Source organism: Grampus griseus (assembly GCF_964374135.1).
Source record: "Grampus griseus genome assembly, chromosome: 11".
In the NCBI taxonomy this organism is placed as follows: domain Eukaryota; kingdom Metazoa; phylum Chordata; class Mammalia; order Artiodactyla; family Delphinidae; genus Grampus; species Grampus griseus.
The window spans coordinates 54710037-54782125 of NC_139005.1; the positions used below are offsets into that span (position 1 = coordinate 54710037).

Below are 72089 nucleotides of genomic sequence, written 5' to 3' on the forward strand. Positions count from 1 at the left end.
CAGATGGCTGTACTCTTGTCTTCTTGTCTCAGTAGGGTTGCTGGATCATACAGTAATTCTATTTTTAATTTTTTGAGGAAACTCCATACTCTTCCATAACACCTGCACCAATTTGCATTGCCACCAACAGTGCAGGAGGAGTCCCTTTCTCCAGAAGCTCGCCAACACTTGCAGTCTGTTGTCTTTGATAAGTGCTGTTCTGACAGGTGTAAGAAGTTTGACTCCCGCTGCTGTATAATCACCTTGGTTCTTCCATTCTCTCATTCCATTGCTCATGGTAACAGTAATATCTATACCCTAGAGGAGACACAGTAAATACTATACGTGGTGACTAAAAACTGAGCCACTACCCAGAGAAATCACTGCACTGGCATCTCAATGCAGGGGCCTTTATCTGTTACCTTCTGAGACATCTCAAGTTCTAAGAGGCTGGTGCTTTTCTGGGAATCTCATTTAGGGAAATCCAGCCTACTTAATTCCAAGGGTGTTTTTATGACTATTTTGCAATTTTTCAAAGGGGAATCAAATTTAGTAAGACCTTTATTGGAATCAATGCCCTTGACTGGCCTACTTTTGCAAGCAGTTTGGCAATGGTGCATTTTCAGAAATCAGCGTTTGCAATCAACGCGCATGCAAGGATGTTTATCAAGTCCTTAGTGAGATTGATTGAAGTATCAGAAAATGGGGGGAGCCTCCTTTGATCTGGAGAGGCAGAATGGAAAAGGCAGTGGAATGAAAGAGAGTGGCTTCACTGGTTTTGTGCTGAGGCCCAGAACTGGATCAACCTCGCTTTAAACTCCTCCTCTGCCCCCTGCTAGTTGTGAGGGCCTCAGAAATCTGTTGCAGTCAGATTAACTCTGGCATTTAACTATCAGTTGAAATGCCACTGATTTAAGAGAAGGCTGTAGGTGCCCCTTGTCCATTTCTCCACGGCATGGAGAGGAACACACAGGCTTTAGAGTTAAAAGAGCTGGGTTTGGATTCCAACTTATCTCAGCCTCAATTTTCTTACTGGCAGATGGGAGATAAACTCATAAGACCATTCTGAACATTTAATTGAATAACGTAAGCAAAGGACAAGTCACGTAAAACCCATTGATTCCTGTCATTTCGCTTCTAATAATGGCTAGCGTTTACTGCATGTTTGCTGTGTACAGGGCACTGTGTAGGAATCCTCTATGGACCTACTCAATTAATCCTTGAGGGAGGAACAAGGCTTAGAGAAATTCAGTATCTTGCCTAAGAGATGACATCAATATGTCAACGCAGAAAATCTGAACCCAGTCAGTCAAACTCCACAGCTCAGTTGCTTAACCACTGCACCACCCAAGCATTTTCAAAAAGAAATCACAAGTTAATTAATACTGTGTTGCTTTTACTTATCAAATGTTTAGAACTTTTACGAGAAGACTTGGGGAAGTGATTCTCAACCAGTGTATGCAGAAACAACCCAGATAGTATTACGACTTTCTTAAGAGTTCAAGTGGTGTGTATAAAGCTCAGGCTAGACGTCATGGTGCTTAGACGTGCAAAAAAGCCTAGAAGTGCAAAAAACACGGTTTTTCTCTGTAATGGAACTTCACTTTCAGGTGGGTGATAGAGTGGAGTCAACTCCAGGTGATCAGAATCAATTAATCCCTCCCACTTATCTATTACATCTGGAGTTATCTCCATGTCCCTGCCCACCAGTGGGAGCAGGGAGGAACCTGGTCCTCTGTGGTCAGCTGTCCATCTTGTATCTACTGAGAGACAGATCTTCCTGACTGATCATTGATCATCAAAGAGCACAGGCTCAGCTCCATTTCAATTGCTTGAGTCCCTCTTGAAAATACAGGACAAATTTGAGCATCTCCCCTGTCCCTCTGTGGCCATGGGAAATTCTGGGATGCTGTCTCATAACCTTTCTGCAAAGACAATACACAGGCCACAGAGTCATTTCTATTTTTTGCTAGACATGGGGTGGACATGAGACAGATTTCCAAAGGTTTCCACCTCGCTGGATACTACCCAGGAAGTGAAGCAGAAGTCCCCTTTCTTCTCAGTAGATTCCAAACTAGTGGTGTGCTGGTAATTGTTTAACAATCGGTTCTCCATGGAGAAAACCTTGATTTGTCACAGTTGCCAATTCTGCAGTGTAAATACTCCTACTGTGGTCGATTCCAAGCTGTCAACACGAGAGCACTGAACATGGAGTTGGGAAGAGATGCCACCATTGGCTCTCATGAGCAGGTACAGTGGCTCCAGCACACCATTGCCCCAAGCTAACAAATGTCCACAATCCTCACTCACTCACTCAACCCAGGGCTCCATCTACAAGAGTCTCTAGGAGGGGCTCCTCCTCAGGAAACCCCCAACCTCCATCCCCTCTCCTTCCCTTTTCCATCCCCAGTTTGGCCACTTGGAGTCTCTCTCAGGGGCTAAAAACATTCAGTTTTATCTTTTGAAAAAACCCAAAATAAAATAACTCTACTACTCCCATTATTCAATGACAATATAGGTAATACTAGCTTATGGTCTAGTTAGTGCTGAATTGGGAGAAAAACAGTTTAACAGAAAATACCCGGTTGGGGTGGGGAAGTGGGAAGGATCTATATTTACTATATCAAAATAATAGCTCACTACATTACAGAGAATTTCCTCACCTCCTACACTCCCACCAGCACTGCCTGCCAAGGATTATACCCCCTACCCATTCCCCAGGTGATGCAGGCATGATGTGGGGTTCAGTAGATGCTCAGGCTACAAGCTCAGGTGTGCAAGAAACACAATTTCATTTTTTTCTCGATTATGAAGATTAACTTTTTTTTTCAGGATGGCAATATGACCAATCAATAAATATAAAATGTATACATTCTTTGACCCCCAAACTTCATGTTTTTTTGATATATACCTGTTATGGGCTGAGCTGTGTTCCTCTCCCCTACCCACCAAAATTTTATATGTTGAAGTCCTAACCCCCAGTACCTGAGGATGTGACTGTATTTGGAAAGAGAGTGTTTTGAGAGGTAATCAAGTTAAAATGAGATAATCTGGGTGGGTCCTAATCCAACATGACTGGTGTCCTCATAAGAAGAGGAGATTGATACATAGGGAGATACCATGTGAAAACATGGGAAGAAGGTGGCCATCTACAAGCCAAGGAGACACACCTCAGAAGAAACCAACCTTGCTGCCAACATGATGTCAGACCTCTGGCCTCCAGGAATGTGAGAAAATTAATTCCTGTTGTTTAAGCCCCCTAGTCTGGGGTAATTTGTTATGGCAGCCCAAGCCAACTGAAAAAGACTTGCACTTTTGACAAGGCAGGTATTTGTGGGACAGGACTCAGACTTGTAGAACTTGACTTCAAGGAATCAGGACAGAGGACAGAAGAACACAGCACTGCAGCAGACACTAGGCACTTCCCTCTACCTACCCCTCCACCTCTTAAGTGCACACCTTGGCCTGAGGGCTATCTCATCCCTTCTACACAGGAGTTGCCAGAGCATTGATGCTACTGATGCTTATTCACTTTCCTCTCCATCCTGCCTCCTTCAGTCAGTGACTCCTTGGGAACTCCTTCGACCCTCAGCGCTCAGATACGAGCTCCCAGAGTTTTCCCAACTGTGCTGAGCTCCAGTCACCCAGCATGGTAGCTGGTTTAACAATATACCCCTTTACTGGATGTTTCTCTGAATCTCCAGGGTAGGTGCATTGCTGTAGTTGCAGGCTTCCGTGTGAACAGCATCCTCTCTCTTCTCTTTTTTTAAACTTCTCTTTCTAGTCCCATTTGGGTGGGTGGTAGAAAGGAGTCAGAGGAGATAATGTTCGAGGTCCAGACAAAAGGATGCCAATGAGCTGCTGTGCACCTCTTAAGGTTGACCCTCCTTGGCCCTTGGGCCACTGCCCTGACTTCCTGTCTCACTTGCTAATTAAAAATGTTTTAAATGCTAAGTGAGAATAACTTTCATTCCTCCCAGCCTCCCTCATTTCCAATAAAACTGAGCAATTTTAGGAAGTGAAGTAGAAAATAATCATTATAATTTTTGAGTTCTATGTGGCAGCATTAAGTGCTTCAGGTGCACAGAATTACTTAATTTTCACAGTAACAATTTGAAATAACTTATGCTTATTACCCTATTTAACATACTCATCAACTGGAGCTCAGAAATTAGGTAACTTGCCCAGGATCACACAGCTAACAAGTGGCAGAACCAAGATTCCAACATCCTCTCGCCTGACCCAAGAGCATAAGCTCTGTTTAAAACGAATATTTGGGAGTGTTTCTTTTTTCCAGCTTCATTGTAGTCTTGTTACAATTGTTAAAGAAAATCTACTGTAGGAAGACTCGTGGGGATTGCACCATTCACCCAGAGAAAAATATGGTAATATACTCCAACACATTTGACCTTGTGTCCTTGCCGCATCTGGATTTGAGATGGCCTGCAAAGGCCAAGGAAAAAGTGAGTTCTAGAGTAACCGGCACCTTGGAGCCCAGGAAAACCAGAAGGCAGAGACAGGGCAAATGTTCTTTAAAGCAGCTTGATTTGACAGAGGAAAAAAGATGCAAGACTTGTTATTTCTATCTTATTTAGTGTGCATAAAGTAACTGAGGTAGTGTGTTGGTATCATCAGTAACATACATGCAAACACATAGGTACACACACAAACCACTCATACCATATTTTACTGTAACTGATGAATTTGTTATTAGCAACTAGGAAAGAGTTGAACAAAGGGAACCTGACACAGGAAAAAGGAAGACTCGCTGGCTGGTTACGATGCCCTCCAGAGAAGGAAACGGAAATTAATTGTTACAGAAAATTTGAAATCCATGAATCATGAGTGGAAAATGATTTTTCTCCTTATATGGAATTAACAAAAAACCAATATCTAAATGTCTGGTAGATTATTTTGTAACTTGCAACTGTGACTTGTGTTTATCTTAAAGAGACACTAGGATTAACATTGTGCATAGCAGAAAATATCTGTGGAATTTTTGCATGCAGTTTTAATGAATGAATAAATGAATATAGTCACTAAATTTATAAAATAAGGATTGCCAGATTTTTAGGAGCTTCTCTAATCAAAAGTGTTCTGCTTCTAAGGTTTTCTAACATATTATTTAAATAATTAAAGAACTGTATGTGTTGATATTAGTCTTTACTGTCTTTTTTATATTCAAATTATAAACACAAACCTAAATTAAAATTTTTTTTAAATTTTTCTTCTTGGTCCTCACATGTTGATTCTGAATGATGAAAAAAACTGATTATGTTCTTAGAGCCTTGACCTGTGATGTTTTTAAAGTCTTGGCAGCTACAATTCACAGTAATTAAAGTGATCAGGCTGGAGTGTTTGTTAATGCCAGGTTATACTCTCAAATTAGTATAGTACTTTGGACGTTTCATCTTTGCAAAATTACAAGTTAAACCTTATTACTGGTTCTTTATGGAACAAAAGTGTGAGTATTGTCATACAAACCTATTTTCAATTTTCTTTGGTTTTTTTCCAGAACCTTAACTGTTTTGACCTGAATAATTTTTAACGGGAACATTAACTGCTAAGGTACTCATTGTGGGCAAAATTTTCCTGGGTGACATGCTCAAAGTCTGACTGTAATTGAATTTATGAGTGTAATGTTTCTACATTTTCCCATAGTGTGTGGCATTTAGGTTAGTTTATATTTCCTTCTTGAAGTTACAAAACTCTGAGTTTTTATTTAATTCATCTCCAAAAAAATAATAACTTGTAGCAAAAGTAGGAAATCTTTGATATTGACTGTGCATTCATTCAGAGACCAACCTTGCCTATCTTTCCTTTCATCAGTAATTATCGTGGGTCCTTTATCTCTGCATGTCTGGCTCATACCTGATAACATCTCCAATTCATGGTTCCTCTAATACACTTTGCATATACCGAGTAATTGATTCCACCTTCTAGAATCGCTGAGTCACAACACTGTAGTCACAGACTTCTTTGCTTTACCACATAACGGAAATAGACAAATCATGTCAGCACCCCTGCCCCAAACTGCCTCTGTGTGAGCTGAATGTAGGTCATCGCACACAGGGCTGTGATGCGAGATGCCACGATTTCAGGATACACTGCCTCTGGCTTTTTTATTTAAATTCAGCCTCTCTAAAACACACCTTTCCCCTACCATTGTTTTAATGAAAATTTGCCTTCAAAATAACAGAACTAACATTTCCAATTGAATTGTAACCGAATCCAGGTTTGGCTATCCACAGCTCATATGCCAATAATTGAGAGGCAAATGTCAGTAGAAAGGAAAGATACTTTAATCAGAAAACCCAGCAATCTGGGGAGATGGTGGACTCATGTCCAGAGACAAATTCCAAAGATTCTGCTCAGCCATGACAGTTTTTAAAGGAAAAAATGGGGGAGGGGGGCGGGGAAGAATCTCAGTGATTCATCGAGGCAGGAGGTTAGGTTCTATATCATTCTCCATTGAGTGTAGACTAGCTGACTCTCTCTTCAGAAGTTGTCTTACCTGTGTGATCTGCCTGCAGGATTGCTTAGGGGGCTGCTGGGGGTAGAGAGCTAATCATTTTTTAACTGCTTATTTCTTCATTCTTCTTTTTATCTAGAAAAAGAATCAATAGTTTAGGCAAGGCATGGTGTACGTTCAGGAGAGCATGAGTCAGGAGTTAGTTTCAACTGCTTAGTGATCTCATTCCTATGATTAGGTTTTTTTAAGGTTAGAGGGGAATAGAAATGGGCAAACAGGAAAGGGGCAAAGAGCTGCTTTCAATTCCCCACTATCAAGCATCATTCCATTTCCAAGGGATTAAGGGGAAGGTCTATCTTCTGTAACATCTTCATACTGACATAGGGCACCATATTCTCAAGAGTGGAAGATGTCAACCTGGGTCTGTAGCATCTCTTTGCTGACAATTTTAGTTGCCCGCTTACATATATGGGCAGAGCAAGCTACAATTATTTTGATGCCCACAAAGATATAGATTACTATGAGCAGTAATGTCAATCCCATTCTCTTGAGGCCAGTTTCTTGGAACTGTGCTAGCCATAGATTCAGAACTACTCAAGATGAAGAAGCTTATATCATGACTACAGTCTGGTCATCAGGCAGTTTTTTTTTGTTTGTTTTTCTTTCCCTTGGTGGCAGTTATAGTATCTGTAAAACAGCTCAGGAATGTGCATCAGACACTGAGTCTGTGACTCTATTGTCCTAATCATTAACTGCTCAGTTTTGTACTTGGGGGGGAGGGAGGTTCTGCTTGGTTCCAGAATGACATTTCGGTAACATACATGAAACGTCTTTACAGACCTTAATCATAAGTTTTGTAGATGAGAAACAAACTCAAAGGGATTTAACCAGCTTACTCCAGGTTGAGTTGGGATTCAACCATAGCTTATTATAACCCCAAAGCCAGTGGTTCCCAAACTACCTGAATATCAGAATCACCTGAGGATGACACATACAGATTCCCAGGCTCCATTTCTGGATAATTCTGTGGGTGGATCATGGGTAGTGTCCCTGTATAGTCTAGTATCTGCTATTTGTGGCTTATTTTTATTTTCTAGGTAGACTTCAGCCAAGAAAGGAAATTAAACCAAAGTACTTTATTTTTATAAGCCAAGGAAGATGTGAATGGTTTAATAAATCTCATAGCTTATCTTGAGCTGCTCTTTTCTTCTTCCTGAAATGGATCATTTTCTCTATCAGGCAAATGATATGGAAAGAAAAGCAGAGACTGATGCAGTGGCTGCCATGGTGAGCTTGTATACTGCCTCTGGAGGTAATGGGGAGGAAACCCTAATCTATAGCATTTGCCAATTTCTGTGGTGTAAATACTCCCACCATTTTCAAAATTGTCAATTTCAAACTACTGATGGTTTAACAACCTGCTCACAAAAGTTCTGAATATTTAACAATTGGCCCAAAAGCCAGCTTCAGGATAGGATACTACTGGGTATAAAATACATAGGGGGGAACTGAACAATTTCCCAACATTATCGATATTGTCCACTACATGGCTCGAATTAGTCGCGTGGTCCGAGTTGGTTGTGACCTCCCCAAACATCAGTCTATCTGTTGCTCTCCTGCTCTGACTTCCAAAGGGACCTCGGTGGCCCCGCTCCTCATCTCTCACTCAGTTTCCAAGGACATGCTCTGATATGGGCCTGGGGAGTAATGAAGCCACGGAAGGGACTAGTGGGTAGGGAGCATTTAGTGGAAGAGAAGTGGATGCCGTCTTTAGGAAGACTACTCTTTCTTCTTACCTGCCTTATAGCAGGGGCAGTACAGCAGGCGAGCCACCCTCTGCTTGAGAAAGGCTTCTATCCTTAGCAGGCCTTGCAGGACAAGGTGGGAATGACACATGAAACAGAGTTTAAGGGAGCTTGGCTCTGAATCTGAGAGGACCAAAAAGGGCTGGGTGTTTCTGTGCCTCCACAGGAGAAACACGCATAAGGCCAAGTCAGAGTACAGGATCAACATTAGCGAAGATACCATAGTGAAGATACCACTGGCTTGATTTTAATCCATGAGTTAGGCTAGAGGGGCAGGCTGGTTTCCCAGGCAGGGCACAACCCTAGCTCATCCAATGACAGAGAGTGTTCTTTTGCCTGGAGTAGCCTTTGTGCCACTGACTCATCTTAGGAAACAGCAACGCTGGCAGTTTGACAAAGACTGGGCCCTGAGCACGCTATCGTGACTAATGCCACCACATGGAAAAGGACCCAAAACATATTCCCAAACCAAATGTAAATGATTCTAAGATCACTTACCGTTTTAGACGATTTGTTCCTTAGGTAAACTTCCAGAAGTTGTGATATTTTGGGGGTGTCTACAACTGCAACAAAGGTACATAATCCATCCTTGAGCTCCCTGAGTAGCCAACTGCAACACTACTTATATGAGAACAAACTTTTTTTGAATGTTAACTCACTTTTACTCTGGTTCAGTCCATTTGTACAATAACTCATTGCCATATACTCTTTTTCCCGACTAGACATAAAGACGTTTAATTTATCTTCTAAGATGACAAAGTTAAATTAACTCCCAAATGAATCAACCAGAGAGAAATGAATCACAGTAGGACTCACAATTTTAGTATAAACTCTAGAGCAGGCAGCGTGGGTAGATTTCAAGTAAAAAGACCTAGATTTACTCCACCAGCTGTCAAGTCTTGGTCCAGTCATTTAACCTAAGAGGGTTTTCCCATCGGTAAAACCAGGATATTTATACTTAAATCTCATGGTAACATTTCCTGCCATGTACTAAGCATGTTTATCATGTTCTTTGTCCTTAATCCTCAAAATCATCCTTTAAGAGTGCTTAACTTGGAGTTCAGACTCCCACACAGAGATCGAGATGAGATCCAACATGAACATGCCTTCCCGTACACGTGTATGAAATTGAATTGAACAAAGTCTCCCATATATGTGTGTTTGTGCATTTTTATCTGGGTTCTCAGCCAGGGACACATGAGAATCTCAGGATCTGGGGTGAAGATGGGGGTAAGGAAGAACAGAGGCAGTAGGTGTGCTACTTCCATTGTGATCCTGACATTTGCTCCCCTGTCTAGTTTGTGAGATACCAATTTTGACAAAACGACCAAACCACCAGTTTATAACAGTGATTTGGGCGTGTACCATATACGTAAAGTAGAAGTTATATTAAAGATGAATAAAAATGGAATTACCTAGGATTTTCCAGAGAAATTAAAGCACATGTCTACAAAGATTTGCACACAGATATCAAATATTCATTATAATCCGAAACTGCAAATAACCCAAAGGTCCACTGTGAATGAGTGGATTAAAAGGAAACATAGGTGCCCAACACATAGATGACTCTCAAAAACATTCTGAGTGAAAGTCATATATAAAAGATAGTTCCATTTATATAAAATTCTGTGGGACTTCCCTGGTGACACAGTGGTTAAGAATCCGCCTGCCAATGCAGGGGACATGGGTTCAATCCCTGGTCTGGGAAGATCCCACATGCCGCGGAGCAACTAAGCCCGTACGCCACAACTACTGAGCCTGCGCTCGAGAGCCCGGGAGCCACAACTACTGAGCTCACATGCCACAACTACTGAAGCTCACGAGCCTAGAGCCCGTGCTCCACAACAAGAGAAGCCACCGCGGTGAGAAGCCCGTGCACCGCAATGAAGAGTAGCCCCTGCTCTCCGCAACTAGAGAAAGCCCACGCAGCAACAAAGAGCCAACACAGTCAAAAATAAATAAATAATAAAATTCTTGTAAACTAATTTATACTGACAGAAAACAGATTAGTGATTGCCTTGGGGACCAGGGGTGGAGGGATGGACTGAACTGCAAAGGGAAATGAGGAAACTTTTTCCATGATGGAAATACAATGTATCTTGGTTGTGGTGTTGGTTTCACGATGTACACATTTTTTCCAAACTCATTGAGCTGCAAAATTTTTAATAACTGCAGATTGTACATAAGTATGCCTTAATAAAATTGATATAAAATTGAATTAACAACTCCAACTCCTAGATGCCAGCAAATCTCATGGAGCATTTCTCGTGTAATTAAAACCACTCACCAACTCAAATGCATGTCCTTTGAGTTGCTCTTTTAGGGAGAATGATGAAATAGTACTGATCCCTCAGCACTTTTCTCTCCCTTGGGCCTCTGAATAGGGCTTTTAAGAGGCAGTCAGAAGTATACTGCAAAGCTAAAGTGTCATGCGGAGGCTGGGGTAATGACCTCAGCCTCATGATAACCATACCCTAATCCATCTTAACACCTGATAGACCAAGTTCATGTGGTCTGACTTATCCAAAGGGTATATCCAGATTCTACACTCTGTGGCTTAGGTAAAACAGACTGTGTGTTATGCACAATTCCCTGCAAGCAAGCTATAATTCCTCTCTTTACTGTAGATCACTGGTCAGCCATTGAAAACTCTATGCTAACCAACTAAACTAACAAGCTTTTTAGAAAGAACACAATGATACATCTAAGCTTCCAGAGAAATAATGTTTCAAATTTATTTTACAATATGCCTCAGTACACATTTGTATAGAAGCCAAGATGATCTGTGTTCTGTGTTCTCAAATCCAATTATACACTAATTTCTAGTTTTTATTTCCATCTTTAGTGCCTTAGTTTTTAAATTAACAAACGTTTTTAAAAGGTCTGTGAAATGTAAGCAAATACTTTGCATGACCACAGTTCTTTATAACCTCATGGTAACATAAGATCTTTAAGACTTATTGTGAATCAGTGATTTGCAAAAACACTCGACCAAATTAAGCACTTTAGAACAGACTGTTCACTTGCTTTCTAACCAACAGGCATGAATATTCTGTGTATCATCTTCAGTACCTTCTATCTATTGTAAATATTTTATGAAATCCATACTTTTTAGAAAATTAAGTTTATCATGACCTGCAAGATAAAGAGTAAGACCACAGAACATGTCCTAAGAGTAAAGAAGTATAGTCAAAAAGTTTGTGTTAGGGACTTCCCTGGTGGCACAGTGGTTAAGAATCTGCCTGCCAATGCAGGGGACATGGGTTCCAGCCCTGGTCCACATGCCACATGCCACGGAGCAACTAAGCCCGTGCGCCACAACTACTGAGCCTGCACTCTAGAGCCCATGAGCCACAACTACTGAAGCCTGCACGCCTAGAGCCTGTGCCCTGCAACAAGAGAAGTCACCGCAATGAGAAGCCCGTGCACCGCATCGAAGAGTAGCCCCTGCTCACTGCAACTAGAGAAAGCCCACGTGCAGCAATGACCCAGTGCAGCCAAAAATAAATATGTTAAAAACAAAAATTCTTAAAAAAAAAAGTTTGTGTTAAATTTTTAAAAAATGAGTTTGCCTTGGAAATTCTACATTTTTCCTACATTTGTGCAAAAACATTGTGGACTCAGTTTTGCTGCATTTGGACCAAGCTGCAAAAGAAGTATGATATGTTTAAGTTGTTGTGAGTAGAATGTTTTTAAAAAATAATTATTTGTTCCAGATAATAACTTTCTAGAGAAGCCAAACCCTTGAAACCCTTGAAACAAACAGAACTGAAACACTTGATCAATTTTTATTTCAAAATGTCTACAAAGTTATAATTCTCCATTTTACAAATAATTTTTCAAAATTCAGACATTATTCAAATGTAAGCCAAAGTCCTTATACAAACAGAATACACACAAAGATCAAAAATATACATATTCTCTCAGCAAACTTTGTTACATAAATAAGTATATACAAAAGCTGGTATTTTCAATCTAAAGAACAATTATTTTAACACTGTAACCATATACAGAAGGTACTAAAATAAAAATAAACACCACAGCAAAAGTTAAAGGAACAACAAACTCATTTTATGACATCTACAACTGTAAACATACATAAAGCCAATCTTGGGGGGAATGTATACTTCACACTTATATCTTAATTTTTACTTCACTTTATCCATTTTTAAGAATATTCTCTGGATAGGTGAAATTCACAATTCTACCAGCTACCCCTGACACCTAATACAAGTTAGAACATGTGAAGAACTATATACTCTATGTCTTTGTACTTTGGGACAGATGCAAAACGAATTCTTCAAAAGTTAAATTTTTATGAACCTATGTTAAAAATTTTCCAAGTAAATTGAATTGGCTATTGAAAAATCAAACAATTCTTTTTAGGTAGGAAATGTTAGAAAAAAATCCAAACACTTGTAGTCTTAACATAGTAAAGCAATAAAGAAGATTATGCCAGTGGTTCCCCTAGATAAAAACAATTTAACTAGGTGTATGTCTAATTATGTTTTGCCCCAGAAATTCTCCTTCCTTCTCTGAGCTCGTGACAGAGTTTGAAAAGCCCGGAGACTAGAAGCTGCAGAGCGAGCAGAAATCTCCGACAATCTGTCCTCATCTGCAACGAAAGAATTATATTCAGTGCAAAAAATATGTCTTATAAAAATACTATGTTTCAAAACATTAACAGCAAATTAAAAGCATCAAGCTTTGTAATGTCAATATTGACTCTGTCAGAAACCAGTAATCTATTAAAATACAAGATATCAACATTTTTAGGATAGTTCATAGTAATTTTCCAAGTTTATCATATTTAGAAATCAAACATTTTAATGTTAAATGAGCATTCTGTTTCCTTCCTGAAATCCCACTATGTCATTACCTAAACACTTGGCCTGTGATTTCAGTATTACTCGGAAACAGTTCATCATCATATTGTCTCGTCCTACTTTAAAAAGCACAGCTGTTTGAGCAGAACTTTAATGTTTTAAAAATGAAACGCCATACCTTAACATGGTACTCACATCACATTTCTAAAATAATTTCACTTAATGTAGAAATAATGTCTGACTTTAATATGCTACCCTTCATTATTAGTGAAATTCCACAATCGGAGCAAGTAAATCTCTTATCAAGTTATTTGTAAACACTGTTCTTCCATTAAAAAGAAAACAGAACTGGATTCAAAGTGTCCAGATATTGGCATTTCAAAACATAGCAACTTGATTTCCAGCTCACTGAATTCTGAAAAAAGTCTCAAACTTCCTAAGAGAAAACCTTTAATGTGTGTGAAGCTATAATACATAAAGTATTAATTCAAATTTAATTTCAAATTCAAAATTTATAAATTTAGTAATTTCATACTTCTTAGGGTGCATTTAAAATAGTAATTTCAATTGTTCAACACTGAGAATTCAAAATTCCTCCTGCCACTATTAGAAGCAAATGAATTTGTCAAAACGAAAGAAAAAAAATTCATTTTCCCTAATTATATATATTTTAAGAATATACAGACATATGAAAAAAATGATGGATATAATGCTAGGCTGAATTCCTGAGCCACCAGCTACCCAGGCTGTAAAACAGAGTACTGACCTTAGGTGTGATGCTAGGCACAATCTCTTGCCAACTGTTTGTTTTAAAAAAGATTCTTCAAGGCTTATTTTCCAGTTTACTCATTTATAAAATGGGGATAATTTCACCCTCTTCACAGGGTTTCAAGGTTCTAATGAAATGACATCTGTGGAAGTACTTTGTAAACTATAAAGTGCTAACCAAATGTAAGATCATACTATTATGAACTACTATATAATAAAACATTATACTTTTATCTTGTGTTCTTTGACTATTAAAATACCTTCATCATTAAAGGCTTCTTGCTGGGGTAACTGGAAATTGTTCATCCTTGATTTTCCCACTTAAAAAAGAAAAAAAGCCAGAAGAAATTATCCTTCAAAGCCACCCAACAGTGTATCTTATTTATAGTCAACTCTAAGTGAAGGTAGGCTGTCAGAAAATTTATTAATTTTATAACTTTAATAGAAATTACTGCCAAAGGGCCATTCATTAATTCATAATGTACTTAGCAAATATGTAAACAAACAATGGATAATCTCCTGGGATTCTTTTCAGTGAAAATACTGATCTATTCTAACTTTAAAGAAATACAGTAAGCTTCTCTTTAAAGATGGCAGCTGGACTACACACATCTACAAAAGTGATATAAACCCACAGGACAGTGAAAATGGGAAGCAAGAAAACAGCAACAAAATTTTGGAAAGTGGGAAGCAAATGGAAGGGCAGTGAGTATGTGGTCATCATAGCCAAGTGAGCTGAATCCTTAGCAGCAGAGGAGGGATACCAAGAAGCAACCAATTTGCTCCCCTGATGGCTGGGGTTTTGGGAGTTCTGAGTACCACTGAGAGTTGGAGCGAAGGTAAAACTGAGTCAGGAATCTAGTTGAAAGTCTTTCTACAAAAGTCTGCCAGATCCTTCTTCAAATTTGTACAGCAGGGTAACTCTCCCAAAAGAGGAATGGAGGTCTCATTGCTGGAGAAGGTTTATCAGAGCTACTTTGACTGAAGGACACCGGATTCAACTGGGGGCACATATTCAAAATAGGGGTATTATATACATCATTTATCTCCTCAAACAGATAAAACATGCCATCCATGAAATAAGAACTGGATGCTGTATAAAAGGAGTATGTAGTGTTTAAAAAATCTTAGAAATTAAAAATATAGCAAAATATCATTTAAAAACTCAAGTAGAAGATAAAAATTAGTGACCCTTTCAAATTAAAACAAAAAGACAGACATGGAAAATAGGAGAGGTAAGATAAGAAAATATCATGTTCAACACGTCCAACATCTGAAAAATAGTAGTGCTGGAAGGAAGAAATAGAAAGTGGAGGGGAAGAAATCACTGACTAAATAACTTGAGAAAATTTCCCAGAACTGAGGAACATGACTTTTCAGATTGAAAAGGTCTAGTGAGTACTAGCAAAATGAATGAAAAGGGACCCACTATAAAACTTCAGAGCACTGGGTATAAAGAGAAGATGCCAAGAGCTGCCAGGAAAAAAAAGAAAGCCACATACAAAAGATCAAAAATAAAAAGAGCTTCAGACTTCTCAGTCATAATAGTGGACGTTAGAAAACAGCAGAGCAACACCTAATAAAACCAAAGGAAAATATTTTATGACCTTGAATTCTACAACCAGGCAACATTTGGTAATGTCTGAAGACATCTTTGGTTGTCACGCCTGGGGAAGAGGTGCTATGGCACTTAGTGAGTTGCCTGGATGTTTATGGGAAAGAACATGAGAGACACCTCACACTTAGACCAAAGTGAACTTGGGTACAGCACAACTGAGTGTTCCAGAGATGAGATTTTTTTCTATTTAAAGAAATCTATTACATTAACTAAAAAACTAAATAACACAACTTATTAATACATAGTATATACTCAGAGCCTTTGTATCTATCAGTATAACACTTTCATTTTAATAGACAAAAAACTAAAATCCAAGTAATTACCATTATGCTGAAATTCTGGATCTCTCAGGGAGCCCTGAATTCGACGAGAAGGATGCCAGTAGGATGGGGCACAGGGTGGAGATGGAGACTGCCCAGGTGTGTTAGTTGGATTTTCTGGAATTTTTGAAACTGGAAGAGTTGTCTCAGCAAATTTGGGGATATTGGGTTCAGAATCTTCCCTCAAAGGCAAGGGATCAATTGTTTTTAGACCAGCAGCTGGAGAAGTCAGGAGGGGTATAGCACGACTTTCTTTCTAAATGACAAAAACAAAACAAAATACGTATATGCGAGTGTACATATATAAACAAAACAAACATTTAAACACACAAAAGTATATAACCATAAAAGCAGTAGGAAAAAATATGGCGAAAATTTATGTAACCTCCATGTGGGGAAGGTTTTATAAGCCTAACAACCGATATAGATAAAGATATTTAGCTAAGTAAAAACAAAAGATATGTAAATATTTAAAAAATGAAAGAAAAATGACAAACTTGGGGAAAATATACAACTTACTGGACGGACAATGAATTATTATCACTGTTACATAAATATTTCTTTAAAAGTAGTAAGATAAACCTAATTTAAAGGTAGAAAAAGGATACATGTCAGCAATTCATATACATACAAATTACAAATAGCAAACATATTCCACACCTCACTGATAATCAAATAATTACAAAATAAAAGCAATGACATAGTAATTTTTCACTTACCAAATTACAAAGATAAATTAAAACAAACAAACTATAATACCCTGAGCTGACAAGGATGCAGAAAACTGGCACTCTTATCCAGTGTTACTGGTAGGACAACCTTCCAGGGGAGCTGGCAAGATAGCAAAAACCTTAATACTGTGGCTCTTTGACCACACAATTAATACTTAGGGAGTATTTACATAAAAATAGGTAACAACAATATGAACAAAAATGCAGGTAAAGAATGGATTTCTTTAGAGCATTTTTTCAAAATAAAGTAAAACTAAGAAATAACAACAATAGGCATCTAGTTTTAAAAAATACATTTCAACAAGGAGCATCTAGTTAAAAAAAAAACTATAGTATAACTACAGATCGTACATCATATCACAATTAAAAGTCAGATTATAAATTAATGGTATGGAAGTATGTTCACAATACATTGCTAGGTGAGAAAAATGTATTATGAAAACTTACCTACAGTATAATAAACAAATACACTATATATCTAAACTCAAATTCAACAACGGATGTTTCTGAACAGTAGGTATAAATTACCTTCTTTTTTGGTTTGCTCAGTATTTTCTATTTTTCCACAATGATAGTATATCATGAATAGAAAAGTCCCTGTATAATTTTACTTTTTAGGAGAATGTAAACAAGTAAAATCAAATATAGCCCCAAACTTTCCTGATCATTCCTTGTAATTGTTGCCTTTAGTTATTAACTTTGAGTTTATCAATGTAATGTTCAAAACATTGCTTTCTGACCTTAGGCATCATTTTCTGCAATTAGAGGGCTTATTGCTTCAAAGGGGAGATAGCCTGGGGTCTCATCCAAAAAACAAATATTTTTAAATCAAGATCTAAGATAAAATCACAAATTTTCCACTTGCTTCCCTTTTTTTTTTTTTTTTTTTTTTTTGCGGTACGCGGGCCTCTCACTGTTGTGGCCTCTCCTGTTGCGGAGCACAGGCTCCAGACACGCAAGCTCAGCAGCCATGGCTCACGGGCCCAGCCGCTCTGCGGCATGTGGGATCTTCCCAGACCGGGGCATGAACCCGTGTCCCCTGCACTGGCAGGCGGACTCTCAACCACTGCACCACCAGGGAAGCCCCTGCTTCCCTTTTTAATTACAAAGATCTCTTATGAAAATCGTTCTTTTGGTTTTTTCTTTTTGTATACATATATGTAGAATTTGGAACTTCTGTCAAATTGGTTTCATTACTGTTAAAACCTGAATTAAATCTATAGAATATTTGTAATACATGGGGTTCCCAGGTTTAATTTGACTTTATGATCTGTTCTTGAACCTAAAAGCCTCCTTATTGGCCTCACTGCTTCTACTCTCCCCCAGTATAGCCCATTCTCCACTGAGTAGCCAGAGTGATTTTAGTTATCAAGTGTATCAGAGATCTATATCTGCTTTACTGCTTAAAATCCTCCAAGAGCTTCCCAGTGCCATTAGAAGAACATCCCACTCCTTACCCAGCTCCCTTGCCCACTCCCTTTCCACCCTCATTCCCACCCTCTCCCCTGCTTTCTCCAGGCTCCAGTCACACAGACCTCTTCACTCTCGATGAAACGCTCACTGTTGTTCACCTGCACTTGCTGTTCCTTCTACCTGGAAAACAATCTCCAGCCCAGATCTCTGCATGGGCACCTCCCTCATCAGCCAGGTCTTGCTAAAATGTCACCTCCTCAGAGGTGCCTGTCCTGATGACCCAAACTAAAGCAGTCTCACCCACCTCTTGGAGGTCATTTTCAGTTTTATTTAATTGATAGCACTTACTACTATCTGAAATTCTTTTTTAAAAAATCATTTGTCTACTTCTCCCAATGAAAATGTAAGTTCCACGATCGCAGGAATTTTATCTTGATTACCAATGAATCCCCAGATCCCAGAACAGTGTTTGATACATAGTAAGAGCACAGTAAATTCTGAACTGAGTGAATGAAAACGAAACTCCTGATATTCCCCTCCAAAGATGGCTTTCGTGCAGAGTTCTCTTAGTGCGTGGCACTCTCCATCAATCCTGCTGGGCAAGCCAGAAACCTAGAAGTCATTATCCAACCCAGCTCCAGGCCTTGACATTGTTCCCCTTACACAATTCTTCAGTTTCACTCACGTCTATGCCCACCCTCTTTAGTCCAAGCTATCACAGCTCCTATCAGGACTACTGCAATGGGCTCTCAAAGGTATCCACAGTCCACTCTTGCCTTCCACGGCAGCCAGAGAGATCTTGCAAAACATAAATCAATCACAACACTCTCATATTTAAAATATTTCAGTCGTTTTCCATTTTACTTGAGATGAAAGAAATTCTCAATATTGCTGTCTCTTCCAGCCTCATCGTGCTCCTGCTCCCTGCCACACACTGCACTGGTCTTTGTTTCCTAAAACTCTATGTCCATGGGACTTCCCTGGCGGTCCAGTGGTTAAGACTTCACCTTCCAATGCAGGGGGTGTGGGTTCGATCCCTGGTCAGGGAGCTAAGATCCCACATGCCTCGTGGCCAAAAAACCAAAATATAAAACAGAAGCAATATTGTAACAAATTCAATAAAGACTTAAAAAAAATGGTCCACATCAAAAATAAAAACAAAAAAATATGCCCTTTCTCTCCACGAGACTGTGGCATATGCTATGCTTCTCCTCCCCTCCCTTTTTACCTGATTAACTCTTCTTCTTCCTCTATATCTCAACTCAATTATGACTTCTTCAAAGAAGCATCCTTGACTTTCAAGAAGCTTCCTGATCTCCATGACTAGGTCAATTCCTTCCAGGACAGCACTATATAATTCTTTGAAACTATTATTAGTTTTAATTTTACTTTTTTGGGGGTGTGATTCTCACAAGACTGTAGGTTCAACAAAATCATGTACCATGTCTATTTTTGCTCATTATCACAACCACAGCATCTAGCATGTAAGTAAATGGATAAGAAACATCTGCTGAATGAAGTGAGCTAACATACACTTGGGTTTTTAATATCATTTTTAAAATTACAGATGGTACTTGACTATCAAACCAATATCATGAGAATTCTACTCTCAAGTCTTGTGAGACAGTGTTGTTTAGGGGTTAAAAATGTGGGCTCTGAGAACAGACTGCCTGGGGACAAATCCTACTCCACCATTATGAAGACTGAACAAATTAACACATGTAAAGTACTTAGCACGGAGCCTAGAACATAGTAAGTGCTCAGTAAATGCTAGCTATTATGATCATCCCCACAGAAGTTCCCCAAATTGCTGCTGCCCCACAACACTCCCACAATTCAAGGTGAAAATATTTCTGGATAATATAATATAGTCTTCCTAATTCCTATGGTAAAAAAGAAGAGATACAGAATGATATTAACCAAGGGCAACTGAATGACAGGGATAATTCACTGCAAACTGAATGACTTACAGATTTAATGTTATTATAATAGTAGCTTCTGTAAGAAAACAAAGGAAAAAAATGACTGTGTTCAGTGAGTTTAATGACTCCTCTGCCTACCAGCAACCAAGGGGTAGACAATGGAAAATAACCAAATCTAGCTCCTGGTACAGCTACTGCTATGATCCAAATGACCATCACCTCTTGCCTGGATATTGTAACTGACTAACCAGTTTCAGGCCCTTGCTCTTGCACCCCTACTGTCTATTCCCAATACAGTTGCCAGAGTGACCTTGGAAAAACCCAAGTCAAATCATATCACTCCTCTGCCCCTCTAAAGGCTTTCCATTTCATTCAGAATAAAATTCAAAGTCTTTGCTATGACCTATAAGGCCCTACACAATTGAGTTCCTCATTATGCCTCTGACCTCATTGCCCATCCTGTTCTCCCTTTCTTGCTCTCAGCTCCACTCCTGCCTGTTCCTCAAAGAATCAGGTACCTTCTCACCTGGAGGACTTTGCACTTGCTATTCTTTTTGCCTGGAATGCCTTCCTAGATATGCATATGGGTCAGTCCTTCACCTGCTTCAGATTCTGCTCAAATGTTACCCTCTCAGTGAGAACTTCCCTCGCCACTTCCTACTCACTTCCCCTGCTTTATTTTTCTCCTTAGTTCTTATCACTATCTAAAATACTATGCATTTTACCTAGTTATCCTGTTTATTGTCTCTCTCCTCCACTAGAATGTAAGTTCAGTGAGGGCCAGGATTTTTACCTGCTCCTTTCACTGCTACATCTCTAGTGTTAAATCAGCATCTGGAACATAGCTGGAACAAAACTGCCACAGAAGATGCTCAATCAATAGTATTGCTTTTCTTCTCTCTCTTCCTGTTGTCACTACTGACAAAAATTGAAAGTATAGCAGAAATACAGTGCCACTACCCAAAAAAACAATTCAATGCCTTTGCCTTCTGAAAGTAAGTTAAGAGCATCATCTCCATATATGATAGGCAGAATTTTCTAACATCGGAACCTCTCATTCACTTATTGCATGTGACTAAAATAATCACTTCCTGAAGAGATGTTTTTCTCCAAAATATAAATATTTACCTTCCTAAAAGTTTCTAAGCCATCCTGAGAGGACATTCTTTTTCTCTGTTCTGCAACTGAAGGCTTCATTTTAGATGGAGACACTAAAACAGCACCACCTAGAAAAATGCAAAAGATGTTATATTTTGATTAAACTAAATTATCATGTAGAGAAAGCAGGTGAAATAAGAACTGCACAGTGTTTGCCTGTTACCAACAGCTGGAGTGGTAAGATCGTGATGAGTCCTCTGGATTCCACCAAGTTCTCTTAGCTTCGGAGTAGGAAGCCTGCCTCCTTTTCCTGAGGACACAGAAGACGACTCCGACCTACAAATTAAAACAATTATGAAGCATGTCCTCCAGAAAATATAATAAAAAAATACTTTGCCATCATTATGCAATTAAACTATAGACCTATAAGAGAAGGTCATTTTGTTTCTGAAAAAAATAAACAAATCTACGCACAGTTAAGAGTAACTGAATATTGGAAAAGAGTTAAGATCACTGCAAGTCAGCAACACACCAGAGAATTCTTCCATTATATCAGAACCTAACTTCCATATTAGCTGCAAAACTCACGAATGAATGCTAAGGGCATTGGACTATGGACAAAAAAATACCATAACCAATGGCAGAGAACCACTCCCCAAAGCATTCTGCATATAAATCAATGGAAATTAGCTATTTGCAGAAATCACTTATTTTATTAAAAAAAAATTTTTTAACATCTTCATTGGAGTATAATTGCTTTACAATGGTGTGTTAGTTTCTGCTTTATAACAAAGTGAATCAGCTATACATATACATATGTTCCCATATCTCTTCCCTCCTGCATCTCCCTCCCACCCTCCCTATCCCACCCCTCTAGGTGGAAACAAAGCACCAAGCTGATCTCCCTGTGCTATGCAGCTGCTTCCCACTAGCTATCTATTTTACATTTGGTAGGAAATCACTTATTTTAATATTACAAAACATCTTTTCTTTCTTTTTGGTAGTATAACCATCTGATAGTAAAGAATATCAGTTATTTTCTTCAAGTCACAAAGTCATACTTCCAGAGATATCTAGCAAATCATAATTAGGAGAATATAAATGAAAATAACCCTAACTACTTCCTCCCCAAGTAGCTCAATGTTCAAGTGTTCAACTACCAAGTAGTGGTGACTCAAATACCTGAGTGAATCAAATTATATAAACCATAAAGAAATGCCTATTTCGTGACATTAAAGTAAAATCTGCTCTTTATTAGTCATAAAACCAAAGTATAAACCACTATAATTAATTAGTGACAAAACGAAATACATATTAACTGTGAACAATAATGCGTCTATATACTGATTAATTTAAAACGCTCACCCTTCTTTTATTTTGTCTGCTTTAGATTTTTCCTGTACTTCCAACTTCTCTAGCTCTCCCACATTAACCTGCTTGTCCCTTTCCTCCTCTTCCTCCTCCTCTCTTGGCTGTTTCTGTGTGTCTTCAGTGGTGTTCTCTGCATCCCAAGCCAGACGCCTTCTAACAGGTATGGGAGCATCTGACACACCCAATTTCTCTGTGGTAGTTTTCTGGGGCTGTTCTTCCAAGATAGGTCTTTTTTCTTCTAGTTTTGTAGAAGGATATTTCTGCAAAGTCTTATGGCTTGTAGGATCTCTGCATAACAAAAATAAGTTTTATTTTAAATTGAGTAGTTTGAGGTTTCTAATTGATACTTATTTTAATAAGTCCGTCATTGCCTTCCATCGTTCACAACTCTGTTTCCCACTGATATTGCCTTGCCCAGATACTGAAGAAAAAAATCGAATTAAGAGTTCATTTTACAATAGAAGTTAAAGTTACAATCTATTAAAATATTCCAAAATAAATTATATTTATCTCCTTCTACTCCTCCCATCACACATATATGCCTGCACCACTGCTGATAAAACTCACATGTATCTCTCGAGTGGCCTCTGCATACATAAACTAGGACCCCCTCACATGGTCTAACTTGTTCAGTTACTCAATTAGGGTTTGTGCACAAACTCATGTGTACTTATGGATCAAATAGGCTGATTCCAATTTTATATTTTAGATATATTAATCTTTTCAAGTCACTGTTAACAGATTTTGTGATGAACTTTTAAAATCAGATGTCACATAATTAGAATTTATAGTTAATTTGGTATGTATGGCTACACTAATACACTATAAAAACCAAAAACTATTTTATTTGCTACAAATCGATGTGCTATTCCTCTTAGAAACAGTTTAATTGTGTTCACTTTAAAACCCAAAATAGCAGAGAATTCTTCCATAGAATTGGGGTGGAAGTTCCATATTAACCACAAAAATCCATTAATGAATGATAATGGAAATGTACTAATAGATAATATTCTCTAAGTTTTTATTATTGTTACCTTTTTCTTTTTGTTTTACTTTTTAAAGTTTTTTACGTCTACTGTATAGTCATCCCTAGTCTACTCTTAATTGCTAAGAAGGAATTTTATAAAATCCAATCTTCCAGATTTAAATTATGTATTATTTCTACCCAAGCGTGTAAAGCAAGTATGTATAGCTTTACTTTTCACAGAGAATAAACTAAAAATAATGAAATGTAATAAGTGGCTGGTATATTTCCATTAGACTAGACGACTTTTGAGTCTTCATATCATTTTCCTATGTAATTCCATGATCTACATAATCTATAACATACTTTTCCACCATCCACAAATAACATCTCACCCAGCAAGATCTAGTGCTCTAATGTTGCTACTAATGGTTCCTTCTGAGCTCGTGGTCGAGGAGACATCCCAACAGCGGTTGTTTTCAGACAGAATCTGATTCAGATGGTCCCGAGAAAAATGAGTTCCCTGAACTCGTTTCCTATAAAACTCAGCCTTCTCTCGGAGTTCTTTAACCTATGCAGGAGAGTTGAGATATCATGTATCATTGTAAATGCTCCTTTGCAAATATCACCAAGTAGCATATCCAAGACATTGTACAAATACAGCCAGAGACCAAGGAGAAAGAAAGGCAAAAGTAGCCACATATACTATGTGCATTTTTAAGCAGAAATTAAAACAGTCAAGCTGATGCACAGTGCAGTTATTTTACTTCAGGCCAGCAGGCAGGGAGAAATTTGCAGCAGCTAAGAAAAATATCGACACCTACTTCTTACTTCAACTGAAATTACACAAGTACTCTATGCATTATTACAGATTTAAAAACTCAAAAGCAACCAACCTCCGCATACCACATGGCATTTAGAGAACCCTAGGGGAGGAATACAGAAACATACTTAATGACAGGTTAATGCCATAATCGAATATTAATGGGAATCACTGAAATACCTTATTATTTTTCCTTCTAAATATATACCAAACTTGTCAATCAATTTTTTTTTAGTATTTTCAGTAGCATTTAATTCAGTAACCAAGATACTTTAACATTGCCTTGAAAATCAACCACGTTCTTGCATGGGTGGAATGCTGTCCGCAACAAGGTAACCTAATTACTATTTCCCCACCTCTGGAAGAGTACTGACATGCCAGAAACCCCTAGCCCCAGTCTTTACTTCTGGGCTTATATACACCTGCTGCTACTACTACAGAAGCTCCACTGAGAGAGTCATGAGGCTTTCCTCTCCACATTCCTCAACATTCCCTTGTAATCAGCAAAACCAGTATTAAATACATAATTTAAAAGAATATCCCACAAAATAATAACTGCAATATATTCGACAAAGCAACAGGATACCAAAAAAAAGTTCTGATGAACTACTGATATAAGGTGACTTGAATTCCCTAATATGCAAATAACATATTTTCACGTGAAAAGGAGTCTTTTATACTCATTGAAACCCTTTCATTTTATACATCATACTGCCACCTTCTGGCTTCCCTGAATACAATTCCACAATGTAAAAAAATTAAGTTGCAGCTTAAAAGTTTTGAATAATCTGCTTAAAATAATTTATTCTCAAAAAACTGTATAATTTTTTCCTATCATAAATACAAATATTAGCCTTAAAAGGATACCTGGATACTGTCTGCTAAAATCGCTTTTCTCATATTATGTAACAACCTAAATGGGAAAAGAATAGATACATGTGTATGTATAACTGAATCACTTTGCTGTACAACTGAAATTATCACAAAATTGTTAATCAACTATACTCTAATATAAAATAAAAAGTTAAAAAAATAAAAGCAAAGAAAAAAACTGCTTTTCTCTCACTTAAAGGCAAAAAAGCAAATAATGAAAATTGGCATTGCAAAAGCAACTGGAGAAACATATCCTCAGCTCCTTAAGGAAATACTACTGATGCAGAGAGATGCAAGTGCTACATCTCTAGGGAATCAGACAAAGCAAAGGACAGCGCCTGCCAGGGCAAAAGAAAACACATAATCCCAAAAGAGTCCTACTGCTCTAATGAACCAAACCTGAAACATTCCTAAAAGATAATTCAAAATATTGTTTTCTTCACTGTTAAAAAAATTAAGCCATGTTCATTTACCATTTTTTCAACTCTTATACTTTAAAGAAAATTACTAATAATGGTTTTTGCATTTAATAGGTATTGAGTCTGTTGAACTCTTAACCAGTGTATTCTGAATGCATGGGAAGCTTGTAATAAAGTGCCTTGATATAATCCGGGTTTTATTTCTAATAAGTACCCCCATGCTTCAAATGTGTCATGGTCACTCCATCACCTACATGATAACATCTTCATGCCTTAGGATCACTTCCTCCCCCCTGGGTTCTCAAAGCCCTTGGTGCATATCCCCACTAGTACTTATTTCATTCTTCTGGAATTATTGCTTGTGTCATTCTTCACCATTAACCTATGAACTCCTTGAGGTGAGGGAGAATGTAGCCTTTCAACATTGATTCCACAACCTGTCCTGAGTATGGACTAAGCACTAGGCCTGAGCTAGACGGCTGGTAGCAAAGATAAGCAAGAAAGTTCCTGCACTCAATGTGCTCACAATCTGGTAGAGCAGGCCGATCTCCTCGTATATGATAAATCATTATCATAATATTGGTACGATCTATGCCATAATAAACAAATGAGATATAAACTGAAGGAGTGGTTTCAAAAGGGGGTCCTACCAGTCCTGCACTGTGTGTAAGGTGGAGCAGGAAGGAGCCGCAGAGAAGGCTGCATTCTATCTATACGGGAGGACCTCACTGATTGATGAATGAGAGGATGGACGAACATCCCCTCCATGTACACAGTGACCTAGTTTTATCTGACATCAACTTTTTTTAAAGAAGGGAGGGGAGATACAGAAATTCTGTAAAACTTTATTCAGTTCTATTTGTTACTGACATTCAAAACTCAATGTTTTAAATTGACTTTATCAGCAATCTTTGTTAATAATCTTAGTACTGTTATATTTTACAAATACATGATTTTAAACTTCTGTAGTCCTAAACTCAGATGAAAAAATAGGACGCTGATATTTCCAAAGTAAGGTGTTCTACTAGAAAGAGAAAAAAAAATCAATGGTGTGAACTCAGTATTAAAAACAATCCCTACAGCCAAAAAAAGGAGCTACTAAAAATGATATGAATAAACCATGCCTAACTCAGTTAAAGCCACACACACACCCCTTTTCAGGTCAAGTAACACCATCAGGTTACATAATATTAAATGCTATAAGTAGAACGTTTTCCTTTCTGGATTTCTTTTCCCAAATTAAGAATTCAACTAAGTTGTTTAAAATTTATATGTGAAAAATTCAAACTCAGAAAACTGGGGAATAAAATACTCCTTTTCCCAAAATCATCCCCTGAAAATGAAGAGTCATCTTATACCTAAAAGTCCTTACAGTGTCTGTCAAATTACAGAATGTCTCAATGTGGCACTTCATCTTGAAACAAAGTCCTATTTCTGGAAGACACATTAGAAAAAAATTATCTCAACCAATGCAGTTGGGAGGATTAGAAGACTACCTAACAATCAGGAAAAAAAGACATTTAACACAGATCCAGTAGTTATTCTGAGGATTGGACTTAACAGTTGCAGTTGCTGATTATTATTAAAAAACAGCCTTCAAGCGAGCATTAGGAATAGAGCCACTGGTTATAGTATAGAGATAACAAATATACAACCACTGGACAAATAAAATCAACTACCCTAATGTTATGTGAATAGGAACTTGGGACACAGGATAAAATATCTAGTGACTAGACTATAAATAGATTTAAAAAGTACAATATCTCAAAGAAGAAAGAGGGAAATGAAGATGATACATGGACTAGAAAACTGTAACATGATTCAAAGTGCGTTAATATTCTAATGATAAAAAAGTCGCTGATGTCCAAATGCATTTGACGAGTGTGAATAATATTCCATGAAATGTTAGGAGTAGGAAAATGAGGGAGTACCTTATACGTAGGTACCTCAAAATCAGCCACATACAGTAAGTATCTTCCAGGGAAAAAAATGTAAGATATAAGAAAATATGGCCCATATTAAATGTCTATGACCTGATCGACTAAAACTATTAGCACTATCAGTGATCGCTAACCTCATAACTAAAAATTCTTATTCTTTTCTAACTCCAATTTGTTTTTTTGAATGATTTTGACCATGAAGTTAAGGCAAACTATTCTACTAATTTAAACATTTTCAACCACCTATAGCAATTAATAAAACAAACCTTCAGAGAAGTCACATTACCAAGATATTATAATAGGAAATCTTAAAGACCGATCTTAAATTAACAACAAAAACAAAAATGTTCTCTTCCACAAGGGCAGGATAAGGACTGTCACATTATCACGACTCCAGACATAACAGTCCTCTGAGTCCATTAAATGTTTACATCTGAGGCCTAAATACCAACTCATCTTAGTTCAAAGAAGTCTCAGACTAAGTGATAATCTTTCCAAAACAAGGAGCTTCTCATGAACCCAACCTAGCAAAGTACCGGAACACGACAGGGCAGTGGCTGACACCTACCAACTGGCCACACACGCCCTCTATGGCCACACTCTGCTCCTGCCTTTGCCTGGGGTTTTCCCCCATTCCCCGTCAGACTCCTCAGGCACAGAGATCCTCACGGAGGTCTGGCATGGTCAGAAACTGCTCAAGAATTCAAAACTGACTCAATTCCTTTCTTCTGTCATGGCTGCTTTCAATGTTCTCATTTTTAACTTGATTTCACCAAGGTGAGTATAGGAATTTTGCCCCCAGTAATATTCGGTTGGCCGAAAAGTTCGTTCGGGTTTTCTGTGACATCGTATGGAAAAACCTGAACGAACTTTTTGGCCAACCCAATATCGTCACCAGGACATAGGTCTGGGAGCTGCCAGAGCCAAGAACCAGAAGCTCAAAGTGTCAGAGGCTGATTACACATAATTGTTAGCCATGGTTTAAAGTATGGAGCTAAATAAGATTCATTCCCCATCCAAATTATCCCTCTCTTTATAATGTCTAATCCAAAATGTTCTCATTTAGCTTATTCACACAGAAAGGGGAGCAAACCATCAAGATGTAGTTTAAAAGATGCTAACTACACAATAACCAAAAAAGCTCCACCGTTTATCCTTTGGCTATAAGAAGCTAGTACTAAACTAGCACTCACCAATTCTAGAATTACCCTTTTCTTCCAACCTTTCTTTAGGATCCTCAGAATTTCTCCCATATGTCAGGGTATCCCAACACTAGAACTCAAACCTCTATCAACACAGGCCACTCCTTCCTTGTGCTTGCAGACTGCACTATTAGTACATGCTAACAGGGCACGTCAGTCAGATAAACTAATCTTGAAAAATTAATCAATCTTGAATTGAGAGAGGTCTGAAGGTTATAAAATAATCAAATCTATAATGCTACAATTCTATAAACTGACTTCATTAACATAAATATTTGATTTTAAAAACATTTTTAACTTTAAAGACCTTATAATAATACTAATCTCTAAGCTAGTATTTTTAAAAAAACTAAACACACTGATAAACTATATCCTCATACATACAATTGAAGTTCCTGATACTTTTAGTGCTATTACAGCATCATACATTTTCATACTGTCATCTCTATTACTAGGTGAAACTATTGTGAAATCAAACTGATATAGTGCCAAAGAACATGTGGGCTTCCTGAGCTTATACACTCACCTGATTTGGTATGTTTTCCTTCACACGTGTCCAAGTCCCAGCTTTATAAAAATATTGGGCTGGGCTCAGAAATTTTGCTCTATATTCAGAATTCACCTTCCTAACAGAAATGAAATGAGAGTAAATATTTCACCATGTTGATCATCTAAATACCATGATATTTTTCTTACAAAATACATACCCAAGCCTTTGATGTCTCCAAGGAGTAAGTTTCTTTTTAGGCTGGTTTAAGTCTTTTGATTCCATCTCTGCTTCTAATTTTAAAGGATCATCTGTTTTATTATACTAAAATGAAAATAATTTTAACTTTTTATGCTCAATTTATGTTATACATTAAAGTGAAAACACAGATGTTGTAAAGTATAGCTGGATACTGAATTACAATTCTGTTTTTAAAAGTAAGCTTTAACTACTAAAGATAACATAGAAATCATAAAAAATCAACAAGCAAGTTTTGAAACTAGTATATCTGGTTAGTTTCTTGAAGTATATAGCTCAGGATATGGTTTCATTTTCTAACAATAAAAATTTTAGATACTTGGCTAGGAAAAAGTTTTAATTAACAAACATCTAAATAAATAAACTTTATGTTAACGACCTATTGAACACTGGTCTTACATTTTCCCTTGATATTCTAAGTTTACATTTAATTGTTACTCATTGGGACCTTCCACTTAATTATTGTAAGTTAGCACACAGCTTTACTGAATAACTTAATTCTTTTTTTTTCAAGAACATCATAGGTCCAACAAGTATATATATTATTAAACATATACATCATATATAATATATATGTATGACTTATATATATGCATATATAATTTTTATATATGTATATTTATATATATATAAATTATTTTACTTTTAGTCATATAATTTTTATTCTTAGAACCCATAACATTTCAGGTATGACATTCCAGGAGATCAAAAAATAGGACTTACCCCTGATTTACCTATAATTTACAAAAATTTTAACCTGATGCTGTAACTGAAACAGCTGTAATTTCACACAGAGAAGTACGTTTGTATATACCAAGGTAAATCGTGTGAATTATACTGGCTATAATTTGGCATATTAAAGCTATGGTTTAAAATACATGTGTGGATGTGTGTTTCTATCTGATTTCCACTATTTAATTTAAAGTATGTGTTTCCATCACCACTGTAACCCCTGGAGCTCACATTACTATAAGGACAATCATTTGATATTAGACATAGCAGACTTACCTGCTGTATTGCTAAGCATATGCTGCACTGTATTACATTTAATTATTTAGATCTGTCTCCCCACTGACCCAAGAACTGCTTAGGGCTTAGTGTAGTTATCATTGTATTCTCAGTACCTACCTGGTGCCTGGTTTCTACCAGGTGCTAGATGAACATTTGACATTTAGTGAATAAATAAACAAATTAGTGAACTAGCTAAAAACAAAATCTCAAATGGTGATAAGTAAAAGGAAATTTGTAAAGTTCCAAATGGTGGTAAGTAAAAGAAAACGTGGAGAGTTTCAAATCATGAGGATTTTATTTTGTTTAAAGAGCTGACAAATACCTTCTTTTCAGGAGATATTGTTTCAAAATTTCCGTTCTCCTTCAAATGATTTCTTTGTTTTGGTTCTTTCACTGGAGATAAACCCTTAAAATTTCTTTTGTATTCAGTTTCATGGATGAATGAGTTACCTTTGAATTGTGGAACGAATTTGCTTTTATTGTGGAAAACCTTAAAAAAAAATTACTTTAGTTTAGTTTTTTGTTAAATATACAGAACTTCTTCAATTGCTTAAAAAATTTCACATATGAAGTTGAATCATAGGATACAAAAAAGGGAAAATTATATACGACTGTAATTTCATTTCACATGTCTAATTAACATCCATTGCAACAAAAGCAAAAACAAATGGGATTGCATCAAACTAAAAAACTTCTGTACAGAAAACAATCAACAGAGTGAAGAGACAGCATATTGAGTGGGAGAAAATATCTGCATTCATCTCATAAGGGGGTCAATATTTAAAATATTTAAGGAACTCAACTCAACAGCAAGAAAACAACCCAATTAAAAAATGGGCAAAGAGGCATAAAAACAGACATATAGATCAATGGAACAGAATAAGGAGTCCAGAAATAAGCTCACATGTATATGGTCAATTAACTTATGACAAAGGAGCCAAGAACATACAATGGCGAAAGGGTCTCTTCAATAAATGGTGTTGAGAAAATTGGACAGCTACACACAAAAGAATGAAAATGGACCACTGTCTTGTGCCATACATAAAAATTAACTCAAAATGGATTAAAGACTTGAATGTAAGCCCTGAAACAATAAAACTGCTGGAAGAAATCATAGGCTAAGATCCTTGACATGGGTCTTGATGATGGTTTTTTGGATTTGACACCAAAAACAAAGGCAACCAAAGCAAAAATAAACAAGTGGGACTACATCAAACCAAGACACAATATTTTCAAATCATATATCTGATAAAGAGTTAATATTCAAAATAATAAAGAACTCATAAAACTCAATTAAAAAAAAGCAATCTGATTAAAAATGGGCAAAGGAACTTTTTTCCAAAGAAGACATACAAATGGCCAACAGGTACACAAACAGGTGCTCAACATCACTAATCATCAAGGAATAAACCAACATCAGTGAGATTTCACCTCACATGTTAGAATGGCTATTATCAAAAATACAAATGGTAACAAGTGTTGGCAAGGATGCAGAGAAAAGGGAACCCCGGTCCACCGTTGGTGGGAATGTAAATTGATATGGCCATTATGGAAAGCAGTATAGAGGGTCCTCAAAAAATTTAAAATAGATCCAGCAACCCCACTTCTAGGTATATATCCAAGGGAAATGAAATCAGTATCTCAAAAGATATCTACACTCCCATGTTCATTATAGCATTATTCACAGTAGCCAAGATATGGAATCAGTCTAAGTGTCCATGGACAGATGAATGGATAAAGAAAATGTATTATTATTCAGCCTTAAAAAAAAAAAAATCCTCTCACTTGCAACAACATGCATGAACCTGGAGAACATATGCTAAGTGAAATGAGCCAGGCACAGAAAGACAAATACTGCATTATATGATCCCACTTATATGTGGAATCTAAAGGAACTCATAGAAGCAGCAAATAGAATGGTGGTTGCCAGGGGCCAGGGACCAGGGGGTGGGAGAAATGGGGAGATGCTGGTCAAAGGGTACAAAGTTTCAATTATGCAGGATAAATAATTATGGAGATCTGAAGTACAGCATGTATGTAGTTAACAATACTGTATTATGTACTTAAAATTTGCTAAAAGGATAGATCTTAAGTATTCTCACCACACACAAAAAAAATGGTAACTACATGAGGTGATAGATGTGTTGATTAGCTTGATTGTGGTAATCATTTCAGAATGAATACATATGTCAAAACTTCACATCGTACATCATAAATATATAATTTTTTGTCAATTAGAGCTCAGTAAAGCTGGAGAGAAAATCCAAAGGTCAACTTTCTCTACTCATTACTATGTTTTGAATAATAGTTATTGTAATCAAATAATGCTTAAGCCAAAAGAAATAATGAACCATATCTTTTCTCCCCCAAGTTCCCCACCCCCTACTAGTTTGGTAGTGAGAATAGTAAAATAGGCAGATTTTAATAATAAGAAAATACACATTAGCTTTACAAAGCAACTCTGTTGTCAGCTCTGCAGGGTTTTTTTCCTCCTTGACATGAATTTTTTTTCCTCCTACAACAATAAAAAAGTCTTAACGTTTTGAATATCTGACATATGCATTTGCTCAGGTCTTTTCCTTTGCTTATTTTTAGCTTAAAGCAAGGAAAAAAAGAGGTAATTATCATGTCTCTATTTTTAAATGTTTTCTTTTATCCTTAATATTTCATAATATGGTTTCCATTTCATGGTCTATTACCACTGATTACAGAGAAAGCAAATAGAAAGGATATGGAGTTCAAATAAGGTATATTATTGCTTCACAACGCTGCATAATACACCTTCATACAGATCACAACCAAACAGTATATCTTTTTAAGTACAGTATAACCTCAAGGACTCTTCTGCCAAAAATTGTTCTGACTCTTTTACATATTAATATAAGACATCCTTTCAGAAAACAGGTGTCTGATAGAACGGAACAGCTCCTTTAGAGGTTCCCTATCAACAAGCTTTGAAAGTTTCTGTCACAGAGCTCTTCAATCCACAGACCCGAAAACTGATATGCTTTCAACTAACAAAGAGCATTTGCTTCCAAAAAAAATTCTCTGAAACCCTCACTAATGAAAGCAATAAAGCTAGTAGTGAAGGTATTGCTAGTGATTTATTTTATGTTATACTTCTGATACTATCAAAAGAACGTTTCTACATAATGCTTTCACTGAAGTATGCAGAAGTTGTCAATAGGGCTTTGATTTGAATCACCTCTACCTTAAAGGTAAGATATTCTACAAAAATTGAACAGTCATGATTTTTAGGCTGTAAGTAATTTTGTAGGTACACTTTCTATCCAACAACACTTGTGAGCCAGCAAAAGAAGTACTGATTCTATTCACTAGGTTTATAAAGGGTATGTATTGATTTATGTTATTTTATGTGTTCCTAAAATGTTATATAAATTTCAGTTTTTTAAAAACTGAATAACAAGTAAGCAAGCCTAAAGCTGCTACAATTTGTAGGATAACACTGGTACTATCTTAGTGTAAGATGACATGTTATTGTCTTGCTGAATCTAATTATCCTCTTGGTCCTTATGGGTGTATAAAGTATACAGGTGAGTGAGAAAGAAAAGACTAAGCTGTCATGAGCCTTTGGGGATATTCTAAATGGAAGTATTTCCTACCTAAGCCTAGGAGTATGGTTAAGAACATAAATGAGCTAAGAACTGTATGGAGAATTCTAGTAGTAAAACAACAGAGTATATATTAGTAATGGTAGTCTAATACTAAAATTGTGTGAGGATACAATGAAACCTAATATCACATTTAGTTACCATTATAGCTTTTGAATTTATAAATATAGTTAAACTGACAATTCCTATCACTGCTCATTTGATATTAGGACAAAATTATATATCTTGCATCACTTTCAACCTATTTTGTACTTATTAAAATAAATATCCAATGCAGTTACACCTTTCTTAGAAGACAGAAAACATGCAATATATTAGTCAACAAAATTCAACATTTCAGAATACAATCAATTTAACAATTTTTTAATAAATAAAAAAAATTCACAGCATGCAAAAACTTACCAGTCCTCAAGTTTTCATTACCCTGTCTCATATTTAGTATATGTGATGGATCTGGCAACAATGATCATCAGTAGCCTAGGACAGTATAATATTACTACTATAAATCAGAAGTAATAGGATGATTTTAGCAAAACTCTCATTTTCACGTTTCTAGAACCCACCTTCAGGCCTTCTTAAGTATCTAATTTCTTTCAGTTCTTAGTTCTATGTAAATCTGCAACACTAGATTAGATGATATTCCTCAAAAATGTATTGCATCCATTAAACTACCTGATTGGCTGCAAAAGCTGAAGTAGTTTCTTTAGGGGTCTTCCAAACAAACTGCCTTTGATATTCAGAATTTCTCAAGACATTATGTGAAGGAACAACAGTCAGTCCAGCTTTTTTCTGTAGAAGTCTATCCAACTGTTAGGGAAAAAAAAAAATCCAACTCAAAGTTATTAAAAATTTCTATTCAAACTTTTTCTTTTTTTTAACTGTGGTAAAAAACATAGAACATAAAACTCTACCCTCTTAACAAATTCTTAAGTGTACAGTAAGGTATCATTAACTATATGCACATCGTCATACAGAAACCTTTCTTTAATTGTTAATCTTCCTTTAAATTGTGAAACTCTTTAAAATTCCCTTAATACCGTCAAGGAATTATTGTGCATCCCAGCAAAAGATAACATTTCTCTCATTGCTTCTCGGCCTTTTGGCTAAGATCAAGTGTAGATAACATTTCTCAGTCCCTTCCTACCAATTATGCATAAGTGAATATATTACTAAGAAACAACAGCACATTACCTCGTCCACAGCTTGCTTTGGGGACACCCCTTCCCCTGCCCACCAGACTTACATGTCACCTTCCTTGATTCCCATGCCCCCTGGTCTTCCAACACTTCTAAATGCCTCTCCGTGGTTCCAGTCAGCGGTGGACATGAGATGGGGAGGAAGCAGTAGAGTGGAGAAAAATGGGGAAGCAGTGAGGCGTCTGCACGGGTCCCTGCAGCCTCTGCTTATGTGCTCGCAGGGACCTGCCGCAGGCCAGCTGGGACATAAGAGAGCAGAACTGCAAGATCTTTTGAGATCTAGCCAGACCTCTCCTTCCTTTTGCATTTTGTCAATTGAGACTCTGTTTTTTCTGCTAGTACACAATAAGAAATTGAAAAGGGCCTAGGTATAAGTCAGCTCACCATCCCTGCCAGAGGTAATGGCCTACTCCCTTTCTCTGTCTCAACTTGATCTGTCCCTTAGGACTCAGGTGCTGATATATGATAAATAAAATCCAGAGGCAGGCTGTGTACCCAACGAAGGGATATCTTAGTAAAACCAGTACAAAATGGCAACTATTAAGAAGAGAACTAAGTCATAATAACTAAAGTCAACAGCCTCTTATCAACTCTTCTACAGACACTGGACAAGAAAACAAATAATGGAAAAATTTAAGCACAAAATGTAATATTACTGAAATGATGATGAAATTTACAAAGAATTCTATGCTTCTGAAAGGAAATACAGTGAATATACCTACCCCACCATCTATGTTTTCTGAAAGAAGCTTGGTAGAATGTTCCAGCTCCACATTTTCATTAACTGGTACATGATTTGCTACTATAGCCTCCTTATTTTCCACAATTTCTGAAGCCCCTTCAGCTCTGGAGTCTGCAGAGTGAGATCTGGTTCTCTTGGGAACCCTGGAGGCGTCTAGTGCAAGAACCCTTTCTTGGTTAACATCTTCTTTTTGTTCTGGTTCTGGTGTTCTGGGGGCTTCGGGTTCTGGTGATACAACCACAGTGTTCTCTGAGGTAGCTCCATTCCACTCAAGAGATTTTGAAATCTGTGGGTCATGGTGAGGGACTCTTCTTTTGGAAATAAAACTTGGCTCTTTTGTGATTCCTACAAAATATAATATACAAAAATAGCAGATACCAAAGCATCAAGCTACAAAGACAACTTTTAATCACATGTATGAGAGGAGAAATGGAATTTAAAATTCAGTTGAGATACACAATATCCTTCCAGTTACGGGATTAAAAAAAGTACAGTTTTTCCACATAATATCTTTAATTTTGTTTTAAAGAAATATTAAACGTTTGACCATAATTTTTAAATTGAGGTCACAATGTTCGAGTTATCCTAAGACAAGTTGCTAGAATCACAACGTGATGGACCTGGCAAGCCAGGTGGAATGTGTTGCCTCCGTTTCTAATTACTTTCCTGTGCTACTTTACAGAACAAAGGGCCCTGGTGCTGTCAAAATTTGGAACTTTTCACAAAGCTTCTCTTATGTACAGCAGACCAAGATGAGAAGGGGTGAGATGTCATTATGCTGGATCTTAGTTCTACATTTGCCTTGAGTTCCTGAGAAGTAAAGAGAATGAACCCTTTTGACAAGACCTAAGATACTATTTCTCTATATTTCTGTCTGGCAAGCAAATGTCCAAAAACTTAACCTTCTACCCAGGTAAGAGGAGCTCTGTGGAATGACAGTCACTGAGATACTGCCCTAGTTTGGAGCCATTCTTTAAAAAGAAAGAAGACAGTGCAGGGTGGGGTAGAGAAGAAAGATTAAGAATGGAAGAGAAGGGAAGGTAGACAGACAACCTGGCATTAGGTAAAACCAGAGTCCTTTAGCCTCTATCATGGATGTTCTGGCCATCAAACCCAGGGTCCCCACCCTTACAAGTCTGCCCTAGACCATGGTCTCCAAACTGGGTGCATATATATCTGGAGGCACAGAAAGACATTCTGTGGGGGGGCAGGAGCAGAAATGGGCAGCTTAAGGGAATCACTTTCCAGATCCTAACTTCCATGTGTGCTACTTCCTGACAGCCTAAGGGCTGCATCTGCCATCTGTAGTTTCCTTTCTCACCACTCCCTTCATAATCACCCTCTTCCCACTTCATACAAGAAAGACACGCCTCTCAACCACCCTATGGAATAAAAAAATTGTCATAGGTGGGGAGGACAAACAAAGGAACAATTCAAGAAAGCACAACTCCTGAGGAAGAGTATTTGACAGAAAGCAACAAAGGCAGAGATTAGAAATAACAAAAGAACAGTGCATTATTTTATCCAGCACAACACCTTTTCCATCTACCTATCTTAGAATTAAAATTCAGGGTGTAAGACAGTCATTATGTGAAATGCATATATGCATATTAATGCATTTATGTGGACCAAAAAATAAAGTCAGACTTTTTTCTCACAGAATAATTCTAATTTACATGATTAGTTTTCTAGTGAGGACTGACTTTACCAATTAAATGATGAACATTTACCATAAACTGAGCTCAATCGCTAGCTCCAAAATTTTAACAAAAGACATGTAAAACATATACACAATATTCAATATGCTAGAAATCATATCCTTTGAAACTATTCATTACACTTTTGATAAAAAAGAACTTAAATATCAACTTTAAAATGTGAACAGAGATAAGAGTTTCTAAATTCTTTTAGCGGGTATGAAAGCACAAAAGCTTGAAGACCACTGCCCCAGACTTCTCTCTTTAACACAGAGCAGGGCTGCTGGAAGAAGAGCAAAATGAAAAGAGAAGATTCTCAAGTGGTCCACCCTTGTCTCCTAGCACGGTGGAAAATACACTATGAGGAAAAATAAGCACAGAACGCCCAGCCAGCCTTCGGTAACACCGCTGCTATTCTTTCCTGGCCCCCACCTCCCTTTCTGAGCAACCTGGAGTTCTCACTCTGCCCCTCCCCCTTACCTCCCTGTTAACAGGCCTCCCCCTAGACCATTCCTTCCTCACAAGGTACCATACTCCAAAGTGGCTCTGCTCCCGCAGTCTCATTTCATCACCCCCACCCTCACATGTAGCTGATCCAAGCTAAAATGTTACATGGGGGCAACTATGTGGTTAACCAATGCCCCGTGTCATAACATCCCTCAAGGCCTTCAGTGGGCTAGCTACATTTTGAGAGATTTATGTTGGGATTCTTAATCTAATGGAGCCTCGAATCTGTGGAGTTTCTGGTCATTCGGAGAGGATTGTGAGCACCACCCTGCCCAAGATGCAGTGACACCCAGTCTTTGAAGCCAGGCTCTGGGCAAAGGGTCCTGACAATTCAGAGGAATCCTAAAAGAACCACCCACTCTCATCCACTTTTCCCTTTGTTCTCCAAACCTAATCCTGGAAACACTCTCATCTTACTAATTTCCCAGGCTTGCCACCCCACATGTAAGTCTTTCTTCTCCTGGCTTCAAACATGTAAGTTGGAGGAACTTATATACTACACATCTGGCACTCTCACACATGTCACGGGTTGGGCACCAAGCACTCATCTGTATATATGCACCTAGCCCTTAAGAGGAACATCTCATTTCATCCCTCCTAGGAATCCTGTGCAATGGGCTTCCCAACTCCCACTTGGTGAAAGAGGCCCAATTTGCCCGAAGTCACACAGCAAATGTGGATTCAAACCCAGGTTTATTCATTCATTCAAAAATGAAGTTTAATAAACTCCAGAGTATGCCAAGGCCCTGTGTCATGTACTAAGCAGGAACAAGGTGGTGAAGACAGACAGAGCCCTGCTCTCAGAGATCTTATGTTCTAGTGAGGGAGAATTAAGCAAGCAGGTTGAATGGAATCAGTCTGTCTCTTTCCCCTTCTACCACACTCTGGGAAACCTTAGCCGAGGGTTCTAACTTCCCTGAGATACAGGGAGGAAGCATGTGTGATGACAAGAACATGGCCTCTGAACTCACAGGCTTTGAACAACACAGACTTGATTTCAAATCATGGTTCTGTCACTTATGAGTGTGAACCTTGGGCAAACTGCTTTATCTATCTAAGCTTCCATTCCTCAAGACCTTGGGAGTACCCCTCCCCACACTTGTCCACACTCAGCTTTCATGTCTCAGCTCCAATATCACTTCAAATAAGCCTTTCTTGACCACTGATTCTAAAGTGTATTCCCTCCAACCCACCCCTCCTTCCAGTTATCTATCACACCAGCCTACAATTTTATATAACAACCTGAAATCCCCTGGTTTATTTATTGAGTTACTTGTTTACTGTTTTCCCCACAGTTAAGGGTCTTTGTCTGGTTCAAAGTTATATCCCTAGAAGAGAGGAATAGTCATGGCCTACAGTAAACCCTCAATAAGTATTTGTTAAACAAACGAGTAAATCAACCAGGCCAACTGAACAATGCTTCACAAATTTTTTTCTTTTTTTTTGTGTGGTACGCGGGCCTCTCACTGTTGTGGCCTCTCCCGTTGCGGAGCACAGGCTCCGGACGCGCAGGCTCAGCGGCCATGGCCCATGGGCCCAGCCGCTCCGTGGCATGTGGGATCCTCCCGGACCGTGGCACGAACCCGTGTCCCCTGCATCGGCAGGCGGACCCCCAACCACTGCGCCACCAGGGAAGCCCACTTCACAAATTTTTAATAAATCATTTTGCAAACTTGACCCCGAGGTTTATTCAACTTATAATGACTACTAGCTGTTCAACTTACCTAATTGATCTGATCTAAGTCCAGCCCATGGGTACCTTCTCCCCAATGAGGAATTACAGGACTCTGACAAATATGACTTTTTCCACAGAAAGTTTCTCTGGTATTCACTCAACCCCTGTAATGCAAAGTACAATTTGAGTAAAACGTAAGTAATGAAAGTTGTTTTAAGGTAGACATCAGTAAAAATCATTTCTGAACCTCTAAAAAGAGTTGAAAGACTTAAGACTGATAATTAAACATAGAAGAGGTCCTTAATAACAGCTCCCAACATTGACCCAGCCCTGTGCTACCAGTTCATAGTGTTATATTCTTTAATCCTCACAACCACTTGAGAGAGATGTTACAAGGATTCTGAGGCTCAGAGTGGCTACCCTTTTGCTGGTTGTCTGATTCCAAAGCCTGAGGTCTTGTCTGATAATGGGTGGCAATCTAAATCCTCATCACTATAATTATCCTAACTAACGAAGTTCTCACCAAGTACACAATATAATATAATATGCCTAATCCCTTTAGAAGTTCTGTAAAGTCAACCAAGAAAAGCCAAATTCCCTCCCATTCTGGATGCAAACCCTCAAGATAAAAGAAGACAGTCAGGGCTTGTGGAACACTGTGGTCAACTGTTATGTTGAAGGGTGCTTGACCATGACAGCTACCAGCTACCTGGAACTATTAACAAACCTTAAACAAATGCACAATTGTGAAGAATGTGTATTTCTTATACCCTGTCTTTATCTTGTCAGGGTACCATTTCTCAAGCCTTTAAAAGACATAACACACTTTAAAGTTTTAAAGGGAAGGGGTGTTAAAAGCTAAGCTGTGATGTGGTCCACAGGTGTCCCAATCTGAAGCCACCGTAGTTCCCATTATAAAGTGCCCTCCATCTACACGCCTCTGAGCTCTCCCCGCCCCCACCCAAATAAATCCACCTCAAACCATCTAACTATTCCACTCGGCAACTCGGAAGTGAGTGTGAGCGGAGAGGGGGCTAGGTAAGAGGACAAGAGCAGCATCCTCTACGATGGTTACAGGCAGGATCGGGAGCTGACAGGCTCAGCAGGGCCGAGGGGCGCGGCCCAGGAAGCCAGTGAGGCTCCGGCGCCCTGCACCCGCCCTGCCCCAGCTCCCCCCATCAGGCTTCGGCCCCCGGGGACCCCGGCCTCACCTTGAAGCGCACCGGCATGTCGCCCGGCGCTGGAGCCCCAGTCACTCCGACAGTTAATGAGACAAAAAGCCCGGAGGGGGCGGGGCGACAACAGGAGGTTCCCTAGCAAAAGCCTCGGCCCAGCGTCCCCGACTACGCGCCGGCGCACTCCGCGCTTGTCTCCTTGAGCCGTGTCGCTCTGCCTTTCCCCGCCCATTCTGAAGACTGAAAACCAGTAGAGACTCGGAGAGCCCCGCACCGTCATTAAGAGTCGACCAATCAGTGCTGGAAAGGAGAACGCCCGCCTCCCCAGCCAAATCCCGGGGATTGATAGAGATGGCGGGCGGAAGGCCGGCCAATGAGGCTCCCGGGCCCGGAGTGGGCGGGGCCCCGCGGGAGCTTCGTCCTGAGGAGAGCTCGACGGCGTCTGCTTCGTCGCGTCCTGCGCACCAATGGGTCTGCGTGCCGCTGGGATTCGTGAGTCGCCGGCCTCGCTGGACCCAGGTTCTTCACGTCATAAAACAGGAAGGTGTGTTTTTAGTTCCAACATGTATGACAGAACGGAGTGTTTCTTTGTATGAAATGAAAATATTCAGGTCTGTTCTTTAGAATATCAATTCCTGCCACCGACAACCGTGCTACACTATTTACTGTCACGTCAAAAGGAAGAGGCCAGAAAATAAATATGGCTTACAGGCCAAAAAACTTTTTTACTGAATCTTGATAGACAAACTGCTGACTTCCCAGTGATGTTCTTGCCTCCCACAGCCTCCACCCCACCCCGCCTCCGCCCCAAAAGATGTACATGTAGCTCCTAGATTAGGAAACGTTCGTTAATGATGCTTGTGAGTCTCAGCTTCCAAGGTTTCAGCCTTGTCTCTCCTCTCACCCTTTTTAAAAATAAAATTCCACTTGAATTTTACAGATTTTTGCCATCATCAGTATATCTTGAGATTCTACCATTGACAGAACACTGTGCTGACCCTGGCGATGGAAAAGTCATAAATTGTCCAGATAGTTCTCTAATATGCTTGGGGAGAATGAACATATATTTATTCAATACTATTGTACAATGTATCATGTGCTAAATTTCCAAATGAGAGGTATGAATGATAAACGAATTGGAGGAAGGAGTCATCCCCAAGGTCAGAGATGGTTAGAAAAAGCCTTAGGAAGAAATATTCAGACTTAGCCTTGAAGTTTAGAAGAATTGAAATAAGTAAAGAGGAAAATGGGACAATCAAAGGGCAGATGTCTGAATGGAATGCTGCCAGGCTTTTTCCAGAACAATGAATGCAGTTTCGTTTTACTTCTGTCATTTGTTGACTGAAGAAAAGGATACCCTCTTTTAAACTTTCAAATATTATTAATCCTTTCTGCAGAGGCTTGTCTTCTGAATCCTAATTGATGTCTCAGTTCTTCTTCATCATCACTGAGATACTTAAAATTTCATTTGAAGGAGCCATCTGATACATGAAACAAAGAGAATATTAAATTAGTCCCTATGCAGCCATGCATCCAGAGGGCCCTTGATAAATGTTAATTGGTAAATTAAGAATGGCACAAACACACAGTGGAACATAAAACAAAAGTCCTCTGCAGGAAAGCAGCCCAGATCTTACAGGATAGGAAAGACACAGATCTGGTTGTACACAAAGCTTTGTTACCACATAATGCTAAGGTGAAATCAGTAGAAGTAAGTATACAGAATGTAGCCTGTCTACCAAACAAGGGCAATGATAACTATAGTTGAGCTCTGCTGAGCAGGGAACAAATGTCAAGAAAACCAAACAGCAGATGGTAAAAAATGACTTAGTCACAACCTGAGTTTGCTGAGATGTATTATAAGGACTCAAGGAAGACGAATAGTTTACTTTGTTATTTTTAAGAAAAGCCTATTTCAGTTTATGAGCCAAAGATGTAGAAATGAAAAGAGCGACAGTGTTGCTAAAGGCGAGTTTTGTGGCCTGTGTTTTACCAGCTCCTAACACTCTCCACTACTGTAGGCAGCAGACCCGGTACCCCACAAAGTTCCACCCAAGTGTTCTGGAGAGTGCCTAGGAAGTGTCTCACATGTGCTTACAGCTACCACATATAGTTTGCCCAGCAGCACTGCCACTTCTTCCAATAGCCACACATCTCTAGGTGTCACTCTTCTTGCTGGCCACCAACATTTCCTGTGGCCTGAGTTACCACAGGCGCAGCATGGAACCTCCTTGGGCTATTCAACCCTGGCGGGAATCTGTGGCAAATCACCTCCATACATTTTTTGTGTTACCCTCTATTGAATGAGTACCAAAGTGTCTTACAGAGCTTTTCCACTTGTATTTTAGCCTTCCTTCTCTCCAAAGGACTCAAGGTGAAGTCCATTGGGTGTGGGCCAGAAAGTAATTCCTCAAATGATGGATCGAATTCCTTGAGATGAGGGTGTCACAACTGGCTCCCTCTTCCCTTTCTTGATTTCTCTGTTTCTCATGCAAATAGATTTCTGTTTATTGCCTGTGAGAGACAAACTGATACAACCTCTATAAAAGGCAATTTGGCAGTGCTTTTCACCCAGCAATTCCACTTTTGTAAGTTATCTTACAGATATACGTGCCCAAATATGAAAAACCAATTCATTTAATGTTGTTGACTGCATTGTTTATAGTAACAGAAGTTGGAAGCAACTTAAATGTCCATCTGCAGCGTACTAGTTAAATACATGATGGTTCCTCCAGGGACCAGAGCAGGAACAGGCGGTGCAGCAGGTCCAGACGGCAGTGCAGGCTGCTCTGTTCCTTTGGGCTTTCTGACCCAGCAGATGTCAAGTACACACTATATCCTTCAGGGTGCGGTAGGGAAAACAGAAACTACCAGAAGCATTTCAACAGAGAAAACTTAATATGAGCGATTGGTTAGCTGTTGGAGAACTTTAAAAAGCTAAATGGAGAAAGAGAGCATAGTAATTCCAAGAAGCGGCTCATACCCTGGGTCTGGAAGAACAGAGGGAAAATGTTGAGGTTACTCGAGCACAGCTCCAGGCTGGCTGGAGACACCTCATGGGAGTTGGTCAGACCTCTGAGAAGGAATCACTGCCTAGTGGTGCTGGTGCCTCTGAGGGGACAAAATGAGGCTGCCCCCCAAAAAAGAAAAGGGAGGCAGAAGGGAAGGGAATGAGGAGACTGCAACCAACTGGCACCATGGAGGTAAAGGTCATCGCTAAGGGGCTGCAGAGAGGAAAAGTTAGTAAAAGAGAGCATTCCTGTCTCTAGAGTCTGTCTTAGCACACCTAACAGGGAGCTAGCAGGATCCAAGGGGTCTGCAGATTCCAAAGGGTGAGACTAGAATTGAGACAATAGCTTATTAACTTGAACACCCCCATGCAACCCTTAAAAAGAAAGAAGCATTTCCTTGAGCTAACATGGAATGATTCCCCCCTCTCCTCCTGCCAAAAAAAAAGGCAAGTTGTAGAAGAGCTTGTGTAGTATACCGTCAGCTGGGATAAAAGACAGACAAAAAAAAGAAAAATGATGTTATGATGGCATCATTCACAGACATTTTTACCCTGAGTCTAACTACATTAGCAGCAGCTATGAAGATGAGCATTTTATTCATAGTTTCTAATACATGGAAATTTTGTGGTATTGATAGTTTATTAAGGCTGTCCTATTTAAAATGACGCTTTCCATTGACCCGTTCTAGAGTCACTTTGATTTATATATATCCCAATAGGGCTGTTGCTTCTTTTAGAGACAAAAACATATCAAAATCGTTTAAAGCAACTTTTATTTGTACTTGAAGTGTAAATATACTACTCACTCTATTAAAAACAGAAAGTCGATCACTTCACAAATCTAACAATTTCCCATCATTTTCTTGGTAAGAATTGAAAGATTGGAGAATTTGTATTTGCCTCTAATTATATTTTCATTTAACAAACAAAAATATGTTATCTATAAGCAAAACACTTATACAGATAACAAAGTTGAAGAAAGAAGGTACAGTGAGTAACACACAGCCTCTGCCTTCAAATGTGATTGCAATCAGATGAGGGAACAGACGCGTACACAAAGAACACAGGAAATGATAGAGAGAAGGAAGCAAAGAAGGGGCTAAATGTGAGCACCCTGGTATTCTGAAGATGCTTTTAAATCTAGAGCCAGCAAGTTTGATCTAAGCCTGGGGACTAAAGAGCAGACAGGATAAGGCAGCTGCTTTTAAATTCCATCCTGGGAAACACCTGACCTAGGTGACCTTTCACTCTCTCTTTTGTTATGCCCCCAGGTAGCTGAATCCAGGCCAGAGATCAGGAAGATTTTAAGGAACACTTGCTCAAGATTCTTTCCCCAAAAGGTAAATTACTTGCTGTCTGTTGTCTCTCTTTTTTTCCCTTACTGCTTCAGAAATAAGAGTAAAGCTGGTTTAGAAATCACCGTTTTAGCAACATGGTGATACGTCATCCTTGCGTTTGCATGTGTATAATTTACTCTGAAATATTTTACAAGGTAACTGAAATTCCGGTTTCCAGGCTCAGCAATGCTCTGGCACTTGTAACTTCCCCTCAGGTCACACTTATATGGTCTTCCCTTGGTAAATCTTGAGTTCAGCCTTTGCCAAAAAGCAATCAGTCTGACCAATGCTTTCTTTGGCGTTTTTCCATAGGTAATAACTGCCTTTTCCTCATATGAATGAATTTCTGATTGCACAACTGAAAAAAAAAGTGAGAAAATTAAGTCAATGGATTCTGTCTTGGAAGCAAAATTTCTGGCATTTCACATTAATGTCAGTAAGAAACAAATAAACAGGGTCTGTGATTAAGACTTGCCAATGAGCCAAGTGCAGTTTGCCCTCCAGACTTTTAGCCCCCATGCCTTTGTTGACAAAGAAGTGTCTGGCTTTTGAATCAGTGCGGCACCTTTTGGAGGGACTCCAGCTTCTCCTGACAGCACAGACTTTTGTGTGTGTGTGAGGCTGTGGGACTCCTTGCCATACAAGGCTATAGTGAGTAAAGTAATTCTCAGTAAGGCATAAACCACTGCAAGCCTTACATACCATAATAATGTTGTGTCTCCATGCAACAAGACACAGAACAATATTGGGGGCACAAAATTCCTTTCATTTTAAGGCCTTCACTGTTGAAGATTCTGTTATCTAAGAATTACCTTCCCTTTTCTTCACTGAATATTCATTGTCTTAAATCACCACCCCTACAGATTTTTCTAGAGTTGCTAACTCGGCAGATTTGGAAGCTTTAATTCTCTCACCACTTAAAACCAGATGTCATGTCTTAAGGTCAGATCAGAGGACACTACCCACCTGCCTTCCTAAGACCCTTGTAAATATCTACTCTATGCCAAAATAAATTTTGAAATGTTCTTTTATCACATAGTTGTGTATATACACCTTAATAACTGCAGATCAAGACCAAATAGCTCTTATTATTCCTTCTGAAATCACTGTTTTTTCCATTAGCATTGCTATATCAAATATCATAAGGGACCAAGAATTTTTCAGAACATAAATCAGTTTTCCTCTCCTTAGTTGACTTATAATTGTTGGTTCCCTTAAGAAATTTTTATTTGAATTTTGCTGAAGCCATGAGTTCATAAAATCTTAGTACTACGTTGTTAATCCTTTACTCTCAACTTCTGTTAATTGAATTAATGATGTTTGACAGTGTAGAGAGTGATATGCCCAGTTGTGAAATACACTGAATGTATGAATTTAAAGAAGTTGTTTTCAGTATCATTGAGCATATGCCTATGAAATAAGTTTTAGGACTAATGCTTGTTTTAGTTAATCATAACTGTGGTAGATACTGAGGCTGACTCATTCCAAATCCATTCCAACTTCCTTCTCATGTCCTGCAGAAGCTAGAAAGCTAAAAATCCCTTTGACCCTAGATGCCTTTGCAGCTGAAGTTCAGGTGTAACCTACATTCTGATGACAAGAAGCACTTACATAAAATGAATTAGATGGAAGAAAGGCAAAGCACAGGCATCTACCATGATGGTGTAAATCATGGCAATAACAGCAGCAGCCTGGTTCTGAGTTAGCAGCTTCCTAATTACAGCAGAAGTGACAGGGTTCTGGAACCAGAGCTTGTAACAGTGGCTTGTCAACTTAGCAGGGAGTTTCCTGGTTTGACAACTTCATGACTTTAGTGACTCTGTCATGTAACATGGCCCCAGAGTCTCCTTCTTCAGACTTCCCAGTGATTCTGTAAGCTACTCATATCAATCATCTATTGCCACAATAATGCTGTATAACAAACATTCCTAAATGCAGCAGCTTAAAACAGTAACCATTATTATTGCATGAATCTCTTGGTTAGCTGGCCAGTTCTACTGGTCCAGGTTGAGTTTGGCTGATCTTACTGAGCTTGCTCACGTGTTTGTGGTGTGAGAGCTGATGGGCTAACTAGAGGCTGACTGGTCTCAGATGGCCTCAGCTAGGACAACTCATCAGTGTTCCATGTGGGCCCTCATCTTCCAGCAAGCTAGCCTGGATAGAGATCCAAGAGGAAGAGCAAGGTGTGCAAGGCCTCTTGAGGATTAGGTTTACAAACAGCACACCATTTCTGCCACATTCCATAGGCCAAAGCAAGAGTCAAGGGGTAAGGAAATAGACTCAGTCCCTTGATGTGAGGAGTTACAAACTCACATGGTAAAGGAGGAATGAAAAATTGGGGCCATTATTGCAATAAATCTGTGTCAACACTGAATACTCTGAAAATACCCTTTCTGTTTTGAATTGCTAGAGTAAATTATGTTCTCTGCAGTTTAACTCTGACTTGCACAGTGGTGGGTTAGACGCTCTCATTTACCTCCAGTCCCTCTTAAAACTCTAAAAACTGACAATAAATGAGGAAAACAGGTACAAACTGGTACGGTCAAAGAGAAAGGCAGAGGCAACAATGGCAAAATAGAGATAGCAACACATACTGGCCATATAGAGAGCAGTCTGTGGCAGACTGGGTTCTCTGGGAAGCAGACCCCGGGATGTAGTTGCATGTGCTGAATGTTTGTTAGTGAAGGCCCTGGGGGTCCATAGCTGTGGAGGGAGAGCAAGGGAGCAGGAGTGAGCAGAAGTCAAGATGCAAGGCGGGCCTGACCACAGCCTCAGGCAACCCCCTGGGGAGTCCAGAACTAACATGGCCTGTCAGAGTTGTTCTGCGTTGGGCCATAATAGGCTTCCCTAGGAAGGGCATGGCCTTGGGCAAGGTGGCTGTCTGCAGTGAAGGTGATCCCTAAGGGGGATGATAGCAGAGAGCACAGCCAGTAGCAGCAGGATTTGGACAGCGCATCGTTGTAAGCATCTTCCTACTGCGCAGTCAGTGTTCCCAACTAGTAGCATATATTTGAAGCCATAGACCAAAAAACCTCTGTTCCCATTGGGAGCTAGTCTCAGTGCAACCATTAGAGTCTTAGGCCCCAAACCTTCAGGAGTGAAGATGGGTACCTGTCAGCACTAGTGCCCTTCATTTCAGGCACTAGGCCTGAATTTCGCTGTGCCCTTTCATTCCCTCTGCTGGTCTCCTCAACGTTACCGTGTGGCATGGTGTTATAATGGGCCTCTGCAGAAGACCATCCGTAGCCTTGTATTTCCAGAGATTCTGGTAGAGTTGTTGCCAAGCAAACAATTAGGAGAGCTGGATCCAAGGGCCAGCAGGACATCCTGCTGATGGGAATTGGACAAAAGGCAAAAGAAGGATGGGAATCGGAGCTGAGACGAGCACAGGAACCCCTACTCTAGAAGGGAGCAAGGAAAACAGAAACTAGACCTGAGCATCTGGGCCCAGAACTTGTCTTTCTACCTATAGGTGTCTAAAACACAGTATTAAGGAAAATTGTCAATATTGGTGAGCCAAAAAGAGAAAAAATACTGGCTCCCTAAAATTAATTCCAATTAAAGTCATTTATAAATTGGCTACTACCATACATGTCATCAAGTGTGTGCTCAGTAAATTAATTGGAAAGCTAAACTCTGCAATTATTGAAATATGGATGGTCATTAGGGTTTTTTACTACTTCCTTGTGATCCAAGGCTCACACCATAGCACAAGAGAACACATGAGCCAGAGGGCAGCTTCATTCTCTTCTGATGAGAGAAAACTCTGTGGAACAAATCCATGTTTCAAACAAATGTTCTTTTTACAATGTAAGCCACTTTGTTATTATAATTGTGCTGTTCTCTTGATCATGGGCTTTTATTATTAAGAAAGTAAGTGTCTGTTTCCAAAATGTGTTTCACCTTAGCCAAATGCAGTAAGGTATGTGCAAACACTTTGTGAATTGAAAAGTGTTATAGAAGCGTGAGCAGTTCTTGTTATTAGGTATTAAGAATGGTCTCCTTTTATACGACTCCTCGTATTTGCTGTTCCTAAACAGTGGAACTCACATGGTTTAACAATCTTTCTTTTTTCTTTTCTTATTGAGGTATAATTGACATATAACATTATATTAGCTTCAAGTGCACAACATAATGATTTGATATTTGTATATACTGCAAGACGATCACCACAATAAGTTAACATCTATTCTCATACATACTTACAAAAATTATTTTCTTTTGATGAGGACTTTTAAGATCTACTCTTATCAGCTTTCAAATTGCAATATAGTATTGTCAATTATAGTTGCCATACTGTACATTACATCCCCATGACTTACTTATTTTATAACTGGAAGTTTGTACCTTTGCCCCCCTTCACCCATTTCTTTCTTTTTCTTTTAATTAATTAATTAATTTATTTATTATTTTTGGCTGTGTTGGGTCTTTGTTGCTGCACGCAGGCTTCTCTAGTTGCAGCAAGCGGGGGCTACTCTTTATTGTGGTGCGTGGGCTTCTCATTGCAGTGGCTTCTCTTGTTGTGGAGCACAGGCTCTAGGTGCGCGGGCTTCAGTAGTTCTGGCACACAGGCTCAGTAGTTGTGGCTCGCAGGCTCTAGAGTGCAGGCTCAGTAGTCGTGGCACACAGCCTTAGTTGTTCTGTGGCATGTGGAATCTTCCTGGACCAGAGCTCAAACCCGTGTCCCCTGCATTGGCAGGTGGATTCTTAACCACTGCGCCACCAGGGAAGTCCCACCCATTTCCAACATCATTAATCTGTTAGTCTCAAGTTTATTATGAACATACGTTTTCTGATTAGTGTTATTATTGTCTAATATTTATTGAGTGCTTGCTACATCTCTTAGAACTGTATATACTATATCAGAATGGTTCTGTCAGGAAAACAGAGCCACTGTAAGTGGTATAGGCAATGTGGCAAAGGAAGGGAATACATATGGGGAAGAAAAGTTCCTGTAGGAATTTTAAAAGGAGAGAATCAATAGCTTTTACTTTAGTTGTGAAGAGAGGGCTATTGGATTGTCAAGTTTCAGGGTTGGAAATGGTCCTTAAAATCTGGTCACTAGTCTGGCCCTTGAGATAGATGCATAGTATTGATGAGAATGAACTTGAACATGCAATTTCGCGCCCCTAAATTTATTTAGCAAAGAAATACATGTGATATCTCCAATTGTATGTCTTTAAGGCATCTTAATATTAGTCAATCCAAATGACCCCTAATTTCTCACCCTTGCATCTAAGAGTTTCCCCCTCCATCCTTTTAGTTGTTTAGGCTGAAAACCTTGGCTTCATCCTTAACTTTTCTGTTTCTCTTACATTTGGCATCCAATTCATCCGCAAGTCTTGTCTGATATGTATTCAAGGTTTATCAATAATCGGATCATTTTGCACTATCTCCACTGATACTATACTAACTCTAAGCCACCGATAATGTTTGCCTGAACTGGTATGGTCTCCTGGCTCCCACCCTTGGCCCCACACAGTCTGTTTGCCCTCACTGGGGCTCTGCACATTCCCTGTGCTCGACTTCTCAGGGTGGACCTCCCCCAGGATGCATTCTTGGCCATCTGCTCTCCTATCTGCCTGCCTTCTTCAGAAAGCTAATCCATTTCCATAACTGCAGTTAACACCTCTGTGCTGATGACTCCCAACTGTTGTTTTCAGTCTTCACTTCCTGTCAGAGTTTGGACTTCCTGAGAGTACTAAGCACAGTGGTGGTCTAGCACAAGCACTGGAATCAGACAGCTTGGGTTTAAATCCCAGTCAACTCTATAAACTGCATTAACTGCTTAACCTCTTGTCCTTCATAAAATGGGAATAATAATAGTACCTATCTCAAACAGTTTCCATGAGGATTAAATGAGTTTACATGTGTAAAACACATAGTGCCTGGCACATAGTAAATAATAAGCATCAACTATCATTATTGGAGGTCATACTGTCACTGCCAGCTATATTTATACAACACCAGACTCCTCATTTGCTTCTCTCCCCCTTTAATCAGTTCTCCTCCAGTTTTCTATGGGGTCTCTAATTCTCAGACCCACCGATTTGAACATTGGAAATAATTTTTGACTTACCTGCTACTTAATTTCCTTTATCCAGTCAGTGACAGACAGGCCTTGCTAACTTGCCTGACTTTTCCTCGAAATGCCACTTACTCTTTTTCTTTCCTCTCCCTCCCTCTGCTGTGCCCTGGACTGGCCCCCATTGGCCCCCATGTCCTCGCACTGCCACAGCCAGAGCAGCCACCTCCTCAGTAGTCTCCACGGGCTCAGCCTCCAACCCCCGAGCCCTGGAAATGTTCTAAGAGTCTCTGTCTGTTGCTCTGTCCTTCACTCAGAAGCTTGCTGTTCTCCTCTCTTTCCACTTCCATAAGGTGGAGAGTCCTCTAAGTAGAGAGAATTGTCTAGAACTTCCATAATGAAGCTCCGTTCTGTGCAATCTTATTTCCTTCCACTCTTCTGCTTTGCCAGCTCTTTCGCCCACTGCCCCAAGACCATCTCACACTCTTTCTGGCCTCTGCTTTCTTGCATGTTGTCCTCATCTGGAATGCCCTCCTCACTTTTCTTCATCCAACTCAGTTCTACCTGTTCTTCAGCCCAGCTCAAACTCAACCCTCTCCCTGAAGAGCATAAACCCACTTAATCTCATTCTTTGTGTTACTGCAGCACCTAAAACCAGCATTTGATTCGGATTACATATTGTAGCATATTACTTCATGTAGTTTTAAATATGTCATATTTTGTGTGTATTAGATAAGATCCTGGAAGGTTGTAATGTTTCCTAAACTTCAGCGTTCCTGCTCCACCTCTTCCCTACTATACACATAGGGAAGACATAAGTAAATGGTAAAGATTCAGAAAGCCTTGATGACAATATAAAATAATAGTAATAATAATAATACACATTATATACCAAGTACTCATCTAAGGAGTTTTACATTTATTAATTTGTTTAATCCTCACAATAATTTTATGAAGTAGAAATATTATTAACCCCATTTTACAACCAAGTTAACTGAGGCACAGAGAGATTAAGTAACTCGCCCATGATTAATTGCTGACCCAGAGTAATCTTTACATATGGAGATATATGAAGGAATGCAAAATATAATCTACGAAGACTATATTGTAGAAAATACATTGAATACCCAAGGAAAAGAAATCCTAGGATTCATCCTCACTTGTTATACAAAATATAATAACTGCATTTCTGGGTTGTGAAGGGAAAGTAATAAATAGGGATCACTTAAAAACAATGATGCAATTTGTCTTCTCTTTATTTTTCTGATTCTAAATGAATCACAGAGATGACCTGAAAAAGCATCTCATCCCCACCTTCCACCTCCCCACTCCCATTTTATAAGTGAGGTCACTAGGATTGCTTTGAGAGCTCACCCAACCAAAACCATCAGTTGTTATGAAATAACAACTGTGTAAATTGGCAATTGCCCTGCCCTAGGAGGCTCATGTTCCATGGCATGCTCTGAAAGTCACGTACTCTTTTCTTTATCTTGCCACAAGGAACAGTTTGTATATATACAAATGATGAAGGGCTGTATTAACTTGTGTCTGAAAATCAGTTAAGTATTCCCCGCAAATAACAACTCGCCCACACCTACCTGAACTCTAGGTCTTCACTCTTCAGAAGAGAGTGCAATAGGGCCAAGTGGTCCCTCCATGGCTGGCTGAAGAGCCTGCCCTCTTAACACTGAAAGCACCATCCCCAAAAGCTGGGATTTCCCCTTCCCGCAACACTCATCACCTCCTGTGTATGAAGGAAAGACTGTAGCTTGTCTCCAGCACACAACTAAGGTGGTGAGTTGAAGAGTTGAACAAATCAGTCATTTTCTGTGGCCTGAATAGGAATCTGTACCTCTTGGCTTTTTGTTAGAGGAGGGAAAAGCAGTGGCCTGTTACCTCAGAAAACTCTGCCCAGTAAGAGGCTGGCCCTTCAGAGGATCTGCCCTGGTTGCCACACAGGTTTTGCAGACCTGGTTAAAAAGTTCTTGAAATGGTTATCTTTGCTTACAGTAGTAAGTTAAAAAATGAAATGAGAATTAAGAAGCCTTGTAATATAATTAATATTTCATACCACCTCATTAGTATTTGAATATGTTTTTGCTAAGCTCAGATGATTTCCATACAGGTGGGAAACTTCACATTTCATTTTATGACAAACAATTAACAGCACTTTGAAACAGTAGTTAGTTATATGTCATCCTACCTCCAGAAAAATATTTGCGTGTGAGGAGGTTTGAGCTGCCACAGGCATTCCTGACTGGCGTTCAAGTGGATTATTCGCTATCTTGCCTCTAGCATCTATTCTGCCTTAATGGCTTCTATCCTCCAACACTGCTGAAAGTGACTTGAGGCATTACAGATTCCAAAGGCAACCTGCCAGATGAAGCAGAGAAGCTGCAGGAAGCATACATTGTGACAGAAAAGTGAATACAGTTCCCCTGAGACAGGCGTGCATTAATATAACCATGGTTTTTAATCTCCTCAGATACTCTCTCTGTAACTATACATGCCTTGTATAGTATGTTCAAAGGAAACATGAATAATATCTAACAGCTGGACTCTTTCTAGTACTTTCTTATCAAGTCCTTCTAGTTTGCAGCTTTCCGGAACAAAGAGTGTCCCTAATGCTTAAGCCCAAACGCTTGACTTATAAACTTAGTGTAATGAACCCTGTCAAAATTTTATTACCAATTGGTTTGTACCATAATATATGTATGGAGCAGCTATTGTACACAAGGATGAGTTATTGTAATGAACTTTCCATTTGTTAGCTTTCTCTTAACCCCGGAAATTGTAATGTCTCCTTTGTTTTTATTTTAGCCAGCTGCCATTTAGCCAGCTGCCATAAAGATAGCCATCTCCATCTGATTTCTTTTGCAGCTACAATTCACATATTAAAGTGGAATCCATATCTTTCATCCTTCTTGGGTGATGTACAGAAAAGATCCTGTCCACAACTGGTCTGACACCTGTGTGTTCTCTCTCATAAAAGCCAATGCCAAGCTAAATCTTGGACTAGGTTTAATCATTACAGTCCTTCTGGACCCCACAAACGCCAAGGCATTTGCTCCACAAGACAGCCTGGAACCAAGGTGTAATCAAGTCTTCCACTGGTCCCACTGGACTGGGCTATGAATCATCTTCCTTTCTTACCCAGCTGGCACAGATAAAGAGCAATTGGACAGCATTTTGTCTCCTGAAGAGTATAATTTCCTTAAATTACCATAGGTACTAGTTGTTGTATTCACTTGCAGCTTTTATAAGGCCAGACAGATCTCAGGAAGGCCAAACTAATCTCAGGAAGCAACCCACATGTGGAGAAAGCCCATTGCAGAGTTCAAAACCTCTTAGGGAGATGGAATATGCAGAATCATCCTCACAGTCACCTGCCTGGGAAACTTGAGCTGATGGGGCCTGAAGAGCATTGCTGCTCCAAGCAATGACACCACCTTTTGTTCTGTTTCATTTCACTGCCAAAATCATTCTGTCACCTGCCTCTTCCCTAGGGGCTGAGCTAATAGGAGATTGTTACACCTATCAGTAAGTCCATCTGGTTCACTGAAATTTATCTCACAAATAGTAGCTAGTCAAAAGAGATGGGAAGAGTGGCACAAAGTGGTCTTATTTCTGTAAATCACCACCACCGCCGCCCACCCCGTGAAAAAAAGCACTAGCTTACCCTTCACTAGAGCAGCAAACCTGTAAGGTAATGGACTCTTTCAGAGCATTCAGGTATGACCTGAATTGGGGCTGATATTTATTTGGTTTGTTCCTGGTATTTTATTCAGATTACATTTGTAGTGCTTCAGTCTTCCACTGAAAGTGACTTTCTTCTTAATCTTCATAACCTGGAGGGAATGCAGATTGTCTAGGTATATACAAAAGGAAATAATGTATTCACAGTATCAGCAAAGAGCAGGAAAATCTTTTTTTTTTTTTCCCCTTGTAGGTTCCTGCTGAATATTTTAAGAGTCAGTGGGAGTTGTGGTACTTACTCGTTTTTTAACCATGGGTCAGATTGGCTGCACTCTCCTCCTCCAGTCTGTGGCTAGAACAGAGTTTCCCCAACTACGTTGCTGTGGTGGTAAAGTACGCACACTTTGGGGCCACCTGCCTGTGTTTGAATCCTGGCTCTACTACACCAGCTGTGTGATTTTAGGCAAGTTTGTCAATCTCCACATGCCCTGGTTTCCTCATTTGCAGTGTGGAGATAATCATAGTGCCTACTTCATGAGATGGTAGTGAGGATTCATTTCAGTAATATAGGTGAAGTATTTAAAGTGACTGGACGATCATAAGTGGTAGGTATCATCATAATTATATTCCACAGGACACTAGTTCCAAGAGACGTTCCTGAGGAAACAAGAGTCTGTGGTCAAATAAGATTGGAAATGCTTTACACTAACATATTTCATCAAACCTATAAACTATCGATTACATACCACTAAGAAAGAAAAAACAATGCCAATTAAACTAGGACACGATGCTCTTCTAGGGATTTGGCAGTTCTCCTGAGTTTTGTTGCATTGCTCTCTGGCCTGTGGTGGGCAATCGTTTTGCACCTACCTCAATAACACAATATAGCCTCAACCACTGGGTATTGTCCTTTCTTAAGTTCTATCAAGCACTTGGTTATTGTTTTGCAAGAAAATATGGCATGGCTGTTAACCCTGCATGATGAATTTTGGCTGCTATAACATCATACATACACGCCCACTGCTCTGTTTTCATACCTCTTGGCATATACAGTAACTTTTCATTCCAGCGCCAAATCATGGTGTCATCTTTATAAAGACATTTTAAAGAGCAATTAAACATCACATATGTTGTTCTAAGAATGTTCCTAACTCAACTGACGTATGACGACAACAGCTCTGACCAAGTTCATATGTGCCCACGCAGTGTCTACCATTGCACAACTGCTGCTTGATGAACAGCCACTGGAAGATGCCTCTGTCCATAAGAAGCATCCTAGCTTCAGAGATGACAAAATGTGGGAGGAAAGTGCTGCTTAGAATTGATGAAACATTTATGTCCCCCTTTAGGAGATACTCAATGCATGTTAGCATATTAAAGGTTGGAGGATGCCCTGCAGTGAAGAAACCATCTTCCCTGATTGAAGCCAGTATATTGGGCCACACAGATGTCTTTACAAGCTGCACCTGTCAACACATTGTGGTGTGCTGAAATAGAACCTAACAAATCTGAGCATTACAAAGTAATTGGAAGGGATTTTTCTAGCCACTCTGTAATCAAATAGCAGCAAAGAGAAGGCTGACTGACCCTGATGGGGTTCGGAACTTGCTACCCCAAAATATGGCATCTTGGCATATTGAATATTTTCAGCTGAAGGAGTTTGAGAAAACAGCAGAAACAGGAAGGTCACCCTCACCTTCTCCCTCCACAGCCTTCTCCCCAGAAAAGTCATAAAACCCTCAAGTGAGAGGTACCTTCCCTATACCCCAGGGGAAAGGAATACCATTACCTCCGAAGACCAATGGACCCTTAAAGAATCCTAACAAACAGACCTTGTTAAGTTTGCCCCAGTTTACTATACATGCTTCATACTCCCTAACGTATCATATTTCGACATTGACCACTCTTCATCAAACCTAGCATAAAATTACATAGGTCTAACTGTTTCTTCAGATCTTCATTTCCTTATGAAGTTTCCCATATCACATAAAACATATTCAATAAATTTGTATGCTTTTTTTGGTATGTTAATCTGTCTTTTTCAGTTTAATTTTCAGACCCAGCCAAGGACTGTAAGAGGGTCAAGGGAAAGTAGCCCTCAGAAAACTCCTGGAGACTAGTGTTGAGTCAATATCTCCATACTCTTAAGGAAAACACTTGCCTTCATCCCAGTCCAGGGTTTCCACCGTGATGGGACTAACTCCCTAGAACTGGTCAAATTTTCAGTTAAATAACAAACATTCTTGAGCCCTCAATATGTATCAAGCCCTGAGTTACAAAATGGTTAGGGAACCTGTTTCATCATCTATAAAAATGAAATAACAACACATAATAATAGTGTTTATTAAAATAATAATAGTAATTATTGTAGGTATACAGTTAAGAGATGTATGTAAAGCACTTAATACAGTGCCTGGCATGGCGTGTTACAGGGTTCATTGCAATGAGGGAGATGGGAGGGAAATGCAGGAAATGCTGAAGGTCCTGGCCCGCTGTGAGCCATGAGGGCCACTGCCGCCCACTTGTCTCTTATTCTAAAAGGGCAGATTACCATAGAGGACACCAAGCGAATGGCTTTCTGTCCTCTGGTTTAGTTTAACTTTAGATTCAACTCATTCTAGTTCCTTTGTGCCTGCAAAACCAGAGGAACTAAATGAGGCTTCAGCCAGCCTTGCCTCTGGTCACCTGCCCCCTGCAAATGCTGGGGTGTGGGAGAGTAATGCAATGACTTATTCTACCTTCAGCTTGGCATTTGGGATGAGAACCAGCATTGAGAAGATCATCTGGCAGGCAGAGGGAGAAGGTGCATGTGGGCACCGGGAGTTAAGCCAGACATAGACGTCAACTCAAGGCTTTCACTTTCAGCCCCAGATTGGCAAGCTAAGGGAAGGATGGCACCTGAAGTCCTGCCCAACAACCCCCACTGGCCCCCCGCACTGGGCGCTGCCCAGAACTTCAGGAGATACACAGGCCTGCTTTTACTCGGGCCTGAACTTGAGTTAGAACCAGGCCAGGTACAGAGATTTTAAAGACAGGAAAACTTGTCCTCAGAGCACCCACTTTGCAGCCAAGCTCCCTGTTCTTCCTCCCTGTCAGAGGCTTAGCCAGCCGCTCCTGCAGTTTTGTAGTGCTTTTCACATACTCACAGCCACTCTGCAGCAAGATGTCAGCCACTTAGATGCTAGCCTCCTGCTGGGAATGAGAAACCAAAGTGAGAGAATGTTTTAAAGGGGATTATTTGCAGGATGGGAAAAGCAAAACACTGCACAGACATTGAAATCGCAGTAATTGGCTGCAATAACAAAGTTCAACGTTAAGCTTGGCTTCTCCATGCAAACATTAAGAGGGATAAGGAACAACTTGGTGAATCAACAAAGATTGCTCCCACCTAGAAGGAGGAAAAGAAGAACAACGTAGAAGTGAACAAAGAAATAGAAAAAAAAATGCTGCCCAGAATCATGCCTATGGAAATGAGTAGGGGATAATCAAGAGAAGAAAGTTGGTGGTGGAGGTATAGGAATGCATTCAAGGAAAAGTTTAGTAGAGAAGGCATTTGTAAACCAGTGAAAGAACTTAAAAACGGTAAGAAGAGGGAGTTAATCTTATTTTTGCGGCAGTGTCTGCAACTGCCTGGAGGATGGAGAGAGGCCCCAGAGCAAAAGATAGCATATATCATTGGTTTCCATGGTGATGACTAACCGTGTCACCATCAGAGCATTATGACTTCAGAATAGGAATGAGGATATAATGATAGTATATGCTAACATACCCCTTTAATCCCTCCCCAAGCTCTTAGTATTTATTCTTTAATTTTCACAATGCCTGTGAAGTAGAGAATATTATCCATTTTATTTCAGAGATTAAAAAACCAAGACAGGAGCAGTCCAAATGGGCACAATGCCTGAAAAGTAGTATTTCTGTTCATCTTTCATTCTACAGTATAAATTTGTGAAATAATCAGTATGAAAGACTATTTCATTGGTTTCATGATAAGTAATATGAGTATTTTGAGCTAATCATTTTTGAAAAATGTACTAGCATTGTATGGAGGAAAAACCATTGCTAACTACTATTCACATGTTTCGCCTTTGCTCACAAAACAAGAAAAGCCAAAATTTTAGCATTTTCAACGGGTCAGCATTGCCTTCCAAACTTTGTGTCGAAGATTACCAGTCCATCTTACCCATAGGTTACTTTCATTGCAACTGGCATTTTTTCAGGCTTTTTATATTTTTTCTGGGCTTTGTTTCACTTTAGTCTTCTGTCTCACTCTCTTCCTCTTCATTCATCTGTCCCATAGCTCCCTTCAAACACACCTTCAAAACCAGGGGTAATAAGACCTGTGACCATATCACTATAAAATTCTTAGAAATAGTTGACATGGAGAGGAAGTTTGTATAGTAGTTGAGAAGGCTTTGGAGTCAGACAAACTGGGTTCTAATTCTGCCTCTGCCACCTACCAGCAGGGTGACCTTGGACCAACTACTGCTCTAACCTTAAAATAAGATTCTATTAGTATGTTTTGTGAGAATAAAACTGGAGAATGTATACAGAGCACTTAGCAATTATTATTCTTGGGGCTGTGAAAACCCAGGAGTCCTTTCCTAGGTGGCTCTCCTTCTACTTTCTCATACCCTATTTCACATTCCCCACCTTGGCTCTAAGGTCTTTTGACGCTAGCCTCCTTGTGGGAGGTTCTCTCTAGTCATATCAAGAGAACAAAGAGAGAATCTCAGAGAAGCTATGTTCATGCTTAGGATCTACTAAGACCTCAGGAAGTGGCTGAGGGGCTGTAGATCCAAGGACCAAAGTTTTCTTTCTCTGTGTCTCCCCCTTACAGATTGTGTGATCTAGGGCAAGCTACTTAACTTCTCAGACCTTCAATTTCCTCTTCTGCAAAATGTCATCACAGTGCTTCGTAGGTGGTCATAGGGACCCTGTGAAGGTTAAATGTGATTATGAATATGAAAATTGCCTTGTGCAGGAGCATAGCACACAACAGATGTGCAATAAAGTATGAACTGAATGTGATTATGAATTTAAAATATTCCCCACCATTCTCACTTTCCTGGAATTTAACAGTAATTAAGTACCTTCTGGTGTATCCTATGATGCAGTTACTAAAATCGTGTAATAGAAAAACATTTTTTGACATGAGAAAATGCTCATGATCTATCACTAAGTGAGAAGTATTTTATATCATTTTTGTTCTTTGTTTTTTAAAAACTACAGGCACACACAAATAAGGAAAAAGGGGCAGTAAGGATTTTTGCCAAAATGTTAACAGTGATTATCTCTAGATGATGGTGGTGTGGTGTCTGTGTGTGATTTTCTCCATTTTCTAAGTGTTCCACATTAAGAATAAATCCTTTTCCTTTTCGGGAGAAAAAGTAAAAATGAAATTTAAAAAGGAAATTGTGGCAAGTTTTTAGAAGAATTATATGGTGATTCTTAGGGACATAAAGCATGACCATGGAAGAAAAGCAGTAAACGCAGCAGGGAATGTGGAGCAGGCCAGCAGCAGCCGAGAAAGGGGGGTATGGGTGGAGGGAGAGGGAAGAAAAGAGGTCAGAGAGAGGACAGGCAGTAAGTCGAGGCCAGGACCCAGAAAGAACCTTGTCCTCTTCCAAACATTTGTTGCTTGGACTGCCAAAAAGCCTGTGGGGATACAGGGTTGTGTCCCCAGGCAGGCAGGCCGCTGAAGTTCAAATTTCACCAGGGAATTGGGAGTCAGTGGGCTTCGGAGCCCCAGTGGCTTTGAACTGCCTGTCTTTTCTGTCTCGGGTCCACAGAAAAGGTGATGTACTTGCCTGCTTACGTAAAAGCTAAAGGATGACCCAGATGGCCTCTGTGTGGCTTTCAAGCCTAGGAGACTGATTTACTAGGACTTGGTTTACTTTCTTCCAATGAGCAATAAACCAAAAGCTATCGCCACTAGGTGGCATGCCCCCAATACTATTTCACTTTGAAACTGGCAGAAAAGTTGGTGTGTCAGGGAACCACAGACACCCTATAAATCAAAAGCATAGTTAAAGGCAACAAGGTAAAGACCACTTAAGGTTTTCAGTTTCTTCCTATTAAAAACAAACAAAAACAATCACCACCACCACAACAAACAATCCTCTCCAGAATAATAAATTCAGTGCATTTCTCATGAACACACCTGAGGGTCTCCTTGGAAGACTTGCCTCCCCCCACCTCCTCCTCCCCGTCCTTTGCCAACCAAAATAAGTAAGTGCTCCCACAATACTCCAGAAATGGAAGCAGGTATCTAGTGTCATCTTAGATTAATGTCCAGCCATTGATGTAAGATAAGCTTCAGTTGAGGGAGGACGAGAAAGGTCCCCATGTAGGATCTGTTACAGTTGAGGAAGGACAAGAATGGTATTCAGCCCAAAATGAATATACTCCTTTTGGCCTAATAAATTTCTCTTTCTGAATATCAGTGCTAGTGCCAGGACCTCTATATTTATCTAGAGTTATCAGTCATTCACACCTTGCTGTGGATTCATTTTCCTCTGCTGTCTTTTCTCCTAAAAATTACATGCTATTGGTTGTCCTGTCAGAATAGAATTTTGGTCAGATAGCTAAAAAGAAGGATAATTTTGCAGCACATGAAAGGAGCACCCAGAAAGGATAGGACAGGGTGGGACCTTGAACTTGCTCTACACGTGGTTGCTGAGGCTCTCTGAACCCTTGGCATTTTTGAGTGAGGAGAAGAGAGAGTAGATGGAGAAATAATTAAAGGGAAGTGCTGAAAGAAGGGGATGCTGCAAGACATTTTGCATAATTTGCAGATTTGCCTAGGACTATCTGGATCATAAAGCCCCAATGATGAAGTGGAAGAAGTACAAGCAGTTTGGTATTTTCTGATTATAAAAATCTGACAGGAAACTCCCCAAATTCCCTGTTATTTAAATAAATATATGAGATGTGACAATAAATATAAGGACAGATTTTTTAAAAAACAAACACGCATGTATATACACACAAATGGGTATTACCCATTTCAAAGTAGAAAACTTAGGAAGCTGATCACTTATTTTAATGATGCAAACCATTTTGGGAGTTCCTCTTTTTGAATTGATTTTAGCAACTGATACATATCTTTTGAAAAGCCACAGTGCTAACAAAACATCATTCTTTTTGAAGACAGATTTCATTTGTTGATAGAATCAAACATCATTTGGAGCTAAATCTGGCAAATAGGAAGTTTGATCAATAAGAATGCTCCATTGCTAGTCAAAAATGAGATGTGACTTTGAAGTATTGATCAGAGGTATGTGCTCTGATATCAAGCTGCACCCCAATCCCCATTCCACTATTTTATTAGCTTTGTGAATGTAAGCAAGTTGTGAAATCATTCTGTGCCTCAGTTTCCTCATCTATAAAATGCAGGTGATAATAATTTCTACCTGATAATGTTGCTATGTGATGAGATAGTGTGCGTAAAATACTTCCATGGTGCTGGTACATACTATTTACTAAATAAATAGTAAAATTGGTAGTAGTATCAATAGCAAAAATAGATGTAGCAGCAGCCATAGTAACACGTGGTTTATAAACTCAGAGGCAATTAAAGTATACAGTCTCCCAAAGTAACAACTTGCAATAAGCACACTAATTTGCATGTGTTCTGACATATTTTTTAATGTTCTTTTTTGCTTATTAGCCAATCCTTATTTAAACTCAGGTGGTACATATTTTCCCAGGAGCTCCTCCAGTCAGTGGAGAATATTCAAACAGGCAGTTTCTGCATCAGTGGTTTTAAATTATTGTACCAATACATTAGAATTAATTAAAATGCTCTATTCTCTAGACATGTCAAATTGTATGTCTTTTGTTAATTCACAAGATGTACCAAGCTAATGCAAATCACTTAAAAACTAAAATAGATCTAGTCAGTCACTGATTAAAATAGATCTAGTCAGTCATAGATTAAAATAGATCTAGTCAGTCCATCAACAGATAATTATTGACAATGAATTTTGGACTGTACAGGCTGGCCCCTGTTCTAGTCACCAGAGATATAGGGATGAACCAAAAAGACATAGCAGACCTGCAGGAAGTTCTTGGATTCTTGAAAATCCTTCTATCTAAGGGACACGCGCGCGCGCGCACGCACACACACGCGCGCACACACACACACACACACACACACACACACGGCATCATGTATAGAAGAACACCCAAGACACTACCAATGGTTGCTTCTAGGGAGCAACCATTTTATACCATTTTGTATTGACTTCCCATGTGCTTGCATTCATTACCTTTTCAAAAAGTAAATAGAAACTAAAAATTTAAACTTTTATATAAGCCAAGAAATTTAGCAGCTCATATCTATGACTCTGATCCATCTCTTCTAACTATGTGAGATCTTTGCACTTCCCTCTTAACGCAGAAAGAAAATTAAATCGTTCCCTGCGATATAGTACTGCTATTGATCCCCAGCCCATTAATTACTCCTAATTTCCCTTGTAAGCACACAATAACAGCTGTGCAATCAGTCAATCCATGTACCACTGTGACAGCCTGTTGAAATGCTTTGCCAAAAGAATTTGGTTGTGGTGGGGTGATCAGGATCTCCCTGTGTGGCTGGGTAACCATTCCGTAGTGGCCAGCAGGATCTGCAACCCGCACAGCAGAGCCGGTCCAGCATCCTCCTCATCCATCAGCAGCGTGTCTCCCAGAGGCACTAGGCAATGACCTTCCCCCACGAACGCTGAGGCTCATTTTCTTCTTTGAAGCTCATTGCTATGTGCTTGACTCCAGAGAGCAGTATGTCCTTCAGCTTTAACCTTGCCAAGAAACCATCAATCAATCTATCAGCAAAAATTTATTAATCATCTCCCACGTTCAAGGCACCATGATGGATGCTTTTGGGAATGTCAAGAAATAGATGTAGTTTCTAACCTATAAGAGTTTATTATCTAGTTCAAGAGACAGAACATGTAACAATTCAAAAGGTAGAATCGTAGAAGGTAGAATATTAAAAGTGACAAATTAAGAGGTGAAGGGGGAAAGGGAGCTAACATTTATCAAATGCCTATACATTGCGCTAGGGCTTCACATATGCTTTTCACTTAATCATCCTGCCCTGCTTTTAACTCCATTTTACAGACTGAGAGATGAAGAAAGTTGCCTAAAATCACAGATAGGTAATGGCAGCACGTGCATTAAAATTTCAGTAAATCTGATTTCAAAGCTCTGCTCTTCTGACTCCAAAACTTTGCTGTTCCCAGTGTGTATAATACCTCTGCACAGAAAATAAGCACTCTAAGAATTCACTGGAATGAGTTATCACTTTGATGGTAACATAAGGCATCATGAATAGGATGTGAAATTTGAGTAAGGCTCTGAAAGGTTAAAAAGCCAAAGATGGGTAGAATGTTGTCAGGTAAAAGAAAGGAAGAAAGGTATATTTCTATTTGTAAGGAAGGGCCTGTACTGTGGTGTAGAGATGAAAAAGCCCAAGCTGGTGAGAAGAATACTGGGTGGTGTGCCCATACCTGTTACCTGCTCTTCTCAGCACAGGTATACAGCATGGTCCCAAGAGCATGTAGGTGCTTCTGGGACCGTTCAATTAATGAATAAGGGAGCACTTCTTAGGAGGAGGTTCCCCTGGGCATATACTGGGAATGGCATCTGAAAACCTTATATATCTCCTTAGGGGTTCTTGGTGTATGTCAGGGACCCATTATACAAGACTAGCAATTTAACTTGATTATAAGTAATGAATATATTGAAAGAAACACAGATATTTTGGAGTAGAATCCAACACTGACATTCTTTTGAAAATATAAGACAATAATGCAATGCCTTACTTGTAGTGGGAGGCATCACAAGTTTTGGGCTCTGGCTCAGACAGCTGGGAATGATTGGTTACTCTTCTCTGCCATTGGGGGTCTTAGGGTCAGGGTTGAGAAATGCTAGTATGGACAAGACACATACATGGCACAGCACATGATATTGTGGAGGCAAAAGGTGAAGGAGGAAGGATCCGTAATGCTCCTCCAGGTCTCCATGTCCTGATCTCCCTTGTCATCCATACTCTCTTGTTTTTTATTTCTTGTACTGACTAGTAAATCTCTCATTAGGAATACTTCATGTGTTGCTTTGCCCTGATAGGTCATCTTCGATTTTGCTCTGTCTCACATCCCACATCTGATCCATCAGCAAATCCTGTTGACTCTACCTTGGAAATAGACCCAGAATCCAACAATGCCACCATCTCCACTGCCAACACCTTGACCCAAAGCTCATCTTCACTCCCCTTAATTGTTGCAGTAGCTTCCTCACTGGTCTCCCTGCTTCTGTCCTTGCTCCCTAGAGTCTACTCTCAACAGTACCTGGAGGGATCTTTTTTTTTTAATTTATTTATTTTATTTATTTAGTTTTGGCCACATCGTGTCTTTGTTCCTGCGCGTGGGCTTTCTCTAGGTGCAGCCAGCGGGGGGCTATTCTTCAGTGTGGTGCGCGGGCTTCTCATTGCGGTGGCTTTTCTTGTTGCAGAGCACGGGCTCTAGGCGTGCGGGCTTCAGTAGTTGTGGCTTGCGGGCTCTAGAGCTCAGGCTCAGTAGTTGTGGCGCATGGGCTTAGTTGCTCCACAGCATGTGGGATCTTCCCGGACCAGGGCACGAACCTGTGTTCCCTGCATTGGCAGGCGGATTCTTAACCACTGCGCCACCAGGGAAGCCTGGAGGGATCATATTTTAACCTACATCAGCTCACGAGAGTACTCTGCTCAAAACCCGGAGTGACATCTTGTCCCACTCAGAGTAAAAGCCCAAGGCCCAGCTGGCCTACAAGGCCCTCACAATCCTTTCGAACCACCTCCTCTATTCTCCCTGCCCTCACCATTCCCCAGCCACACTTGCCTCTTTACTGTCTGAGCAAGCCACGTACCTTCTTCCTCAGATACTCTTCCTTCTCTTCCTTCTTCCTGGGATACCCTTCCTCCAGACATCCACCTGGCATTACCCCACCCGCCTTCAGATCTCAGCTCAAATGTCACTTTTTCACTGAGGCCTGACATGCCCTGCTAGCAACGTCTGACATCACCATGTATTCTACTTGTTCATTGTCTACCTTCCTCCACTAAAAGGTGAGTTTCACAAGGGCAATGCTCTTTATCATTTCATGTACTCCCAGCACCTTGAACAGTGCCTGATACATAGTTGGCAGGCAACAAATAGTTGAATGAATGAATCTGGTAGTCTTTGGCTCAAAAAGTTTCTGTTTTGTTTTTATAAAGCATGGATCAAAGTAAACCACCTGCTAAGAGGCAAAAAGAAATTGCATTTAAAATTTAAAACAAGTTGCAGAATTTGTATAGTATAATTTCATTTTCAAAATTATATGTTTGGGTGTATATTATGGAACACTAATTATATGCTGGCAGTTTGATAAATATACTCTACATAAGCCATATAATATACTCTTATATAAATGTTTGTAATGGCATGAACAAAGCTCTGGGGAAATACACCAAACTATTGGAAAGTAGAAGTGACATTTGAGGGAGCAAGGAAAGACCAGCTTTACTTTATATACTTCTCCCGGAGTTGATTTACAATGACATATATTATTTTATAATTTAAAAAGAAAAACATCCGAAGAAACTGGGTACCAGTCTTATTTCCATTGAAAGCTTTCCATTTTCATTTTTAACTTCTCACAGAATGATTTCCTTTGGGTTTGGGGCATGCGCTAACTTTCAAGGTTGTTCTGTCTCAGGAATTCTTTCTTGGCTACTATAGAAAACATTACAAGTGTCGGTGCCATCCGGAAAGCAAAGGACTGTGATCTTTCATTTTTTCCTTTGGGTTGCATTTTTTTTTAAGATTTCCTGTTCTTATTGGCATGGTTACAAAATGAGAGATATTGCACACTGGATTGCCACAATCGCCATTTTTAACCTATCTTTGTGTCCCACACGTTCTTCAAGGATTCCTGTCACCTCAGTATCTGTAATTTCCACACCGAGAGCATAACAGCGTGGTGCAATTGTCCTTTGCAATGCAGCAGAACAACAGAAAGATGCCGAGGCCTACGGCAGTTTCACAACACAGAGGGTCTTTCCACTTCAGCTGGACAGATGCCCAGACAGGCTGGGTGGAGTATTCTTAAGGTCTCTACACAGAGACCAGGCCTGTTGGAACTGAAATGGCTCCACCCAGTCAGCAAGGGACACTGTGTGGGGCAGGCTGCCTGCATCCCTCTGTTTGTTGTTTAGTTGGGCAATTTGGGCAATTGTTCACAGGGCAACAGGGACTCCACCACCTATCACATCTGGGCTGTCACTGCCGGGCTTATGAGTTACTTCTGCCTGTCAGTGACCACGCCCTTTCCCAGGCTTGGCCACAGGAAGTCAGGCCGGGAGGGAAGGAAGCCTTGCGAGCTGTGGGAACCACACAATCTCCTGTACTGCTGACCAAGATCTACTCACCCCTCACCAGAGGAACTATCCTGGAACCACCTTTGCTCCTCCTCCCCAGCCCTCTTGCCCTGAATGGCTGACTTGGGTGAGGTTTACATTCATTTTTTTCATACCTAAGGCTTGGATACAGGGATCAAGTTGCTCATCACTCAGACTGCACACAAGAAGCCTTACACTGAAGCATGCTCAACCTCCATTAATCAAGTCACGCAAATGGGAAAAAAAAAATCAGATCGCATTATGTATTTTTTCTTTTTTTTTCTGATGGTAACAGTTGTTGCCAAATACTTGGTTTCAGTTAACTGCGGTTGGAGTATACAGCCTTGGTACAACCTTTTTGAAAGGTACTTTGACAGCATGGATCAAAAGCCTTAAAGATGTTTATATCCACCAGTAATTCTACTTCAGGGAATTGAATCTAAAGGAAGGCAAGATGAACATACAAGGATGTTTCTTTGAAGGTTACATCCGTAGGGATGGAATACTTGAAATAATATTTTAGAAGGTTTTTTAAGGGCATGAGGAAATGCTCATGATAAATGAAAAAAGCCCTATATTTATGTAAAAATATACATAGTGAAAAATATGCATGTGTACATACATGTAATATATGTATGTAAGTGTTATGTGTGCAAAGAGAGAGGGAGCACTTTCATTCTCGTGAACTACCCTCTATCCTTGGTACCAACCACTGCCCCCTCTCCTAGACTTCTTACTAGTCACTGGCTGGTCTCTTATGCTGCATCCTCCTCCTCTTTCCAACAGATACATTTTGGAGGGCCTTAGGTCTCGGTGCTCAGTCTTCGTCTCCATCTGCATTTAACTTCCCTAGACCAGTCATCTCTTTTTCCTCCTCTCTATGCTGATGATCCTTAGGTTAAAATGCCCAGTCCTGTCCTCTTGCCCGGAGCTCTCACCATATATCCAACTGCCTACTCAGAATCTTCATTGGGGTGTGAAATTTCCATTCAGACTTCTCATTTCCAGAATTAAACTCTTGATTTCCACTACCACACACACACTTCTCTCCCATTGTTTTCCACCTCTGTAACTGGATCATCATTTCACCAGAAATGGGACTAGAAATCTGAACGTCGTCCTTTTCCTGCCGTCCTTCCTTACATCCAATCCATCAGCAAGTCCCCTTGCCCCTATGTTCAAAATATATGCTCAATCCAGTAATCTTTCACCATCTCCACACTTAGCTCTTAGCCCAGGACACCAGCATCTCTTCCCTAGACTTTTGTAAGAGCCTCCCAATTGGTCTCTCTGCATCCACACTGCCTACCTACAATCCATTCTCCATACAGCAACCAATGATCATTTAAAAATAATAAATCAGATCAAAGGCAAGAAATCCATAACCAAAATATTAAAAGTTACCCAGGAATGATGAGATTATGGACTGTTATTTCTCTGTCTGCTACTCTGTTATTTGTCAAATTTCCAATGATAAACACATTTCACTTTTACCAGCAAGAAATCAAAATGTTGTTTTGAAAAACCAAAATCATTACAGAGTTCAGCCTGAAATATTAGTATTTATCTCCCATGAATCAGTTCTGGCAGGCTAGCACCAAACAAGCTATAGGGCGGTAACGAATGCTCAACTTCCAAATACAGCACAAGGAGCAATGTCGTAAATCAAGGTAGCTGATACATAGCACTTGTGATGCCACTTCATCCTCCTGCACGCATAGCAGACATCACTAAGTGATTGGCACTGTTGCCAGCTGAGCTTAGGTGCAGCCTTGAAATCCTTCTCAACACAGAGGCAGCCACTACCATTCAGTTAGGACTGACACTTAAGAGGAAACATATTAGTCATCTATAATAAGCATTCTATGTGAAGATTGAGACATTAAATTTTTATGCTCCATTTAAGTGAATATAATGCACTAAACATTTTCAAATTATCTTTACATCTAAAGCTTTATATATTTTCAAAACACCCCATAAGGTGGGTAGGGTAGATATTTTTATGGCCCCAGTGGTTAAAGTCACACAGCAGAGCTCTGGTCTCCTCATGCTTGTCTGTGGTTCCCATAAACCTCTGCAGCCTATGAGAGAGGTCAGAACTACACACCAGACACCGACCACAGCAGACAGGGAGGTGGGGGCCAGGGTAGCATCAAACCCCAGCAAAGATGGACTGCAGGTAATGAGTAATTCATTACTTAACAACTTCGAAAATAAATAGTGGAGAAACAGATGAAGTGCAGTTCACAAATATCAAAACAAAAGCCATCATCCTCTTCAGGGGCAGGGCCTTTGAAATCCAGTTTGTTGGTTACCATAGCAACCCAATTGGTGTGCTGGCCAGCTAACCATTTGACCTATTCTGAAGTAGTTTTTATTCGGGGCTCCCAAGCCTGCAAAGGACAGATTGCTCAGCTGGCTTTAGTATCTTTTCACACTTCCTTGTCACCTTCTTTGCAGTCATATACAGGTTCAATGACCAAGAAAAATAAAGTGTTCACATGACCGCCACGAAGTAGAGTACAAACTCCTGCTGCTCTTCCATCTGTCGGAAGTAAGCAGCTTATTCCTTTGGCCACTAAGCAATTCTGATTGCCATCGGAGATAGTGTGACCCCTGTCCTTGGCAAGCCACTTAATGGAAGTTCCATGGTAGGAAATAAGTGGAGAAAACTCCTCTTCCCATAGGAATAGGCATGGCACTCTAAAATAGCAAAGACTATCAAGGAGATTAATCTTCCTGTAACATTCAGGACCACATCACAACATTGGTGAGTGAGGAAGTTCATCTTCTCTTCAATCTCCTGCCGACACACCTCCCATTAACTGCTCCACCTGCCCCCCACCCTCCTAAGGCATCCTCCTGCAGTCTCCTGCAGTCACATATCCAGAGGCTGATGCTTTATATTCTTTTCCCACCTCTCTGCCTTTTTACTCTAGTTTTGGAATAAAATGTTGTATCTCTTTGAGCAATATGCAAGTAAGAGGGGGGCATTCTCTGGCCAGGGAATTCTGCATTTTTTAGGTGCAGGGACGGAGTGGGAGTAGGGAAAATATAGAGCACTGGGGTTGTATTGTCAGCCCCACCTCCTTTAAACCTTACTTCACCCCTCCCACCCTCCTACCCTAACACCACGGCTCCTGGAATCCAAAGCTCTGTTTCAATTAAGGGCAAGAATGTATGTCCTTATCCTGCCCAAGCCACTCCCCTTGCTGCTGGCTGATGAAGTCCTAAGACCTTCAGGTGTGCTGGGTGAGAGTGATTATGCAACAGCTCACAGTATTGTTGAAAGAATGTGGGCTGAAGTCAGAACCCCAGGATCGGAGCACAGTACTGGCCCCTTCCACTTGTTAATTATGTGTATGGACTCTGTGTCTAATTTCCTCTGCAGGATAATAATGGCTATAAAGTGCGATGTGTTCATGTGAAATTAATATAGCACCATGGTGGAATACCATCAATGCCAATTATACATGCTAGAGAAATAGATGAGAAAAACAAAACACGGTTTAGCCAAATAAAAAGAAATGATACAGCAGTAAATTGTTTACAGGGTGTGCCTAAGTGCCATGCAACCCAGTAACAACTAGGTATTCTATTAAATATGTGCTGCAAATTTAATTCAAATACAGTAATCAGATTTACACAGGGCCCTTTGCTCACGATCAAAAGAAAAAACGGATCCCCTCCATCCCCATGGCTGCTCCAGGAAGATGGGAAATGGCATCTCTAATGTGCCTTATGTTATAGTCTCCTGAGTCTGCCAGCTGCCCAGTGTCCACTGGCACCTTCTGTTTAACGCTACTCACACCCCTTCCAGCTCTGTCGATCCCATGGATTCCCCAGTTTGAGCAAAGGGAAATAGGTCTTTCAGAGACAGCTGACAACGTGGCTTCCCTGAGGGGAGCTGACAAATGCTGCCTCGGAATGGCAGGCCTTCCCTAGTGGGAAGGGCAAGGCAAACAGTATCCAAGCAAGTAGGTGGGTGAGAAGGAGGTTGTTTGCACTGACTGAAACAACCGGTGCAGTCAGTGACAGGAAGAGCTGCCAGTGGAACAAGCCAAAAGCTGTGGTCAGTTGTGGGGATTGCTGAAGGGAGAGCACCAAAGCCGCAGGAGTCCGAGGCCAGACAGAAGGTACCCCCCAAAGAAGGCCACCAGATGACAAGCGCTGGGACGCAGTGGGCCTTTTCATCAGCACAGCTCGCAAGCTCTCCCTTGTGGGGGGCCTCTCCTGCTCTTACAGGGCCTGACTTCTCACAGCAAGACTCAACTAGAGCCCAAACAGGTCTGGTAAAAATGAACCAAGCTGGGCAAAATTCCACTCCATCAGACCAAAGGGCAGAGTTCAAGGGAAAGCCATGATTCCACGTTCATGTTAAGATCACAAAATATAAAAGATGTTCCCCCAGGTCACCAAATCTGTATCAGATCTACTGTCATCTTAAAAATGGCAGCTCTGGACCCCACTTCAGGAGTGAGGTTTACCCTCTGAGTCAACCACCAGAAGTTGGATATCAAAACATAAGGACACATGTTAGAGGGGAGTGTAGTTTTATGTTTGTTGCCTGGTAATTGTTGGGTCCCAAAACAATAGGCTTGGAAGGAGTCTGGTCCTCCACACCCAACAGGGAGAATATGGGTCATAGGGTGAGGACAAATCTGTATGAGAACTCA

At 39.8% G+C, this 72089-nt stretch overlaps 1 protein-coding gene across 1 annotated transcript; it reads right to left on the reverse strand.

Moving 5' to 3' along the window:
- Positions 1-12078: 12078 nt before the first annotated feature.
- On the reverse strand, positions 12079-41084 carry MDM1 (Mdm1 nuclear protein). Its single transcript, XM_082666564.1, has 15 exons — positions 40961-41084; positions 39799-39913; positions 35851-36215; positions 34605-34739; positions 30623-30790; positions 29252-29355; positions 29071-29170; positions 24184-24213; positions 23683-23858; positions 22318-22611; positions 21176-21288; positions 20983-21080; positions 15792-16044; positions 14111-14170; positions 12079-12871 (listed from the first exon to the last, which is right to left on the reverse strand). Exons 1-15 carry the CDS (start codon positions 40976-40978, stop codon positions 12759-12761), a joined length of 2142 nt encoding a protein of 713 aa, XP_082522690.1. The 5' UTR covers positions 40979-41084; the 3' UTR covers positions 12079-12758.
- Between the last annotated feature and the right edge of the window lie 31005 nt (positions 41085-72089).

Excerpts from the sequence above, each read along its gene's own strand:
- MDM1 (XM_082666564.1), bottom strand. Across the intron at positions 21,081-21,175 it reads TCTTACCACTCCAGCTGTTG|GTGGTGCTGTTTTAGTGTCT; the intron begins GTAACAGGCAAA and ends GCATTTTTCTAG. Across the intron at positions 12,872-14,110 it reads AGAAGCCTTTAATGATGAAG|ATGAGGACAGATTGTCGGAG; the intron begins GTATTTTAATAG and ends CTTTCGTTGCAG.